At 44.4% G+C, this 69596-nt stretch overlaps 5 protein-coding genes across 14 annotated transcripts in view; 1 reads left to right on the top strand and 4 right to left on the bottom strand.

Moving 5' to 3' along the window:
• LOC140258784 (interleukin-9 receptor-like) overlaps nt 1-4278 on the bottom strand; it is a 9298-nt gene extending 5020 nt beyond the window's left edge. The window contains exons 1-5 of one of the 3 annotated variants that reach the window (XM_072349443.1): nt 4063-4278; nt 3895-3940; nt 1349-1439; nt 866-974; nt 1-143 (exon numbers count right to left, since the gene is read on the bottom strand). The exon at nt 1-143 is cut by the window's left edge and continues 51 nt beyond it. In XM_072349443.1, coding sequence (XP_072205544.1) covers nt 1-143; nt 866-974; nt 1349-1427 — 331 coding nt within the window. In that variant the 5' untranslated portion in view covers nt 1428-1439; nt 3895-3940; nt 4063-4278. Of the gene's footprint in view, nt 144-865; nt 975-1348; nt 1440-3894 lie in introns of all 3 variants that reach the window. The other 2 variants (XM_072349442.1, XM_072349444.1) reach the window with 2 other exon arrangements.
• Nucleotides 4279-9256: 4978 nt separating this feature from the next.
• On the bottom strand, nt 9257-22225 carry IL21R (interleukin 21 receptor). Its single transcript, XM_072349455.1, has 9 exons — nt 22076-22225; nt 19095-19169; nt 16910-17015; nt 16583-16779; nt 15878-16029; nt 15306-15483; nt 14781-14877; nt 14268-14349; nt 9257-10633 (listed from the first exon to the last, which is right to left on the bottom strand). Exons 2-9 carry the CDS (start codon nt 19147-19149, stop codon nt 9737-9739), a joined length of 1764 nt encoding a protein of 587 aa, XP_072205556.1. The 5' UTR covers nt 19150-19169; nt 22076-22225; the 3' UTR covers nt 9257-9736.
• A 6459-nt stretch (nt 22226-28684) lies between these two features.
• On the bottom strand, nt 28685-42125 carry IL4R (interleukin 4 receptor). Of its 7 annotated transcripts, none has more exons than XM_072349185.1 (10): nt 42032-42125; nt 38658-38765; nt 35405-35546; nt 34449-34600; nt 33625-33779; nt 32897-33053; nt 32317-32416; nt 31654-31723; nt 31443-31519; nt 28685-31343 (listed from the first exon to the last, which is right to left on the bottom strand). In XM_072349185.1, exons 2-10 carry the CDS (start codon nt 38722-38724, stop codon nt 29297-29299), a joined length of 2967 nt encoding a protein of 988 aa, XP_072205286.1. In that variant the 5' UTR covers nt 38725-38765; nt 42032-42125; the 3' UTR covers nt 28685-29296. The 7 variants fall into 7 exon arrangements, with proteins under 7 accessions (XP_072205286.1, XP_072205285.1, XP_072205284.1 ...); XM_072349184.1 differs by lacking the exon at nt 42032-42125 and adding an exon at nt 41713-41961; XM_072349183.1 differs by lacking the exon at nt 42032-42125 and adding an exon at nt 41749-41961.
• On the top strand, nt 42061-46100 carry NSMCE1 (NSE1 homolog, SMC5-SMC6 complex component). Of its 2 annotated transcripts, none has more exons than XM_072349190.1 (8): nt 42061-42214; nt 42752-42895; nt 43019-43140; nt 43696-43773; nt 44336-44482; nt 44668-44784; nt 45446-45566; nt 45962-46100. In XM_072349190.1, exons 2-8 carry the CDS (start codon nt 42772-42774, stop codon nt 46027-46029), a joined length of 777 nt encoding a protein of 258 aa, XP_072205291.1. In that variant the 5' UTR covers nt 42061-42214; nt 42752-42771; the 3' UTR covers nt 46030-46100. The 2 variants fall into 2 exon arrangements, with proteins under 2 accessions (XP_072205291.1, XP_072205292.1); XM_072349191.1 differs by having other exon boundaries at nt 42066-42214; nt 42820-42895.
• Nucleotides 46101-47007: 907 nt separating this feature from the next.
• KDM8 (lysine demethylase 8) lies at nt 47008-50966 on the bottom strand. Its single transcript, XM_072349189.1, has 7 exons — nt 50495-50966; nt 50244-50410; nt 49458-49590; nt 48552-48593; nt 47560-47709; nt 47262-47354; nt 47008-47172 (listed from the first exon to the last, which is right to left on the bottom strand). Exons 1-7 carry the CDS (start codon nt 50948-50950, stop codon nt 47008-47010), a joined length of 1206 nt encoding a protein of 401 aa, XP_072205290.1. The 5' UTR covers nt 50951-50966.
• Between the last annotated feature and the right edge of the window lie 18630 nt (nt 50967-69596).

Genomic DNA, 69596 nt, shown 5'->3' with positions numbered 1-69596 from the left:
CATAGAAGTTGCCTTGGAGAGAGACTCTGTAACCATCTGTTTCCAAGATCTGCCTTGCTAAGTGCATTGTGCAGCGGTACTGATCCTGCACGCTGCCTCCAGCAGTCAGCTGGCAGCTGGCATTTTGGCCCTTTGTCCAGAGGCTAAAAAAACAAGGAAGGGATGAAGGTTTCTCTTAAGTCACGCGACTTATTGCTTTACAGCTTTAAAATGCAGCACCATTAAGAGTTATGCTATTTTTGATTTAATGTGAGGCATCAAACATCAGAGCAGCTTACCCTCATGTCACAGGTTATTAATTACTGGTAATCAAGACAACTTTATTACATAAACAGGCTTATCTCAAATTATCCTATCACAATGCTTGTTATCCTATCACACCACAGATTATTCACCAGATTTTTCTTGTCTTAGATGTTCAATTATTCACATAATAAACCTGCTACTAAAGCTTGTAATTTACTGGACTTTCAACATTATTTTTTTCTTAATATATTCAACATTTTAATATATATATATTTGGGTCAGGCAACTGTATATGGGACTGACTCAGAATTTCCCCAGTGACAGAGATCCAAGTCTGCAACAAGAGGGCTTTCTGCACTGAGGGGTCCTTACTAGCAGATAATACCAGACCAAAAGACCACCCTGAGTCTGCAGGAGACCAGACAGCTGCATATGTGAGAGCTTTGATGCACCTCTTGCAGCTGTGAAAGACTGAGAAGAAAGCAGCTGTATGACTGAACTGGCAATGTCCAAAACAAGCAAAGCCCCCACAGCCATGACCTATCTCTGCCTCTCTGTGCTGCCCTTCCTGTGCCAGGGCCAGGAGAGCCACAGGCAGCTCTCAGCTTGCAGCTCTTACTTTGTGAAATGCAGGTGGAAAGGTCCGTCACCCACGGGCTCCTCTGGTGCCCACGTGCAGCTCACAGTAGTCACATAGTTATTCAGGCAGCTCAGACTGCCAGGAAAATCTGCAGAAGAAGCAGACGAGAGCTGCATTCATGTTATCACCTAATGAGATCTAAAATGTACTACTTAGTAGCCCTCCCTTTAGTGATGCCTTCCTCACAGTACTTTTCCTCTCTGGTACTGCACTTCCCTGTGTGCTATGAGTGTAAGACCCTTGGGCAGGGACTCTACACAGTGTCTGTGCTTTCTGCTGTTCAGCTTGTCTGCTACATGCATGGTTCCCCAGGTCTGGCACTTCCAGCCAGCTGTACTGCTGCTCAGGAACCAGAAAAAGGCAACCACCAGATCTTATGTTCCATTCCTTAGAGCCTGTGTATAAAAATGAGAGCATGTATACACACCTTCCACAGCAGACCTATTCAGAATCTTCCCTTACCTCTCCCTCGTCCTTCACCAAGGAGCAGCACAGCAGTAATGCACAGGTGAAGGCCCATCTGCTGCACATTTCGACCCATTCCAGACAGTATCTAAATCAGAACAATTGTTAGAAGCATTTTTTTTCAGTAGTTGCACCAGCAGCTTCAGCTCCATGCTCCTGCCAGGCCCAACATAAGCTGGCAGACACATTCATGTTTCCTTGTGTGCTGTTTCTGATGAAAACTAAAAACAGATGCTTACAGAAAGCAGGCTGGAAAAGATCAACTAGTCCAACCATCCACCTGCCACCAATAATTGCCCACTAACGCACTATATCTGCTCATTCCTTAAACACCTGCAGACTTGGTGGCTCCACTTCCCTGTGCAGTCTGTGCCAGCACCTGACTGCTCTTCCTGAACAGAGAAAGCACTTAAATTCTTCTCTAGGAACCTCTTCAGTCTCCAGATATTGCAGCTCATGAGTCTCTTGAAACAGATGTAATTTCTGCATCTTTGAGGCTTCAAATGCTTTTTTCCCCCTCTCACGAACAGTAGTTACTCCTGAGAGCATCCACACCATAACCACTGTCTGCCTTTAATGACAGATCTCTCTTCACTTGAGGGACTCACTAATTTTCTGCCATTTTCCTGATGGAAACCTTCCCTATTTCTTCACTAGAGGGAAGTTTCCTTGAGCTTCTGGTGTCACAAAAGTAAAAGCTGGGATAGAAAAGGCTGTTCTAGCACAAGGATAATACATACATACATATATATATAATAAGTTATTCAGCTTCATGCCTGAAAAAAAGCAAGACCTGTCATAATTTTCTCTCTCACACATTCGAACACATGCATACACAAGAAGCCACCATTCCAGGCAAATCACCAAGCTGCCCACCTGCAGCAAGACAGTCCTGGCATCTGTATTTCCTTCCAATAAGTATTTCCTTGATGCAAAAGAGAGCTCTAAAAAGCAGAAATTGAAAGAATAGCCAACGCGAGCTCTGGGGTAAGAGGAGGGTGTGAGAATGTCCCGTCTTGAAAGGGCATAGCTGGCTTATCACAGGGGGGAGGAGGGAATGCCACTTCTGTGAACTTTCAGAAGCAGCTGGAGGAAAGAGAGAGATGCACAACAGGATAGAGGAAACTCTGAGTATAGCGCTGGCAAAAAGCCAAGTGAGTTTAAGCAGGCTACAGATCAAGCATGGCTTCTAACCAGCAAGAGGTCTGAAGTGGTCTTGAATGAGACAGAAAAAGTCCGTACTTAGCAATGACTGTGATGCTTCAATCAGCAGCGTTGTTTTATTGAAAATATTATGTGATCTGATAACTGCAGAAGCAGGAGCTGGACTCTATGACCAGAAGCATCCTTCCAGTCCCAGATTTCACACAGCTAAGTAGTAGCACTTCTATAGCAAACTCCCCTATCATTAGATTGGTTACAGCGTAGGGTTTTTTTGAATTAAGTAGGAAAATAATCAGAATGTTTCACAAAAATCGATCAAAGGAAAAGGAATCTTTTTGGCTTCCAATTCACCAAGTCTTCATTTATGGCTTTCTGGTAGACATCCTGTTTTGCTACAGACCTTCTTCAAAGTGGATGTTGCATAGAGGAAGTGCCAGTGCTAGCTGAGTTCAGCTGGGGGAGGTGGGAGGCACGACATCTCTCCTGCTTATCATTCTGATCATAGTTGTATATGATCCCTGTGATAAGTACAGTGAGGCTGACTAAATACGAAATAGAAATGCATAAGTACATGCACAAATAGAACTACATATTCTTATAAATACTTGCCCAAACACACGAAGAGCGTCAAAATGACTACACCAGGTTATTACCTACTTCCAGGTAAACATAGCCAGTTTGTTAATACTCCTTCCCCTTCCTCTTAACACCTCAAATATTCCCTTTGCTCAGTTCTTCAATATCTGAAGCATACCAGACATCTACTTCCACCCTTTCTCACCTGGAAATAAATATAGTATAGTTTAAATGCTGATCTATGTTACATAACATGAATGTTTGTTGTAGCAGGGTAATGGAACGTCAAGTTCTGAGTAGTTTCAAAGAAAATGATTTTGGGGAAGTAGCAGATAACCAGCTGAACTACAACCTGCAGTACATTGACACAATTACAAGAGCCAGCACGGATCTTGGATGTACATCAATTAAAAGAAGTGCTATAGCAATTACTTGTAGCGTTTGTAATGCCATTATTAGCTCTTCCCTTGAGGTCCACGCTTTGAGTAAGATGTTACTGAAAAGATTAAAATAGCTCTGAAAAGAGCTATGAGAATGATTTAATCTTTGATATCTTTCTTCTAAGATAAACAACTGAGACATCTCTTAGACTCAACCAGAGGAAAGGCTAAGAAGCAATTTTACACCATCTAGAACTTATCTGTACAGGAAGATTACTTCAGATAGGAGAAAAGGCGCTTTTAAAAATCTACTAGAGAAAGATGGAGAGAGTCCAGTCATTATGAGCTGAAGGTAGATACAGTCAGAAACGAAAGGCAAAAGTCAGACAGAGAAGAAATACACGTCTTAACAAAACCTCTTACCTAAGCATACATTCCAACACCCAGTCTATAAAACTTGGTTAGGTATCTGAAAAAAAAAATCCTTTGCTCAGGTGGAAGTCACAGGATTGACACAGGACTTCTTAGTTACAGCTTTCTGTCTTGAAGTGGTCACAACAAGCTTCCCTGTAAACACCTGCAATACTCCACCTTGCAGAGGTAAGTCTGCTATATGTCTAATCAAGTGGTTCACAAACAGGTGATATTTCTTCTCAGTAGTTGCCAAGCACTTCCCTCTAGTGCAGAAAGGAAAGAATGGTACATATAATAGCGACTGGGGGAACTGCTGACTACAGAGACATACGAGGCTGAGCTCTGTCTGCTGAACATCACAACGAGATTCATCTTGTAAGAGGCAACTGTATCTTTTCCTAGAATCCTAGGTATACTCCAGTGCCTTTTCTCATTGTTTAAGTCTGCTGTGCTTCCCACCTGCTTCAAATTACTCAGCTGTGGAAAATGAATTGCCACATCACCCAAAAGCTGATGAGAGCCCAGCCTGACCACAGAGAAGCTGTTCTGCCAAGGTCCAGAGGAAAAATATCTGTTTCAGTTATGATTTCTTCTTCTGTTGGTCAGTATGAAGGTTTTATCAGTCAAATAGCAAAGTGGATGAATATGGCCAATTCAAACCTCAGCTCTCCTTGACAGCAGACAGCCACAGAGTGGGGCAAAAATGAGATAAGTGCAAAAGCACTTTTCAGTTTAGGTGAGAATGGAGCAAAGGGATTCTCAATGGCCTAGCAGGTATTTGTCATTCCCAGCAGTGACCATCATCTCAGAACACTGACAATTCTTTCCACAGGAGAACAAGAACATAATAATCAAACCAGGAAAGAAGGAGAAGTTAATGAGGTGCCAGCACTGGTGACTTTGGGTTCCTAATGATCTCAGCTGGTTGCAATAGTATTTCCATTCTTACTTCGTGCTTCCTGGGCAGAGTTCTCTTGCCTACTCAAGGAAATAAGGCTTTGCAGCTGTGCCTTTTCCATACTTTCCTGTAGTTCTATTTCCCAAAAGCCATTTCAAACAGAATTTTTACAAAACACAGATTTCCCTAATGCTCATCAGTAGAAGAACAGTTGTTCAGCTGTTATTGCCAAATCTGATTGCATTAACAGAAACCCATATTCAAAGTTTAGGCTCACTCTCACATTTGAGATCCAGAGCAACACAAAATGAAAAGATAGTTTTGCTTTTCAGAATGTATAGGGTAAAATAAATATACTGATAGATAGGGGAATTAACACAAGGTGATGACAGCACAGTCTCACTGCATGGGCTACCCAGACGTTCTGTTTTAAAAAACTCAGCAGAGCAGAACTATCAGGAGAGACTCAAAAAATGAGGCTGAGGTAGCTCAAGAGAGAATTATAGGCACCAGCGTGTAAGTAATAGCATGGTAGAAATTAATGTAGGGCTGATTTGATGAACTAATTGGAGCTGGAGGCTAATACCGTGGACTTGATTTCTTGATGTGGAAGTGAAAGTTTACAAGAGGAAAAGGAAAAGCTGTCAAGGACTGTGAAGATGAGGACAAGAGGGTTATTTTTGACATGACAGAGACAGGGAGAAAAATCAAAGAATAAAAGTGACAGAGAGAAAAATCCTGGAAGAAACCCCTTGAGAAAAAATGTTGATCCATGAACTACCCACAGAATAGCTAAATCTCTGAACGTGTCCAACACAAACATGTAAAGCACACATAGCTCTTCCACGCTATCAGCCTGTGACTGTGTGAACTGATAGAGAATAAGAAAGTAGAAGGATTTTCCTGCTCAGCCTCAAATAACAAATCTTTTGCTGCCTTGACCTTTGGAGAGCCATTTTTCCATAACCTGGTGCACAGGAACAGCTATGAGCTGTTGGCTTTCACAGACTTGCATCCCATCAGCTGAGAGAAGTTCCTACTTAGCAGGGCTACCATAATAAAGTGATGCTGATACATATGTGAGTGTGTATATTTATATATATACATACATGTATATACACACATATATGTGCATACATGGAAAGAATATATTGTTGACTGCATAGTCCCAAACACTGAGGAAGGCTATTCTGGCTGAATTCATTTACATTCATCTTTTTCACTCAGACAAGAGAGCCTATTATTATTTATATATATTTTTAATCAAGATGATGCCTCTTTTCAGCACAATCTAAGTCTGAATCAATGTGATAGAATGTGGTTTTGTGCTCAGCAGTCCAACAGAACAGAAGTGCAAAGACCCTTCTTGTAGTTTGGTCATCATGGACTCATAGTACAAGAAACAATGTACAATTCTGCATTAACACAAACCAATTATTTTCTTTTACATCTTGTATTTTATCTTAGTCGATGTATCCTATCATTATCTACCAGCATGCGTAACACAGGAGTATGTTAAACCATCTTACCAGCTCAAAGGAAACTTCACTTTTCACTCCGCTTCTGTCCCTTGATAGTGCAGGGTGTGTGGTTTGATGGTGATCAGGCAGCAGTGGTGTAATAAAGCAGAGCTTACTGTGCCCGATTCTAAAGATATTCTCAAGAACCAATGAAAAACTGCTCAGATTATCAGATTGAGTAGAAGTAGCTGCATCTGCAATTAGTCATTAGTGATGGATAATCTGAGGAATTTCTGTTAAGAGGTTAACATTTTAAAGGCCAAATAATTTGCTGAATATGAAAGTATCTTCTTGGAACACTTCTATAAAAAGTACCAAAAAAGAGAGCTCTCTGTTGGTGACCTAAATCCAGTTCCTTGCCCTGTCTGAATATGAGATGAGACTGCATCCATTGGCCTCTGTGCAGCAGTGCTCTCAGTACTGCCCAGCATCACAAGCAGCCAAACACCTGCAGCACTCCTCAGCTGCTTTGTCCTCTGCTTCTTCCCCAGCCTTTCCCTGCACTGAATCAGAGGGACAATACTGGAGGCAGCAGAGACTAATGAGAATTGCAGTGCTTCCATCTACATCCCTGAAAACGAGGGGAGCAGATATTTCTATAACACAGAAACGCTGCAGTGTTACAGTCAAGATCTACCAAGCTGGCTGGGTACATGGGTCTGGTGCCAAAGAAGTAGAACTTCTGCCAGCCCCAAGGGTAACCATCCAAACATATTTTACTCTTCTTATCATTACAACAATCCGGAATATGAACAGAAACAGAAAAGCCTTGAAATGCAAGCAAGTCTTCAGAGCAAATAGCATCTGCTGCCCCAGAGGGGTCCAAACTGGCATAGATTGCCTGCTACAAAAGAAAACATTTTATCTCCGATAGAGACACATTGTAACCCTGCATCTTCCAGCCTGTTTGTTTAGGACCCAGTAAGGATGCTTCAGCTGTCACCCACAGCTTTGAATGCCTAAAGAGCAGGCAGAAAAGTCAGTACAAGAGTTCAGTGTGTATTGGGTGGTAGTTCAATAGCCTGGTACCATTTCTGTACCACAATCATTCCGTGGCTCAAGACCACTTCCCTCTGCTCATCCACAATGAGGGGGCTCTGTTCAGGTCCACCAGGCTAAGCACACAAGCCAGCAATATCCTAAGTGCACTTTCATGTCCCTGATCATTTTGGATACTGCCGAGGGTGGAATTAAACCTTGTACAGACTGAAAGCAGAGAAAGCCACCCAGAAAATAATAATAAAAAAGAAACCACGGGCTTGCAACATAACCAGTGTGGCCCAAGCATTCCATGGGAAAAATGTCTTTTTCAAATTAAACACTGTTAGATCAGGGACATTTGTAAAGCTTGTCGCTAGAAGCCTTGAGAAAGCAAACAAACTATCCCCAGCAACTCAATAATGCCTCAACTATCTCCACATCCACAGTGCTGTGTCAAAAACTCTTTGGCCAACAGCTTAACTCTTACAGCTTGCTTCAACAGGGACCGTTCCTCTTGTTTTTGTACCCTTGTGCCAGGTGCCATGCAAGCTCCTCTCCGCCTCCTTGAGTGACCAGAGGCAGGTTTGGTTCAGTGGAGCAGCAAAACACCACCTTGTACCAGATGTGTGGCTATAGACTGCACAGCAATGATAGAAGTATCTCCTCTAGCAGCTTTGGGGTCAATGATGTTATCAGAAGCATGGAATGTGTAGAACTGAGGTGTTAAAGTGCCCAGAAAGATGGCTGAGACCTCCTTCCTCCCCCCATCAGCCTTGGCTGATGAGGTCATTTTAGAAGAGCAAACAGCTGTATGATGAAGCTGTAGGAGACTTACAGACAGACCATCAGCGATGCTTCTGTCCAGTACATATTCACACAGACGGTGCAAGCAGAGCTTGCAGGACACTGCCAAGCAGAGGCATCTCACCAAGGGAGAGGAGCTGACTCGCTCCTCTGCTGCCCCGCTGAGGGCATGCAGGGTACTTGCTGCACAGCCACAGAAGACTGCAAAAACAGAAGAAAGGAGGGAAGGAACCGAACCCACTGATACCTTCACCTTGTACCCAGGAAGGCCAGAGCTAGAAGATATCTTGGGGCAGTAAAAACAGTACAGGCAAAGCAAGGTAATCCCTGTAGGCTCAACATAAATACGGCTGGCACCACAGCTGCTGTAAGCAATCAAATGAGGGCTGTGGATGTGTAGAAAAGTCTCCCACAGCATGCACCTGTGAAAGAAACAGCTTCTGTGTATTGAAATGCTGAGAGGGAAAAGTGTTTATTGGTATCACAGGAACAGATTGTTGCTGAACTGGAAATGTACCTTGTTAATGACACGGTTTCTCTCACTGTACGATCAGCAGTCAAGCACTTCTCGGGTTAGCAGCACTGTGCCTAAATAAGATGCAAGGTGTTCACATTCAATGTCAACACCACATTAACTTTTTAAGACAGTTATCCTAAACAAAACAGGCAGAGATGTGTGGGGAAAACAATCACAGATGCAGCGTAAATGCCACTTTCATTGTGGGCTCTATAAGCTAGCAGAGATGGGTGAAGCTCTGTTCTGCTGACCTGTGAGCTGCAGCACACCAGGTCCAAGGCAGGAGACGGAGCTGCAGGCACATCCCGGTGGGACAATGTTCCTGAAACTTCTGCACAATTCCAATAGCTACTCAGTGCTACATTTAATGTGCTTGGAAAATGAGGTGCAGGATCAGTAGGAAGGCCAAGCAGAAGGAATTTCTCTGGAATTACATTTTGAAGATTTTTAATTTACAGACTCTACCTGCAAAGGCAAGCTCCAACTACAGCTTGAGGTATGAGGTGTCTCTTGGGTATGCCACTGTCTAATGATGAGAATTGTTTTTTATTATACCCCATGGACAGGGACGGATATAATTCATACTTAATGCAAACTTTATGGCTGCATTTAAAGAGGAGAATGGTTGGAAAAGTAACAACACCTGTTGTTAGGATGGGGTAAGGGAACTTTAATGTAACAAACATGCTTGCTATTAGATATGCTTCTAAGACTCCATGTACATTGAACTCAAGTCACAAGAGAATGCCAGGGACAATCCTTTTGAAGTTCTGTACAATTTATAAGCTTACTTTCAAAAAAAAAAAATCTATGTAAGTTAAGGAGCAATTTTAAAGGTACAGTTGCTTTTTCCTGTTGTAAAAAATTCAAGATTGTGGGTTATTTTATAAGGGTTTGACCACGAATGCTGGAACAAAATCTTAGAAAAATTAATCATGTCAGGTTTGATGCAAAATGAAGAATGAATGGCACTAGAAACAGACCTATGTTTCTATGGCCTTAGCCATTCTCTGTTGTATGCAGTACAGCTTACACAAAGTAAACTTCACTTTTTCTTCTCAATTTGGCTGACACTTTGCTTCTGGCACAATATGGGAAAGGCCTCATACTCTGCAGAACAAAATCAAGTCCTCAGTTTGTCTGAGTCCCACTGTCAGGGCTGTCAGCATGGCAGGAGATCCACTGCTTGACATAGCTCCGCGCAAAGTCCTCTCCTTCCTGCTCAAGAGGAACAGACCCACAGTTGGTCTGGCTATTTTGCTCAAATTCACAGTCAACTGGACTCCCACAGTCTGAGTCCACAAAGCCACTGTCAATAGTGTCCAAATCTAGGCAGATCATGGGGTAACTGCCTACAGGCCTTGCACTGTGAGCGAAAAAGTCACAGGATCCTTCACTGTAGGACACACTTTCACCATCAGGGGAAGGTAGAGAAGCTGGATTTTCCAAATCCCATTGATTAGGATTCAAGCAAAGAGCTTCTAGGATGCTCCCCATGCCTCCTTCCAAAGCCCCTTCAACTTCCTGATGGCCTGGGGCACCCATAGTCCTCAGGTGATCTGTGGACATAGAGCCTGAGGCCAGGATTTTGTCCTGTGAGCTCAGGTCAGACAGATGCAAGGCACTGGATGGCCTTCTGTCTTCATCATCGATGTTAACCTTGGGGTAGCCATTTTCTCCAGCACTATCTTCATCACCATTATGCTTTTGTTCCCTGTACATGCGGTTACAGTCACACTGGCAGTTACAAGGTGTAAATGCATCAGCCACGGTCACAGTATCAATGGACAAGTGTCCGTAGGAGCGGTCCTGAGTCACACTGCTGCTGTTCACACTTGACAAGAGGCTGTCTTGGACTGGGGAGGTCAGGCAAGGCTTGCAAGGCAGATCATTTTTCAACTCCCTTATCTCCTCCTGTGAGGTGCAGTTGGAAGGACGCATGCTGAAAACTTCTAGGGCTTCTGAAGGGACTATTTCCCATTCGAATAAATCAATGGTCATTTTCATATGGGATGTACCAACCCATTTCTGCATGAAAACACATACAGAGAATGAGAGAGAGGTTAGTATTGTCAGGTGTGAGTTTCTACAAAAGCGACTGAAGATTTTATGCTTTCAGATGCAAAATCAAACTGTTATATCACTGACTGCCCTAAAGTGGCAGGGTATGAGGTGCAGTTATTACACAGAACAGGCAGCGCAGGAGAACTCGCTCACATAAACAAAATTAATCAGCTCTGAGAGATCTGCATGGCTTTGCAGCTTTCTTCATGCTGAAACAAACTAACAAAACCCAACCTAAACCAACCAAACAAGCTGTCACTGCCCATAGCAGCATTCTCAGTTCATGAGCCAGAGGTATTCCCGCCCCCCAAAGCCACCATGTCCACCCTGTACCCTTTTCTGGGGCACTGCTTCTCTCTGGAAGCAAAGTCAGTTTCTTTATGTGCAGCACCCGCAGCCAGCACACACATAGCCCTGCTCTGTCACTTCCCTCATCTTAGCTGCTCATGGCAAGGCATGACCTGGTCTTTTATGCATAGCCATGCCCAGAACTAGTTCTTTCTCTCACAGTAACAAGAAGGATGGACAGGGCAGGGGCTGCAGGCATCAAAGAGCTGTAGCTACTGCTTGGTGCAGATAGGACTGGGATGAATGGGAGGTCTCACACTGGCTCTCGTCCTTCCGTACCACCACCGATCTCCTTGCATTCAGTTTTGTCTGGGAGTACCTTTGCACCAAAGCACCTTTGGCTTACTCTGATCTAAGAATAAAGTAAAATTTCTGTTCCCTTCAAAGAAGTCACTGAGTCAGATCACAGCAAGCTTCTGGTGTGTGCCACTGCAAACACCAGTAAGTCTTATCAGAGAGCCCACATAGTCCAGAAGTCAGACAAAGCACTGAAACTCAAGCCTTGGGTCTGCTCCCTGTCTGATACTTGTCTGATGGCTGAGCTGAGTCACACAGCAGTCAGTGCTGGGTATGGAACAGGTAACAGCATGGAGCTTCATGGAGGCTTGAAGGCTTCTGATACGGGGTGCTGCATGGATGGGTTTTGCCACAGCAAGCTGTTGGAATCTTATCAGCTCCTGGTGCCAAACAACACCCAGCAAGATAAATATGAGTAAAGTATGTAGGTCACTCCAAAAACTAATGATTCCTAATATTTCCATGGAAACTACAACAGCTCCCAAGAGCACAATAACGCTATTTGATAAAGCAAATCCTCAGCTACAAAATACTATTTTGCAACACAGCCACCACCATCAGCTGTGCATTTTCACCGGTGATGACCAGCACAGCTCTGCACCAGTGCACCACTGTCACCTCTGCTGAAATGCACCACCAGCACCTCTCTGTGCCACAGCCACTCGTTGATCTCCATCAGTGTTCACCAAGTGTCCATGAACATCAGTGGGCACCATTTTTTCCACACGGAGGAATTCAGTTCTGTATTTTTTGCTTCATCCACACCTCCATGTCAGACTCCATTGTGTCAGAGTGCCCCTCGGCTGCCGTCTGTCACACGGCAACAACACGTAAGGGGATGTTGGTGGAAAGGTTCAACCTTAGCTGCCATCCGACCAACAGCCACCTCTGCCGTCAGGGGTCGACATATTAAACAGGAGGCGTTACTTTCGGAGCAGCCCTTGTATTTGGGTAGAGATCAGCTTGTGACACACTGACACCAAGTGTAGAAACTTCGCTACTGCAGGAAGTACCGAATCTATTTCAACTTACTCTTAACCTAAGCTGCAAAGAGCTTAACATTAAAGCTATGCACCCAGGAGGCTATTTGAGGGAACAGAAGGAAACTCCCTCCTCAGAACTGAGCAGGCAGAATATTTCCTGTGCCCTTTTGACATGCATTTGCACATTCCCACCCAACACGAACATAAGAACCCACATACACTAAAGGATAAACAATGTTTATTCCTCTGCTTTCCCTTCTCTCTCTTTTTCCCCCTGTCTTAACAGTTCTCTGACATTTTCACTGCTTCCTGTCCAACCCAAGACTGCTCTGTGCAGGCACTGCTATTGTCATTACTTACAGACGTTTCCTAAACACTTGTTTTGGTGCAGGCAGGATGCAGTCGAACAAGCCTTAGATTGATTGTTTTTCTGCCTGCTGATAATGATGACTCCGTTCACATATAAGCGAGGTCACCACATCCTCTTGGCACTGTCTGCTTCTGCAACTCGTTCGCTGCTTTATTCTGCTAATTTATTAACTTTCTCAGAACTGAGCTTTAGCAGCACTGTAACTGACACTCATTCCTTCTCTGAATAAGCAGATTAGAAATGCAGTAGAATCACACCCACTGAGCAGCATGAAGCCACAAGATTCTCTGACAAGAGCATGGCTCTGGGCACGGCAGGCTGGTTTCACTTCCACTCTGAGCACTGCCCCTTGACTTTTAGGAATTCCCACACCTGGTCCTGGCTCCTTTCCTGATAACAGCCAGTGTGATGTGCATCACAAGGAGATGCGAGTACCCCTCGTGTGCAAATATGGGAAGCTGTGATAGGGATGAAAGGGAAAGGCAGAAGGAGGAGAAACAATTGCTGTAGTCTTCAGCTTAAGTGGTGTCCATGCCATTTTAATTTGCTATTTAACCCAACGGCATACATCATCCACACAGCAGTAAGTAAAAGGATGTGATGATTGTTAGGGCCCGGCTGGCAACCTTCTACAGAGTGTCTAAGAAAAGCAGAAACAAAAAAGCAGACACTGAAGTGTCAATGATCAGTGCTACCAACCATCAGGAACAAAAGGAACTCGCTCAGAATGAGGCAGTTCAGTGCCAGCACTTCCACAATTTCATGATGGCACTGGGGGTTGCTCTTCAGCTTAATGCCAAGTCTATGGATACTCAGTGTTCTTTCGCTTTTGAATCTTGACAACTGCTGCAAACCCTGCAGGTTTTGCAAGACATTTTGTTGGGTGAGCAAGTCTGGCTGATGTTGAAAGGGAAGGTAATTAGTGAGGGCCAGGCTAAGCTGCTCACCTCACAAAGATACTTCCTTATAGGAGAGGCAGCTGCACATGCAGTGCTGTGACACAGCAGCTATTTGCCCGCAGAGCTCCAGCCATCTTTCCAGGGTGATATGTCTATATGTTTTCTGCACAAGTGACTCCCCAGAGAGAACTACAAAGATTAATGTTGAGCCTGTGTGCAGAGGCTAGAATGGGAGATACAGCCTACAGCAAAGCCTATAGTTCATGTCCTTGATGGCAGCATGTCCTGATATTGCCTTTTCCATTCTCTTCACAACTAGAAACTTCACAGTTCAAATATGAGCTCAGCTCACCCACTAATACAGCATCTACAAGAGATGAGCAGCACAGTCATAAAGACAATCACAGCACAGAAAACACACTGGAGGGCTACAGTCCTCATCTGTACCCATGCAGCTTTCCCTTGAGACATTCTTCCACTTACTGTCCTAATGAGAATCCCTTGCCCAGGAAACAATGTAGGGCCTTTTAGTTTACTTTTGTCCAGCTGGATGTGGCTCTGGGTAGTCTGATCTGATGGTTGGTGACCCTGCATATAACAGGGGGGTTGAAACTAAATGATCATTATGGCCCTTTTCAACCCAGGACATTTTATGATTCTGTGATTCTATGATATGCTCCACTCATGTAGTTCATATATACCTTGAAATCGCCATTATACATCAGGTAAAGTGGTTTGAAAAAGGCAGATGGATCTGGGATGCAAGCAATCTTCTTCCACAAGCTGGAAAAGAAAAAAAGAAAGGTTTGGAGGTTAAGCACACTGTCCTTCTGCAAGAGGGGAGAGGCCTCAGGCTTGCACTGAGCAACTTGCATCAGCTTGCAAAGGGTCAGGTAAGCTGTGCCTGCTCTGATCTGAGCATCTCCAGAGCATGGACAGGACCAAGAAAACAGTTCAGGAGCCTGGAGGCCTCTGCTCAGTCCCTGTGCATAGTGTTCTCTTCCACCCCATGTGCTGAGAGGAATCAGAGCTGACAGAAAAGCAAAGCACTCTTGCCAGTACACCAGCTGGAGACCATGCCTTGCTGGCCTTCACATGACCACAGCTGTATCTGTGCCTGAAGGCACAAGATGCAAAGAAGGTTGCATGTGAACACCTCATTTTTAGCAGAACAAACAAGGGCATTTAAATCCAGCTTCCCTATGGGCTCTTACCTCTGTTGCTTGGCCAGAAAGGCTGTGATTGAGGCAGTGATCACCATGGCAACAACAAAGAACAGCATCCACCCCATGCCTGCTCTCTGTGTCACAGCTGGAGAAAGAGACAAGGTCATTCAGACTCACCTTGTTGACTTCAACCCTGGTCAACAAGCAGCAGAAAGAAGACCCTAAGATTTTACCCCAGACTTTCTCTTAGAGACTCTGAGGCTGTTACATGGGCACCAGCCCCTGAACACAAGATCAAGTATGAGTGAAGTTGTCAGAGAGGATTCAGCAATTAAAGGAGCTGTGCATCACTGCTGCAGCCATGCCACAAGACAGCTGGCAGCCAATGTGCTTGGGGCAGGACTGAGCCCTGCTCCTGAGCCCCATTCTACAGCCAAGAGACCCATAATCCAATGATTGCCTTTACTAGACTACCTATCTAGTTTTTCTAATTACTTAGATTTCAGTATATTTCTGGTAGCAATCTCTGACATCAGACAGACTGGAAGGACAAGGAGAGCTAACAGTATGTACCAGCAGGGCTGGTTTTCAGTGTCAGCGGGGAGCTCCATTCACTCCAAAATCCATAGTAGCCGGTGTCTTCTCGGGGTCTGGCTCTCACTTGAAATTCATACTCAGTGTTCCTCTGGAGATCCCGTGGTGGGATCACCAGTGTTCGTTTGTCTTCATGGACAGATTTAATCTTCTGAGTCTGTGAATAATTACACATCAAGTAGTCAGTGCAGGAGAGACTGCTCCCACCTTACCCTCACTCAGAGCCCTGCAAAGGAATCCCCTCTACTGTCATGTCATTTCTGTGGGCTATGCTCTGACTACTCTGCAGCTGCATGAGGCCCTAGGGGATTCTTCAAAGCAGAACAGCAGGAGAAGCAAATGATCTACCTCCCTTCCCCACAGAATTTTGTACTTTTCTAACAGCTTCTGCTTCTCAGTTCTTTTTATAGTCTTGCTTGTTCTTAGTCCAGGCAAGAAAAAGAGAAACTATTTCAAACCTCGAGAACCCTTCTTTCACATCAGTGCTCCTGTCCTGCTAGGGCTGGTCCCCTCTTTGCTGGTACTTGATGGTAAACCAACATCTCACTTACCTCCCAGGTGTCAGCCCTTCTTTTATAACGCAGCTGATATTCCAGCTCATCATCCAGAAAGTAGAAAAGAGGGTTCTGATAGATGGTTTCCCAAGAAATATTGTAACCTTCTGTGAACACAGCAGTCAGATTGAACGGAGACTGTGGTCTGACTGTGGGTGAAGACAGAACAGTGTTACTCTTCACACTATCACTGCAGATGCGAGAGATGGACCAGCACAGTATGAGGAAGGCAGAACATGGAGGGGCCAGAAGTGCCCTGGAGGGATGCCCCCCTGCACGGCACAACCTCGCTGCCCAGGCAGCACTGTGACATCTGGCTCTCCAATGCCTTCTCTTGCTGACTCTGCTGTCCATCTCTACAGCTCCTCATCACCTCAGGAACCAGGGAAAATAGCACAAAGGCAGCTAGCTCCTGGGAGATGAGGAAAGCAGAGTTCCTTGTCCTGTTCATCACACATGTGGTCTCTTTTAGTCATAGTCACTTGCACAGTTGGGCCACTCTCAGCTCAGCCACAAGCATGAGGTGTTCTGCAGTTTGCAACAGCAACAATAAGATCACAGTGCCCTGCCCAGAGGAGTGCACCCTGAGCACAGCTCCACACCCTTGGGCTGTCTTGCTCACTTTTTGCCCAGACGCTGTCCTGGCAAATCGAGGTAAGCAACATAAGCAATATATATCAAGCCCATCATTTTTGTACTCACTGTTTTCTCTCATATAAAAGCCTCTGGAAGCCACGTGCTGCCTGTCAGCTATCTTTGTGACATCCACCTGGACTCTGAAGTCTGCCAGCAGTTCAGTCATGTCCACAGTGCACACGTATTCTGTGAGGTTGGTGTTCCTGGACAATTCCAGGAGACTGCAGGCTGCCACAGTTTTCTCTGGATCGACCTCATCAACCCTGAAACCATCAAAAAAAACCCAAACACCACCAGAGTAAATAGTCCACATCTATCACTTAATCTAGTTGGACTGATCTGTCACCGGAACGAAACAGACTGCAACAAAAACCATGTTCTCTTAAGACGTACCATGTAGCAGTGATATTGTATGCACTGGCACCCAGGTCATTCCTCAGGAGGCAGGACAGGGTCTGCACGTAGTCCACAAAACAAGTGAGGTTTTCACGACATGTGGCTGCAGGTTTGGAAAGAGAAAACACAATACCAGCTTCCATGCTGCAGCAAGCAGAACTCAGGATCAACACATAAAGCCTGTGGGACTCCTGCTGCATCCAAAGAGAACAGACTCAGAAAGCCTCCAGTCCAGGAGCACAAGAATGTTCCACCTTGAAAGGGAGGTGAGCTCCTGGCAGCCATCAGTGATAAAGAAAAACCTACTAGGAATGCTGCGGCAGCAGATGATGTACAGAAATACCAGAATGTGCCCAATGTGGGCTGAATTTTCAAACTTATCTCTGTCCTCTCACACAATCACAGCCTTAGATTCGTGGCTCTTGGCACATTAAAACTTGGTAACTTAGTAATTCTTTCTTTGCCATTCTCTCAGTTTACAATTTTCTACAGCTGCAGCATCTGCAGCATTCTATTTCTGCAGCATCAATGATTTTCATGTCCAGCTTCAGAGATTTGGAATAGACTTCATCAAATGTTGGCAAAATGATATTGCAACTTTCCCATTGTTGTTTCCATAAGTAATTCTGATGCTCAAGCGGCTGGTTTATCGATCACTTAAACTGAAAGACTTCTCATCTTGAGAAGAATTGGCAATTATAGAAGTTACACTGTGGTCATTGGGAAAACAGATATATGTGACTATATCTTATAGTCACAAAACAGCATTTAAGCTTTTAACTCTTCTGCAGAAGCTCCTTTTACTCCTCAGCTTCTGAGATGTGCCATACAACACCCTTCCACTCTGAGCATGACACAGCCTATCTCAGCACTCGGATCCCTGTACAAGTCCTCCAGTGAAGCAGGAAGGTGACAGAAAAAGAAGCGTGGGGATTCTTGCAACAGCCTCTGTCTCCAAATGTGTCCATGTGCTTTATTACCCATCGCATTATTCAAATGATGTGGCTGTTATTTTGTTTCATTTTGACCTTTTCCTCTCACTCTGACTTCAGAATTCTCTTCTGAAATATTCATTTCAATCTTAACTTTTCATTCTGTGTCCTCAGCAGGCTGCCCCAAACCCCCAGGGCACACATTTCTTGCTTTGGTCCCAAGCAAGATACATTTTCTTTCTTAGACAAACTGCTCTTCTAAAAAAAGAGAGTTGTTACCCCTGCTTTCTTTTAGAAAGGGCAACAAGTATTTATAAGCTCATAAGCACTGCTAATGAACATTATCCTATGCTACTGTGATATTGGTCAAAAAGTCTAGTATTCCTTGGCAGTCTGCACACTTATCTCTGTGCAATAATTCGCTAATGAAATGAAGAAGGGGTCAAATTTTTACTGGTAATTAAATGTTGGATTAACCCAATCTAGCACAGGATGAATTCCATCCCCGGAAGCTTCATAATCAAAGATCAAAGGATTTTACTTCTACCAGTAAGATCCAGTCTGGTCCATAAAGAAGTTAGTACAGATAATTGCTTACGTTGCTCAAAATTCACAACACTGACATCAAAATACAGCAGAAGATACAACCCTGAATTCACCTCTTTCACTAATTAGAGTTTGGAGCAGGTCCAAGGCTCTGCCTAGAAGCAGCGTGTGAAATGCAAGACTCACACCTCTTCTGTGCAGACATTCTTGTTGCTGCCTTTTTCTGTCCAGCAGCAGCAGGTTAAAAAACAGCAAGAAAGTGCCTGTGTTCATCTGCACAGTGCAGTCCTGAGTTACGGAGTTCGGACTGGGAGAGACCACTCCAGTGTCCTGGTTGGCTGTAGGGCTATCCAGCTATCAGCAACCAGAATCCTTCTGATGGCAAAAGACTAGGGGAGGAATTCTACCCCCATGTCACCAGGAGCAACTTCAGTGCAAGGCAGGCACTGCCTCTACAGCATCCCATCCCCATCAATGCCACTCTATGCATTTTGGCTGAGCTCTGCCCCCTCTCCTGCCTGTTCTTCACCTCCTCTATGGTGACTTTCCTGTAATTCCTTATCCCGTGGAACCCTCTCCACTACCACCTGTCTTGTGCTTATTGCCCTGTGGCACTCTTGTGCTGTGTACAGCCCTGCAGAGCTGGCATCAATGATGAGGAAGGCAAGCCTTGTGTACAGCCAGGAATATGTTTGTGAACTTACTGTGCTGGAATAAAAGGAAGAAGGAAATACTCTGGAGCCATAGTTTGTTCCTCATTTTGGTTCTGGCTGGATATTCTGAAAACAAGCAGAAAAGTCACACAATGAAGAGTTCAGCTCATGTGTGTTGGAGGCTAAAGTGGTATTAATCTAGCCTTCATTTACATGTCTAAAAGTGAAGTGCTTAATTTAGGCAAGGCATATTAGCTCTCCTCCATACATCTCTCCCATGGGCTAAGGGTTGGGGGTGGGGGACCTAAGGCCATTGAACAGATGAGTGATGTTTCTGCTCTTTACCAGCAGCATGTGCTCAGAGCAAGCTGGAAAGAGACTACAGTCTCAGTTTATCCATGCAACAAGAACACACTTGGTTAAGTGCTAACCCATTTTTTTCCTTCACTGACTTTCTGCAATTAGAAATGTCTTGCAACTAGAAGTGACATCTTTGTGGCTTAAACCTCTCTGTAGTGGAACAGTCCAATAAAAGAGTCTGATTGTTACTGTGGGTCTGTATGGGTAGAACCCATGAGAACTCACTGATTTGGACTCTGTGTAGTTAAATAAGCATGGGACATCCAGCTAAGGGACTGCACAGAGACAGATGGAGTAAAACAAAGAGCAGTCTCCCATCAGTCACAGAAATAACAACGTATAGCACTCTTCAGGAGAAGACTGTCCAGATACACTTTGGTGAAAAGAACTTACAGGAAAGGAAGGTGCTCAGAGAAGAGGACAGAAAGATGTGTGTAACAAAATGAGGAAACAACACCAAATACAAATGACTGCAACACCTTTGGTTACTGACCTGGCAGGAGCCCCTCAGCTGGCTGCAAGCCACGCTTGCAAGCAGCAAGTACCAGAGCCCTGCAAAACCTGGCCCTGGTTTGCAACAGGGCACCTGTGAAAATGATGTGGATGAAGTGAACACCCAGGTGCCCATCAGGAAGAACACCAGCAAAGCCACTCCCACTTGGGGAATATTCATGATGTTAAAAATTTCCAAGTTTACTCAATTACTGAAAGCAAAATTAATTTAGCAGTCAGCAAAAAGCCCCTGCAAACCCACGTGTGAGCTCTGAGACTCTCTCAAAGCACAGCACTGTCCAGATGAGATCAGCAGGGCTCACTCCGGAGCTGGGTGCAGCACCTCAGCTCTGCAGCAGGAGCTGTCGTGCTGCTGCTACCCTCGCTCCCTTGCAGACACAGAAGAGCAGCTGCTCCAGCTCAGCAAGGAGCCCAGGCACCCCACTTGTCTCCCTTGCCTATTATGAGCAGCAGTGCAGAAGCTCTTTCCCCAGTTCTCCAAATTTTCTCTGTAACTGTTGTCATTACCACCAACCAGTCCCTGATTACTAAGGCACAGCCTACTACTGAACAATGCCTGTGCTCTCACTGACCCTTCCCCAACTCTTCTCTACACTCCTCCTCTGAGAAAGGCACCCCTCGTCACACCATCGGAAGCACACTCACCTAATTGCCCCATGGGAACAGTCCCCTGGAGATGGGAGCCCTCCTCACATTGCTGCATCTGCTTGCAATGTCTTATCACAAGCTCTGTTCCTTGCAGCACATTTCATAAGAGCTGTACCCAATGAGTGGGCCATTGAAGTCTAGGTATCACTGGGCTCAGAACAAGGCTGTGCCACCTCAGGCCTTCATGTCCTCTCCCTGTGTGCAGCCCAGCACTGGCTCAGGGGCTGCAGTGATCCCTCAGAGCTGTGCCCTGCCGCACAATCCCAACCTCAGTGTCACAGCTTTGCCACATGCTACAACCTTGGTCTCCCTGCAAGCAGAAGCAGGCTGCTTGCTGCCTCGTCTTCAGCCAAGGCAGGAAGGGTTGGACTCCCAAAGAGCTCTGTGTACTCACTGCTTGTTTCAGAATTCGACTAGCAGTGCCCTGAGTGTTTTGCAGCCACTGCTGTCGTTCTGCTTTCCTTCATGCTGCTAGCAGACACAAAGCCATGAGGAGGAAGCCTTTATTGCTTACTGGACTCTTGTTTCTTCCTTATTTCCTTTCTACTCAGAGAACAGGAAAGATCGAACATGATAAAATCAAAGCAACAAACCCAAGTAGTTTTATAGCAACATCAGATGCTGTCATTACACGCCTGAGAAAGGTTATTGTAAGACAAAGCAATTTAGAACTGGATAAGAGCACAGGAGCAGAGCAAGGACAGCTCCCTGCTTGAGTGATGGTTCACTTCCAAGCAGAGGCAGGAACTTACTCCCTGTTTTGTATTAAAGAAGCCCCTTCCAACCCTCCATAATAATCATAGCATCATGTTAATCACAGAACAGCTTAGGTCGGAGGGGACATTACAGATCAGCCAGTTCCAACCCCCTGCCATGGGCAGGGTTGCCACCCATTAGATCAGGCAGCCCAGGGCCCCATCCAACCTGGCTGTTCTTAATAAAAGGTGATTAGCCGTTCATCTACATGCACACCTCTGCAGCGTTTTAAAATACACCATTGAATAGGAGATGGGAGCAGTACACAGACATTGCAGATGGTTTTGCTAAAGATCTGGGGGTACTGTGCTATGAGCTGCCAAAGATGGGTATAACGTAAGCTCATAATTTGAAACATGTCCAGGAACTCTTGTAAGAAAAATCCTAATTCAAATTGAGCTTACATAAAATAAGAAAGCAATAATTTTGATATTTCCAAGCATGAGAAAACAAACGCCCCAGTTACAACCCAGGGAAAAGAGTAGAAGGTCTGTGGAAGTCTCTCAGGCCACCAGCTAAATACAAAAGCAAGCTTTCTCCTTGAAAACTTCATTAGCAACTTACTTAGCTACCTAATCACAATGCCCAAAGCAACAGGGAGGCATCAGGCTCCTCCAGCTGCCCAGTACAAGGCAACATGAATGACACGGGGCACGAGGGCCATGTCAGCAATAGGAAAGATTTACAGTGAAGTCACAGATATCAAGCAGGAGCAAACGGGAAGCAGGGAAAATTGATGGGAACACGGACATTACCTTGCCCCGTCCTTTCAGCTGTCCATACCAGCCCTCCAATTCTCCCCTGGCTGGACTGGCCTGGCTGAATGGTTACTGGGACTGCAGACACTGCATGTGGGAGATGGAGAGCAGGTGGCTCTCAGCACTGAGTGAGAGTAGCACCCAGTGTGTGCACCAGGAGCTGTGCTGTATTGGAATACACAGCGATAGGTGGCGGTTGACGTCATGACTGTATCAGTATTACTGACAGAAGGATGTGGTGAGCACAGAGGAGGCAATGAATTCAGGTCCAGACTCCCACACAAGATCTATTACTGTATTGCTCCTTCATCTTACTTTTATGTGAGAAAAAGGTGGGAGAGCAGATAAAGCAAACTCCCGGGGTTTAGATCTAAAAGGTCACCTGGGTTGCTTAGTAGGGTTGGTAGAATGAGTGGCTTGCAGAGGGGAGACACTGATGTCAAGTCATTAAGTGGTGAAGTCTAACTAAATAGTACAGTATGGACCACATCTGACAGCTCAGTACCACTTTATTCTGCTACCACCTGTCTGCAAAGTGGCATATGGGGACCAGGAGGCAGCAGCAATCATCAGACTGCAGGCAGGGAGGTGGTCTGGCTGCTGTCTCTCCCCAGCTTGGTTGGCTCCAAGATACAGACCAGGCATAATGATTCTAAAAAACACTTCTGGTGACATTTAAGAGAGAGACAATCATGTATTACCATAAGGAATGAGTCAACAATGGCAGGAGAACAGCTGAGAACTGAGTGACTGTGTTCTACTGGAGGGAAAAGCAATAGAAAAAAAAAACCACCTCAAAGCTCAGGAAATGGGTTAAAATATGAATGAGCCTGGCAGAAAGCGGAGGTGTTAGTCAGCAAAGCGGCAGGCTGAAAAACAACAGAGCCCCACAGCTGGAGCCTGTGAGCTCACACAGGATGCTGCACAAAGAAGGGAGCGCATCACTTTCAGCGTGGGGAATGCTGAGTGCCACCCACACAGACCCCCACAGCACTGCCCTACCTGCTCCCTCGTCCCTTTCCTGATTATCTCTTTACAGCTGCCAGCAGTGGACTCAGCCTCTTATTCTCCCCAGTATGCATCTCAGTCTGACCCCGTTCTGCATGAAGGCTGAAGCTGGAGATGTTGCTCTGGCTTCTGCCAGAGGAAAAGGGCTTACCTTCACAGAGTTGCGACCGTGTGTCTTGCTCACACGAAGGGGAGCACTCACAGCCTCGTATCTTCTTCTCTGAGGAAATCACCAGATATACACTGGTAAACAGAAACAGGAATAACTGTGCCTGTCAACTCACCCTGACCATCTGGAACAGAAACCTACAGCTCTGCTCAGATCCATCACCCTCATCTAAAACATGCAGAACATGCCCAGAGCCCTCTCCTTTGTTGCTTTGCTGTGCTGGAACCTGCTGGCAGACATTCAGCCTTCAAGGAATAGTAATTCCTCTGACAGAGTCTCAACACCACCCTCCTCAGAAGACTTGGGCCCTTTTGGAAACCCATGCACAGGTCTCTCCCTCCAGAAGCGTCCATCACATCCATTTAGTGCCAACATCCATCAGTGCATCCTCTCTGCTTCCAGAGATGCACAACGATCAGAGCAGTGCTGCTGGCATATGGCTTCTTATGGCAAAAGCTTCACCTCACCCACTCTGCCTTGCCACAAGTTTTTACAGCGGGCCTTCCACTTCCTGAGCTGGGTGCAGCAACCAAGTGCACCTTGCACAGCTTTTGGCATCTCTAATAGGTTTGCAAACACACCAGCTGCTTTCAACCTGTTTGCGTGGAAGCACTTTCAAAGCAAAAGCTAATGGCTCACCCTGCGTGCTGCCTCGGTGTGCAAGCAGCCAGCTGCAGATGGCTGCACAGCAGTGCACAGACTCCAACAGCGCTGCCAGCTCACCCCAAAACCCATAGAACACACTGTTCTGGTGCAGCTGGCAGCAGCATAGAGCAAGGGAGAAAAGATGGGGATGCAGGATGGACAGTCTATGAGCAGTAATAAACTAGAATGCATTAACAACATGGGAAATAAACACAGCCTTCGTGGAAACAGACTGTTCTGAAGTAACCAGTGTTTCCAAAAGGTGAATTACGTTTTTGTACAGAAAAGCTATAGGGCTTACTGGAACCTTCCTGCAATCATCCCTATTGCTTGAAGCTGTAGCTTGCTATGGAGCTGTAAGGAGACAGAAGGCAGCACACATTTTACCTGAGACGCTGGTAGATTTTTTACATTGCTCAGCAAGAAGAGGAGCCTGAATGTTGCTCCTACAAGGAGTAGAGACTGGGGAATTCCATGTTCCATAGCAGCTTTGGCTGTGGTGTGGTTGTTGATCAAACAAGGATGGTGCTCACATCCCCTGATTTCTGTTCTGGGGTCAAGGAAAAATAACTCTGCACAGCCCAGTTTCCACAATGCTTATCCTGTCACTGTGCATTTGCAGAAGTTGGAAAGGGACATCCGAGGAGTGGCAAGTTGAAGCAAGGGCAGATAGCATGTAAATCAGAAACAAAAAGGACAGCAGGTGATGGCAATGGCCCTTCTCTCAGGGGAACTCAGCTGGAGGCTTTAAGACAAGTAATAAGAATAGCGGGGGCAGTCTGACCAGAAGTGGGAAGAAACGCTGTTGCTTCAGACCAACAGCATCTGTTGCAAAGGCCCATCACAGCTCAGAATGGGGCTGTAATGCTGAACTATGGATCCTAGTTCCTGCCCCTGGGGAAGAAACAAGTCACCTGACAGTTCTGTTAATTCCCTCCTGCTACAGCCTGGTGCTCCCTGAGCCCCTCTGCCACTGCTGCGTGTAACCTTCAAGCCCAGAGCCTGTCAGGTACCGGCACTGGTTAGTGAATGCAGCACACCTTAAACGTGCCAAAGACATCTACCTGGCACCTCTGTGGGCTGCTCGCTATGCCAGGAGTGCTCATTTGAGGGCAAACCACAGCCAGTGCAGAGCTGGCTTTCACAGCAGCTGCGGACAGCACTAAAACAAGTTGGGGTTGATTAAGACTCTGAGCCAGGTGTGGAAATTCTACTCCCCCCACCCCCTCAGAAGGCAGTCCAAGGCTTCCTCACCCTGTTACAATTTTTGCTGCTGTGTGGGTGGTTTACTGCAAGTGAAACCAGTAGTGGCTGAGCTGGGGAGGAGCCGCCAACCCCAGTCTGTTCTGCTTGTGTCAAATTCCCCTACGTCTAATTGCTGGGGAAACAGCAGCAAGTAGGAAAGTCCCAGCAATATGTTAGTCACCACCTCAGTTACCTCCAACCACACTGCTCCAAGTGCATTGCTCTCATATAGCAGAGGACAAACACAGATAGGACCATGGGAACAGCTGATCCACCACTGAATTGGGCAAAGAACTCCTTTAGGAGACCTGTCACACTCCATGGACTGGGGGAAGTCTAACATCTCATCACCATGCAGCTAAATGTGCCGCAGCAATCAGTGCCACGCACTGCAGTCAGCTCTCTTTTATCTTAAAGAATTGCTGGCGAGGTGGAATAAAGGAGTGTGGAAATTCTGTGCTGTAGGAAGCCATAGAAGGGACAGGACAGAAATAGGACAGCACAGGTGAGAAACAGCAGAAAGACTTTGGCCAGATAACAGCAGAGAAATAAATTTCCTCTCACCACTGCATCCTCAGCTCATCCGAGAACAAAGCTTTGAGAGACCTGCATGGACAACAGCACTGCAGCTGGGAACTCCACCAGCTCATTGGCCCCATTCCTCTGCCAGCAAAGTGGTGCTGAGCTGGGGCTTTGCTCCTGACCCTGGAATGGAGCCTTTAAGTCCATGTGCTGTGGCTGCAAGTCATGAAAATCTGACAGCACGGGATGGCTGCCTCAGTCATAGCAAGGAGAAAAAAAGATAAAATGCCAGATAATGTGATCGTAATGCATCACCACGTGGAAGACTGGGGCAGAGCTTGTACTCAGTCTACAGAGGTGGGGAAGCAATCTGTGTGCATATGTACACACGCACATGCATCGCATGGGCACAGTGCCCCAAGAATTAGCCCAAACCACCTATTACGTGTGAAAGCATCTGCACATAAATTCACAAACACAGGAAGAAAGCACCTCTGTCTGCAAACAAACTGCAAAAGTCACGCTAAGGAGTTTCCCACAGAAAAGGCACGGTTAGGAGAAGGCAAACCATCCTTTACAGTCTCTATCCACTAAGGGGTTCTGTCATACAATAATTTCACAGCCAGAGGTGAGGTAAGGAAGCAGGGTAGGGCAAGTCACAAACCCCTTATTTGGTTCTCTCAACTTTGGCCACATTGCTGCCAGAAAGCGACACCTAACAACACTTGTTTTTCTTTGACAATGTTTATAGCTGCTGATGGATAAACACTTACATGTTCTTGCACCCTGCTTGAACAACAGTTTCCATAGCAGGAAGATGCCACAAGCTCTTACAAAAGCTGACAACATGCCCCCGCCCTGAGTTAACTCGTTTCACAGGTCTGTTTAACCCCACAACCCATACTTCTCTCACTCCCCCTCTTGGGGTTACTGTGTCACTTCAGTGACAAAACTCTTGACTGATAGGAATTGAAATGCAACTGCTCAGTTCAGGCGCTTATTTCTAAGATGCTAAAAAATGTTTAGAAGGAAACAAACAAACAAACAAACAAACAAACCCACGTGACATTCTCTGCAGAGGAAAAATGGTTTATCACAAGTTCCTCCCGAACTGTGAACACAGCTGCTTTTCTCAGGAACCTGTTTCACCCACTCAGGAGGTTGAGTCAGGTTGCTAACTCTGGGTATGCAAACAGGTAAGGATGACATGGAGGTGGAACAATTGTGAGTTAGAAATGAACAGCTGAAAGTCAGCACGAGCCTCCATTTGCACTTTAGCCTCACAAAACAAACCGAGACAGAATGCAAACACACTTCACTGCAAAAGGCAGCAAGCAACCTGCTAGTTAAACGGCCATGGTTGGAGGGTCCCAACTTTTAAGGCTTGAAACTCCTCTCCCACAGATCAGCCCCCAGGAGGTGTGGTTCAGGTCCTGTTCAGGCCTGAACTGACAGGCCCTGACATACTGGAAGTCCTAAAAGTCAGAGCTCTCACACCCCCTCAGCAGATCTTAATCTTAATCCTCAAACTTGTCATTTGAAATGTAGCCACGGCCCAGCAGCCTATAGCAATAGCTCTAGATTGCAGAAGTGGAGGAAGTGGGAGATGGAATACTGAGATCACACTTGAGTCACACACATACTGTGCCCTCCTATAGCACAGGGGGTGTGCAGGCTGGCTGTACGTAGCCCTGATGTTTAAACACCAGTCCTGGGCTCTGCCAAGGCAGGAGAACAGGGCTCCTCCTTCCCAAAGAGATGCAGTTTGATTTCACCAGAGAAATCCTGAAGGGAAGGCTAATGTAGAATACTCAAGAACACAACATCTCCCAGTGGAAACGAGTAGACAGGAGGGTGCAGCTGTGTTGGGGAAAATATCAATACATAAATTAATAAAGTGAGAATGAAGCTGGGGCTCAGCAGAGGAACTGCTGCAGCAAACAGCCTTCCAAGCCTGGCATGAGCAGAGCTTTCTTGGCTGCTCCAGCCACATGCAGGCATCCCTGCATCCCCCAAGAGCATGGGTAAGAGCAGGGGCAGGAGAAGAAGGCAGCACTGACAGCACCATACCTCCCTTCACACCCTGCAGTTCTACTGCAGTGAGTAATCCATTCTGGGTAGCTGCAATAACTGCAGGGCTTTGCTTAAAGATTTGTTAGGATTTAGGGAAGTGAGTCATCTTAATCAGGAGACAAACTGCGGCCTCCATGCATGTTCCTGTCCCACCATTTTAGTGAGTTTGCTTAGAGTTCTGCAAAGCCTCTTCACTTTTGTGCCCTGCGGCCTTCCCACTTCAGCACTGTCTGCCTTCACAGAGAGCATTTCCACAGATTCAATCTACATAAAAGTACAATTTATCCTCATATCTTCAATTAAAAAAAATTATTACCGTGTTCATCAGCACTTCAGTTGGCTGCACCACACGTGTTCATCACCACATACAAATACAGACACTTCACTCTGAGTCTCCTTTCTGCACTTAGATACCGCTTTTTACTGCTGCCAAATTGATGCATATACACCTCTGCTGCTGAGCCAACCTGGAATTTGAAGAGTAGCTGGACACAAATCTTACAAAACGTGCCAAATGAGTTTCTGTGTAGCAGCCTCTGATCTGTTCTCCCTCCTTCTTTATGAAAGGCAACGGGGTCTTCTAAATAATGAGTACATATGTATTTTTATGCATATAAAATAACAGTCCTTAATTATTTTGTTGGCTGCTGCCAACATACTAGAGTGGAATTTACGGTACCAAAATACACTATAACAAACATGCTCTACAAGAATTCAGAGTCATGAGTTTAACTTCTGGAATAGCTGCCCAACAAGAGCTTAAAAGCAGCAGGCATAGTTTCTATTGTGATTGGACAAAAAGAAGCCAGGGAATGATCCATGAACTTACTGACTGACCACAAACCAGTACACTTTTAAAGAAAACAATTTAGAAATGTCTGATTCCATTTACAGCAGTGTAGGTATAATATATCTGCCTGCTTCTAGAGTAATAAACTGAGCATCAATAATGTAATTTCATCAGACCAAATGACGATAATCTTTATTTCAGGCCTTGACTGAGTAAATATAGAAACATTCCACATTCTGGTGCCACGTACACAGGAAATCCCCAGTATATAAGTATTTGAACGTGTGATGCAATCAGTGCAAATCAGTCACTTCCTCTTAAAGGCCCCTCCGAACCCAAACCATTCTATGACTCCATGTCACCTCCAGGTGCATCAGCACCACCTGTATCACCTCTTATGCTTCCCAAGCAACATACAGAACCAGAGCAACAAGCACAGAAGCTGTGCTGGATAAGAACTCCCAACTTGATGCATTTCCTGCTCACTTTCAGAGAACAACCACAAGCAGAGAAACTTCAGCACTGGCGTCGCCTCCCTGAGAGTGTAGTAGCTCCATTTGTTAGCTGCTAGCCCCTTCTGTATTTAGGGGTCTGCCTCATATACCAGCTGCCAGTCCAGCAGCAGACATGAGCATTACAGCCCAGTGAATCCACGTCTGAATCGTAGTAGCCATCACTGCAGGCAAGACTGGAATAACAAAGCATTACATCAATTTGCCTTATGGTTTATTTCCAAAGGATGGTTTGGTTGTCCTGGCAAACATGGCTAGGCAACCTTCATGTAACAGCTGTCCTCCTGGGCAAGAGCCTGTAGAAGTTCAACTTTTTTCTCATTCTTCCTGTTGTTTTCCCTTAATAGTTCTGATGGTCTTTTTTTAACTGCAGGTGCCAGTCCAGAACTCTCACCGTGAATGGTGTGAGAATCAGAAAGATGAGGGTTATCCACACGAAGAGCAGCTGACAATTTGTCTGAGACCAAAAGCTCCAGGGGCTTCTCTGCAGTTCTTAAGGTTAGCCCAATGCCGTCCAGTGATTCTTCAAGTAAGTTAGCTGCTGAGCTACACCTTCTGTTTGCCACCTCTTTATCTTCCTCTGTATTTCCAAATGTCCCCAGATGGCTGTGTGGAGCACACTGGAAGTCAGTACTTACTCTGTCACTGCTGCTCCCTTGCACTCCTTCACCACAACCATTAAAGTCATTATGTTTTGTTTCCCTTATGGATCTCTCTCTGTTAAAATCTTGACAGTTCGGCTCCAAGAAATGCAACAGCTGTTTGTCTCTGTTGGTGTTTTCATCTTTCTTATCACTTAGCAGCTCATGAGACCTGAGAACTGAAAGGCTGTCATCACCACTACTGCATGTGACTTTCTCACTAGAGCCTACACCTGGGGCAATGCCAGAATCAAAGTCCTGTACAGTCAAACACTCATCTACCTTCTGGCCAGGCTCATGGGTTATGTTATCTGAAACTGTTTCTTCCAGGCTGTTGTACAAAAGATGAACTAAGGGTTCATACAGTGACTTCGAGATAACCTCACCGCTACTGTCAAAGTGTGCAGCACTACATTTAACTGCAGCATCAAAAGGTTTATAACCAGATGGCTGAGGTCCAGCAGGGCAAGAAAGCACGCTGTCTTCCTTTTGAAGATTTTGATACATTGCTTGCTTATGAATTTCCTCCTCTGGTAGGAAAGCTGGAACTCCATCATCTGCATGTGCCTCTGAAGACTGGGTAAAAGATGGTAACAAGCACATATTTTCAAAGTGCATATTCAAGCTACTGTTAGTCACAGACTGAGACATTAGGACATCAAAGCTCTTGTACCCAGAGCCACAGGGCTCCACAGATGGAGACATAAGGGTGTCCAGGCTCTTGTATGCAGAGCCACAGGGCTCCACAGATGGAGACATTAAGGCATCAATGCTCTTGTACCCAGAGCCGCAGGGCTCCACAGATGGAGACATAAGGGTGTCCAGGCTCTTGTAGGCAGAGCCACAGGGCTCCACAGATGGAGACATTACAGCATGAAAGCTCTTGTATGCAGAACCACAGGGCTCCACAGAAGGAGATATGAGGGTATCAAAGCTCTTGTATGCAGGGCTGCTTATTCTGTCAAAGGCTGGTTTACTTAGAGATTCCCAAATAAGCACAGATGAGTCATGCTGACTTTCAGAACTGCATGGCAAAAGGCTTTGTTGAAGCTTGCAGGGACTATCTCTTGCATCCAGAGAAGCAGAATTAGTGCTGGAGCTCCGATAGCCAGATTCAAAGGATTCTTCTGATTGCACTGACCTCCTGCTGGTTGTACTGCAATTGTACTCATCCTGAGAGGCTTCGGTAAAAGGAGAAACTCCATGAGAAATACCAGGTGACTTCTGACTCTGGACTGAACTTTCTTCTGGATTTTTTCGAGAAGGATTTTCTGGCTCAAGTTTCTGAAAGGTTTCACTTGTAATGATGTCTTGCATGTTGTTTTCATCTGCCAGGAGCTCCATGAACATGTCAGCTAGTGCATCATTGTGTTCAGCGCGCTCCCTCAGTGTGCTGACACTGCACTCACAAGGCTCAAATGCAGTGATCTGGTCGCTGGTCTTTTCCTGGTCCTCAGCCTCAATGTCTGTTAAAGGTTCACAGATTTCTACAGACTCTTCAACAAGAACAGTCTCAGGGGTTAAAACTGCATTAATGCCTTTTGGAAACCACTCTCCAGGCTTGCTGCAGCAACTGCATGATTTCTCAGTGTTTCTGATGTTATCTTTTTCCTTGAAGTTTAGGCTTGACAAACTTTGAGCCAAACAGTTTTTGCAACTTCTGTTTTTGGAAATAAGAGGGACAGAATGTTTAAGCAATAGAAAAATTTTTCATGCTGTGAAGCAGAGATTCTCCCATCACCCCATTTATCTAACTTACGTTTGCTTTTCCATCTGACTCTGCTTTGAATCGTAGAAAGGGAACTTCATGTCATCAATGTAGCTCAAGACTGAAAACTAATAAAACAGAGAAATTTTAGGACACACAAAATGTTGGCAGTGTTTCCCACACTAGCCAGCCGAGAGCATTTATTCCATATTCTGTTTCTGGTGATCAGGAAAAGGTATATTTTGCAAAGCCCTTACATTACCTTGACATTTTTTACAACCAAATGGCTCTTTGCTGGGTTTGGAATTTGATCCCACCATTCTTTCTTCACTCTGTAAGGCAAGAATGAAAACTGTTTGCTTTAACTGGATTTTGGCTTGATCAGAATATACTTCCTGCTGCTGCAGTATAGATTGCTAAGAAGGAAAGAAGAGCAGAAGGAAGTACTTGTTTTGAACATCTCCAAAAGCTGCTTTTCATAAACATATCTGCACCAACTTGATGTTTCATATGACTGCTCTAAGCAACCACAGTCACGAGTTCTTCCAATTGCCCTTAGAGTGACATGTGAAACAGATAGGATTCCACTTTCTTTTTACATTTTTAGTGGCAATATGAAATACACTTAGCCTTTATTACTGGAACTCCAGCAAAGAATGGATTCAAAACTAATGGACTCATAACTGCAGCCTATTTTAATGCTGTAATAAGTCCATTCTAGTGAGATTAGTTAAAAAAACTCAATTGTCTCTTCAGAAGATGACAAAGTGCAGCAGATTGATGTTTAAAAGATGTTTGCCCATAGAGTTTGAGATAAGGTTGCAAAGAAAGATCCTGTCCTACTAAATGTTCAGCTAAGTAACAGCAGTGCTGGTATCTGTGCAAAGTGCCAGTCTCTAAAACCCAGGAACAGCGTGATACCTACTTGGTGAAACAGAAGTAACAAATGACAGCTACTGCCATGATCAGGATGCAAGAAACAGGAACAGCCATGTGCAGAATGTCTTCAGGTGTCACTTGATAATCTGTTCAATAAACAGACATATTTATATACATATGTGCATATATACATACTGACAATACCAAATCCAACACCAAAATAATGCTACTTTAGAGGATGCAAATTAAAACCTCTGCAGATAAACAGCAGAACATGCACAGCTACCAGTGGCAATGGCACGTGTCACATCTAAAGGTCAATGCAGACCCTTTGGTTACCTACCATCAGTGATGTAGGAACTGGGATAGCCACGTGTATCGTGAAGCTATTTGCTGGAACTCAGAAACAAACCCATCACATAGTCCCAGGAACGGAACTGTAGCGCAGCTGTGCTTCTTGCCCTCTCTGCTGCTCTTAAATATTTTTAGAGCCTCACCCCTCTCATGGTGGAAGTACTGCTTAATTTTCCACGTAACTATCTCTTGCTCATTTATATCCATTTGCTTTTATTATTAACTTTAAATGTCTCTCCTTCTACCAGGCCGTGATTAGTTATCATACTTACCACAGTGAAATTCAACTCCATCACTCCAGTCACTCCAGTAGGCTGGGTAGTCTGTATAGTTACACCGTATACTCACAATGTAATCATAGCCTCTCTGCAAGGAGCTTGCAGTGATTTCAAAGCTTTTTGCCTGGTAGTTAATTGATGTCACAGTAACCTGAAGGTAAGACAGTAAAAGTTCACTGATTTCGCTATGGGTATTAGGGCTTGTGGCACTAATTAGATGCCATTTGTGTTGTACATTTCTGTGACTTTTCATATATGAGCAAGTGAATGACTCTACACATTATCTGCTACATGCTGTTGTACTGAGCTGCCATGGGGGGGTCATATTTGTGACATGCCATCACACACATTCTTCCCGGGGCAGAATAAACCCCACTGCAGAGATCAGGAGGGTGCCTGAAACACCTCAAGTGCTCCGCAGTGTCACAAACAGCCTCCAACTTCCAGATGTCAGGTAACAGAAGCACTGTATTTTTCAGTCTCTGTCCTGCCTACTGTGAGCAGCCGGTCCCTTTGGGGGAGTAGTCAGGAAAATTTCAGCCCTTTAAGGCCTTGTTTGAACCAACTTGGCATGACACCAACAGAAACTGGATGCTCAGGAACACCATGGGGCTTGCCCCTGCTGGCCCTTACACCATCATTCATGAACAAGTTTTAAAGTCCTTCAAGACATTTAGAACTTGAAGCTCCAGAGATAGAAAATGAGACCAGGTATCTCTTACCTCTCCCGGGTGCTGCTTTCTCCAGTATTTTACTTCATAGATGACTGGCTGTCCAAAAAGCATGGATGAAGCAGAGTAGCTCTCTTCCCAGCTCAGATTGAAATTACCATTTTCAGCTTTCTCAACGATGAGATTTTTGGGAGCCCTTGGCTTAACTGTATATATATATAAAAGTACAATTAAGGAGAACATGACAATGTGAAAGTGCTGAAGTAAAGAAGCAGAGACAAAAAACATTCACCAGAGGCCCAAATGTCAGACTGTCTATGCATTTCAGCCCTTTTCACTAAGCTCTGCAAGGGTACAGAGGCCAAAACAGCACAGCTGTGAGGTATTCATCAACAAGGACTGAAAATCCAGGCTGGCTGAACAAACTGTCCTGTGAAAGAGCAGGGTCATTAACTTTTTAATAATCAGATGATAACAAAGACAGGATTGAAAGAATTTCAGTAGGGAGAGCTTAGTGTTCTAGAAGCTGGAAGTAGCATCTCCCTCTTCATCCTTGAATTCTACAGCAACAAGTGAAATTCTCCAAAAACGCACACATAAGCCCCCAGATTGTGGATGGCAGGCAGCTGAGATGGTAAAGCTAGCAGAAGAATCATCCTGCTTGCCCCATTTCTTTGACTCTTCCCTTAAGAATCTATTCCAAGAAACCAATTGGGTTTCTAAGCTAAACAGACTTCTCATTTAAACCAGCATTACAAATTTAACATTCTCACATCTGCTAAGAAAAAGCTCTTCTGGTAGCATTAATGAGCAGTTAGCTAGGATTGTAAAGCCTGAAACTAAACGTTCTGGTGACAAAACAAACAGTTCCTTACCAACTTGGGCTGGTGTAACACTGGAATTCCACATACTGGTGCCATTGAACTGTAGAACAAGTTTATAGGTGAGACCTGATACAAAATAATCAGGATATATTGTACACATGCACGTGAAACGCTCTTCTCCATTCTCAGGGACACACACTTCTCTGAAAAACAGGCAGAAAATTACATGAGTGCTCACACAGCACGGCAAGCTGCTTCTTGAAGGTGTGGAATCAAGCTTACCAGTGTGTGGAGCCAGTCAAATCTGATGCAGGCAAGCTCTGTCTGTGTAGAAATGTTTAGTCCAAACAAACCCCAAAAGAAGCCAAGTCCCTCTTAACTCCCAAACCTCCATTCTCCCCACCCACCCCTTGGTGTTGCACTAATGAAAAGCTAAGATCTGATCTAAAGAAGAAAAGTTAACCCTAAAAGCAGCCTTCATCACACTCCACTTCTGAAGGACTGGACTGATGTCCTACAAGTCCAGGAAGAGTTTTATTGCAGTGTACAAAGCCAGGTTACTCAGAAGTCCGGCAAAATCACATGGAAAGGAACAGGAAAGCTCAGACTGGTCTTCCTCTATAGGAGATGGCAAGAACACCACCTCTGCTGCAGAGGGCAGCAAACAGTCCTTGAACAATGAGTTGCATTGTATGCTACAGCCTGGTGAGTCATGCATGTTTCTCACGAAATGAAGGTTCAGTGCGCTGATGAGATCACTACTGTTCCTACAAGCACTACGTGACAAATACCCTATACCGAGAATGCAGAGAGGTTTGTAAAGGAGCAGTCCGCTGAGCAGAGCATCCTGTTAACTGCAGGACACATCTTCCCCCTGGCAGTGAGGTCAGCCCCAACTACATCTTGTCCCAGGCACCCACAGCGAAGGGACGGAATCAAAGTTGGTAATGGCTATAGAATATATAAAGTTCCAATGACAACAAAGAAAAATGTTATTAAACACTCACTCGGGAGGAAAATATTCCTTCTTGTAGTAGAGCAGGAATTCTTTGGAGCAGTTCAGCTGTGTAGGCACCTTCCAGTGACAGACCAGCATTTTGGTATAGTCAGTAAAGCAGGCAAATTCCTGCATGTGTTCTGCAGCCATAACTAGGGAGAAGCAGCACATAATGAGATGCAGGAAAATCAGAAGAATAAATTGAATAGAAACATTAAAAAAAAATTAAACTCAAAAGGCAAAATGCAGATGAGTAATAGACCAAGTTCACTGCCTGCACACCTGAACTTGTGCCTTATCTACAATTGTTTTAAGCTTCCTAAGCTCATACTGTCTGTCTCCCTTGAGCAGCTCCCCATTGCAGATCAAACTCTTCCCTCCCTCAATTCTCCTATTAAAATTTGGAGTAGCTTTAGTTGGTTTTTAGAATCCTCTAAGTTGGGATTTTTTCTTGGAATTTGTTTACTTATGCTGCCAGCAGCTTTCTGTTGGCAATTATACAAGGGTCTTATAAATACATGGTTTGGTTTCTCTGTAGTACGTAAACTTGGCCTAGCACATTACTAACTCTCCATTCTCATCATTTACATTGCAACTTAAGACTAGTTGTTGACAGTTAACATTCTGTAAGGCCCTTCAGCTACCGCAGGGCTTATCTCAGTGGTGCGGTGCCCATTTCAGATTATTCCACCAAAGCAAAAGCTTTTTTTCTCATAAGTACCTAATTTGATTCTATTCCTCCCATATTTCTCCTTTTCTGTGGTTCCTTTATGTCATGTTTTCTGATGCAACTTATCCACACTTTGATACAGTACAGTATCTGCAAATGCAATAGATATGATGGTCAGTTCCCCTTTGGGGTGCACCAATACACCTCATACAACAGGATTTACCACTGCACCCTTTGGTACTTCAATAAAAACCCAACTCAAAGAAACAATCATTTACCACAGCCAGCATGTGGTCTCCCACACTCATTTCAAACATGCATTACTTTCATTTGCCTTTCTACATGGCCTCCCATAAAGTTTCACTAACAAGGAGTCCTGGATCACTTGAATGAACTCAGGAATGAAGTTATCTCAGAAACATTATATGAAGCTCATTTAGGCAAATAAGAATGTAACAACACTGCCAAAGAACCTTTCATATTGTTATTGAAATTCATGATAGAAGCTGTCTGAGATATCAACTGGTATAAGCCCAGAGCTGCTCACTGCAGCTTGTGGTTTCAGTGTTGTTCAGTATTTAGAAAGTGTTTTTCAGAAGATAAATATCTTGCCCTCGTAACTAATCTATGAGAGCTATCACTCATATCCTCTCTGCATGGCAGCACCACCTTTGCTCCCTCTTGTTCTGAATGGTTCACAGTTCTTCAAAGACAAACAAAACCAAAGGAAAACAAACAACAAAAAACACCAAACTGAGACAAAAGCAAAACTAATTCCAACTGCAGAAAGTTGAAGACTCAGCATCTGCGCTACTACAATAGTAACACTGCTCATTTATTTCAAACAAGAACCACTATTTACCCTGTTGCTGCTTACATTTTGTTGCCCTATGAACTTCTACTGTTTGTGTCTTTCTTTCTTCCACTGTAAGACAGATTTCCAAAAGAAATACTAGAATTAATCTTTAAAGGGATTAGAATGTTATCATTAACATACGGAAACATTACATTACGCTTTCAGAAACACCTGAATTAAATGAAGCTCTTCCTGCTGCATTAAGCTGATTAGCAGCTATATCTTGCCTTTCAGGATCCTCAAGGATTCCCAGCACTCTGGGTTATTTCCTGTACTCTCCTCCTGTGACCTTTTCCCTTTCCTCATCTCTGGTACAAAGTTTCTTTTCATAGAATTACCCAGGTTGAAAAAGACCTTGAAGATCATCAAGTCCAACCACAGCCGAACCATAGTACCCTAACTCTAACAACCCTCTGCTAAATCATATCCCTGAGCACCACGTCCAAACGGCTCTTAAACACATCCAGGGATGGCGATTCAACCACCTTTTTTCTTATTTATTTTTCTTATTTATTTTTTTTAAAGAGATTAATCTCTGAGAATTTCCTTTTGCAACCACATTCCGTAAAGAGTTTGTTTTCAGTTCATGCAGTTAGAAAAGGGAACCGAAACACCAGATTTCTGTTTTAATAATCAACTGGAATACCGTGATGAAAGAACTTAAAACATCCATTAACCGGGGAGGAGGACATCTGTTAATTAAACCTTGATAATGTATAGCAAATCTACCTAAATGAGGTGACATAAAAGATGTACTCTCACAAACCTTCATCCTGCTCAATAATCCAAACTGAAAGATCCTTCCCAGTACTTGGATCATGTCTGAATTCATTGCATATAAGAAAATGGCTAAGAAATCCCATTTTTTGGATTGGCTACTTTTTATTTTAACTAAGCATACACCCCCCAAAAAAAAACCCTTTGGGACACAACTTAAAATCTACAGAAAGTAAAATGTAAGACTCATTTACCAAAGAATAAAGGTGCATTGTCAAAAAAACATGATTTTTTAAGTTGTCTTTATTGTGAATTTCTCTCTATTATGAACTTCATAAAAAAGCCATTAACCTACAAGCAGCATTAAGACTTCATGCAGCTACACATCTTGTCAGAGCAATAAAGGAGCACTGAAGAACACACACAACACCACATGCCAGTCAGCTGTCCCTGCACAGGCACAAGGCAGAGCACACAATGCCTAACAGCATCCTCCAAATCTGTTCATATTCAGCCAACTCAGCCTTCCAACTTTGCACACTTTGGAGGACACAGGCCGACAGATGCCTGTTGATGGCAGATCTGTCTGCTCCTGCCTTTTACCCCATAGGTCTCTGCAGGTCTGCTGCTGGCGAGTGCACATGGCAAGCAGTGGCAGCTATAAAAACAAACAAGACTACGAGATTTCTACAGAGATGTTGCTGGGTCACTGCCACGCATCCTGTTTGCAACACAGTGCTCAGAAAAGATCAGACGAGGAAGCGGAGAGCTGACTTTCCAAACCTCAGTTTCTCCTTACTGCAAATCCCTATTTTTACTTGCCTATATGGAAAAGGTCAATAAAACAAAAAGATCCAAGTCTTTATTCCAATACATGGATATTTCTAGCACTTGAGGTTGCAGATTTTATACTATTTTACATTCATAGTGTTAGTGTTGCCTGCTAGTTATTCCTAGCCATGAGAAAACGCTGTTAGAAAAACTGAAGCATAATAACTTAAGGACACTGATAGGTGGTACCTTCCACTGCTGCATATGAAAAGAGAAGGATCCACAGGGTATGCAGCGCAGGGAATCTTGCCATCATTTTCACTGTCTGAACTCAAAAGGGCGAGCTGTGCTGAGATTCTGTAACAAGATGACAATATTATAAGCTTACATCAGTCCCAATTAAAATAAGGACACAGTTCTTCACTGCTACTTTGCTAGATGTTAGGACTCACAACCCTGCAATGCCCAGTCCCCCCAGAAATCTGCTGTGAAAAGCGTGGGGGAATAAAGCTAATACAAATGAGCTAAAAGCACAGAAAGCACAAGGAAAGTCCACTGTATCATAACCTTTTAAAGTAATTAGCCGAGACATTATTTAATGACCTCTGAATGCATGTGGATGCCATATACGTCTAAGAACGCAGAGCCCGAAGCATGCTACCAAAGCTGTATTCCCTCACATAATTCATCTCAAAAACTGGGAGGATTCTGAAGTGCAGCTGCTTTCTGCTTGCTGTCAGCCAGAGTAAAACACTGGGAGGCAATACCAACTGAATGTTGATGTCTTCAAAATATTTAAGAGTACGAGTATTTGTACAATGAATCACTGCTTTGGTATGCCAGTCAGTGCTGGGGTTACCAGCTCATAACCCAACTTGCAGTGCTGATCAAAAGAGGGACTGTACTTCTATTCCCACACATGTAATTGATCTTTCTTTAATACAAGCTTCTGAAGCTTTCGTTCTTACAGGTCCAGAGATAAGAACACTGAGTGAAAACAGAACAACAGAATGGAAACTGGTTTGAGATCTTATCGGCAGCAATTACTGCTCATCCAGTAAAACACGACAAGCTTCAGTAGTAAGTTTCCCATAAATACTCAGGAAAGCTATTACTCAAGAACAGATCCTTTCACATTTGGGAACAGAAAACGTGACTGAGTACAGCAATAACATTTGGGAAAGGAACACAAATGGTTTTGCAGCTCCTTAGGAGAAGAAATGAAGAGCAGATGACTGCAGCACAAGACATTGTTCTCCTTTTCCTCTTCCTACTGTCCTTTTTGGGAGAGGACGTGTTTGCTTTCCCATCTACTGTTAAGTAATAAGAAACCCTTATAACTCTGGCAAAGAATCCTGCATCACATAAGCATTTATGAATCCACAGATGGCAGCAACAAAAGTCCTTCCCTTGTAGGAAAAATGCTCTGTGTGTGTTGATAAAAATGGAATTAATCCACAGCTTTGATGAAACAGTAATGGGAGAGACTGTAAGGCCAACACAAGGGGGGAAAACTCAAAAGTGACCTTTCAACACCTGCCACAGCTTTAAAGATTTCATGTCAGATAATAACAGAAAAAGGTCAACCTTCATAAAATATGTAACACATACAGGGAACACCAAGTACACAGCAAACCTACTGATCTCAATATATACGAGGAAATAAGGTGCAAGAGGCTTAAGTGACTTTCCCAGAAACTACATAAGATTTGCATTGGGGCTGGGAGCAGCTCCATCTCTTGGCTTTATTTCCGTGCTGGGATCAGCGGGTCAAATCATCCCTGTCTACTGAGGGAGAGAGAAAAGGAAAAAAAAGGAGAAAAAGATGCGATTGAAAAGATTTCATTTAGTATCTAGAACAGCAGCAATTTCAGCTCTAGGCATTTAAGTAAATCAGGGTCATCTTTAGTCCACAGGTGTAATTTGCAAAGCTTGTGCTCAAAGGGCAACGTGCACAAGAGACCAGTGAGGGTCATTTTAACCTAAGGTTGCTCAATTTACACTTGCTGCTATTGGCCAGAGCCATCCCCTATTTTAAAACTTATTAAAGTAAAGCCTGTCTTATTCCTGACCCCTGCTAAAGCAGTTCCTGCAGCAGGTTGTACATGCAAGCGTCCAAGCGGGTCTTGAGCTTCTCTCCAGAGGAGAATCCACCACCTCTCTGGGCTGCCTGTTCCAGTGCTCCATCACTCTGACAGCTCTTCCTTGTGTTAGTATGCAAATTCTTGTGTTCCAGTTTGTGCCCATTGCCCTGTGTTCTGCTGCTCCACAAAACTGAAAGGAGTCTACCCCCACTGACTTGATTCCTGTACTTTAGGCATTTATCAATGGCAATGAGATCCCCTTTCAGCCTTCTCTTCCCTGGGCTGAACAGCCCCAGGTCTCCTAGCCCTCACTAGGTACTAGAGATGCTTCCAGGCTCTCATCATCCCCCAGGCCCTCTGCCAGCATCTCTCCAGGTGATCCCTGCCTTTCCTCAAGCGAGGAGCCGAGAACTGAACACAGCACCAGAACAACTTGGAGCAGAACGCAACGCTACCCTTGTAATTTACAGCAAAGTAAATCCGATTTTAAGCTGAGAGAGGCAGTAGCAATGAAAACATCACTTGGCCTCTGCGAGGGAAGAGGTAACCAACCTGCTGCTCCTCCTTGGCAAACAGGGAATCCACGCAGGCTGTCATGAGTGGGAGCTCAGCTCACACACGTGTTTTGTTCCTGGAGCCTTTTACACAAGCGTCACTCAAACTTGCCCATGAAACTGAGCATGGCGGAATCTCATCAGGGAACACGGCCAGGGAAACTCCAGCAGGAAGGGAGTCGAGGCTCAGCTCCCGGAACTGCTCACCCCGCTCCATCGATTCTGCTATCTGGTTTGAGACTATCTCAAACTGGCCTTAAGCTCTCTGAATACACACGCACCGGGAATAGCCGTTAAAGAACGAAATCCGCGTTTCAGGAAAGCCTTACTCATCCTTTCCGAGCAATTCTACTGCGCCAAATGCCCCGATAGCGGCACACGCGGCCGGAGAACGCCGCTCGGTGACAGCGCTCAGCGCGGGGACCCCCGCAGCCCCGGCGGGACCCTCCGCAGCTCCGGTCCGCTCAGCCCGGCGGGAGCGGCTCCGTCGGAACTCCCCACGGGCCGGAGCTCCGCGAGCGATGGAGGAAGGCCAACGGACTTACACGCAACGCGGACACACGGGGCTCCTCGGAGCGGCTCAAACTCCGCCGTCACGGGCAGCGCCGAGAACGGAAACGCGGAACCGCCGCCCCGGGACGGGTACCGGCGGGTACCGGCACGCACCGAACGCGGCGACGGGACCGGACCGGACCTGCTGACCTGCCGCCCTACCCGGTCCGCTCGGAGCCGCGTCCACCGCGGGAGATCCTCCGTCCCGCCGCACTGTGCGCCCAGCGGCGCGGAGCACGCGGCAGCCCCGCACGGACCGCGGGCGGACCCCGCGAACCCGGACCCGAAGCGAAGCTCAGCACCCCAACACCCCACCCTGCTTCCGCCGCCGGGCGGGGCCGTTCCCCTCCCCTCCGTTCCGCACAGCTCCCGCCTACACCCCGCCCCGCCCGGCACAGCACAGCCTGTCGCGGCCGCAAGGGGGCGCACTCACAGCTGAGCTGAGGAGGCCGCGGCGATCGCTGAGCTGATCGATGGCAGGAGGCCGCGGCGATCGCTGAGCTGATCGCTGGAAGCTGTGCGCATCTTGGAAGGCGAGCAGCCGGAGCTCTTCCTGCTGGCCTTCCCGTCCGCCCCGGAGCCGCTGCGGAGCGCGGAGCAGGCGGCGCGCAGTGCTGTAAGCGCCACAGGTTGAGGGGTCGGGGGGGCAGCGGCCGGCAGCGCTCCGACCTCGCGTGGCTTCAGAGTCCCCGTGCGGGTGAGGCCTTGGCGCCTCGGAGCGGGGCTGCCCGGTTCGGTCCGTTTGTGCGTCCCGCGGTGTGGAGGTTTATGGAGCTTTGTGCGTCTCCTTGGTCAGGGGGTGCCTGGAGGTGATGTTACTTCATAATAGAATAGGAGGCGTTACTTTTGGAGCAGCCCTCGTATGAAGGGTTTTCTGTCCTAAGTGAGATGTGCTCTAATTAGTTTGGATATGTGGCAGAAGGCAGCTGAGGCAAAGCAATGCAAAGTGCTCTACGGATTAAAATACGTTAAGGAAAATGAGTCGGACTTGTTTCGCATCCTTAGAACACTGCTCACCATCTGCATCCAGAGAACAACCCGAGGGATCTGCTTTTCGGCCCCAGTAATTAGGGAGCTGAATTGAAATGCGACGTGAGCTCGGAATGTACGTTGTTCATCTGCATGTGCATTAATTGCAGCTGATGTTTTGCAGCATCTGAAGCCTGGAGGAACATGGCAACGGCAGCTCAGATGTCTGACGCTCATCGTCGGTTCTTGCAGGTCCTGATGTCACATGGGATCATGGAGGGAGCGGAGGCGAGGAAATTACACAGGCACTGCTGTGAGATCAGTAAAGGTGGGTCATTCTTCTGGAAAGAAATGTGGAAACAAGGAACTTGTTGTTGATAAGAAATCAGTTACATTGTGTAATTGCACTTAATGGGTCTCTTTGAACTCTGTCTTTCTTTCTTATTTTCAGTCTACTATGCACAAGATAAACTGGATGATTTCGTCAGTACCATCAACAACCAGCTACAGCCTTTGTTCATGCAGGTCCGGAAAGGAATGTCTGAAGTTGATGGGAGAACTCATTATGCCTTGGTAAGTATGTGAGGTGCTGCCATCTCGTGGTTTTAGCTTCTCATAACGAGTCCATGGATGGATACACCGCGGAGATTCTGCCACGCGTCTGATGTAACATTAACCATTCAATAATGTATTAATAAAAGCACAACAGAAGGTGGATAAAACTGGGCAAAAAACTGAACTGGAGCTAAGTGTTATCTTTGGATGTTAGTAAAATTGATTTATCTAGGATCCTTCCTTACAATGTAATACAACTCCTGCATGAGAACGTAGAAGTAAGGGATACATCTGCCAGCATGAGATGTGCCCTTAGCACGTCTTGATGTTCTGGGGGCTGTTATGCTGACACCAGCTGTGGAAGCTACTTTTAGAGCAGGGAAGTGGGAAGATAAACTGCCAACAGTGTAGGTGTGTGGGAAGGGAACGTGGCAGCAAAGCCTATACCAGCATCTGATTTATTTAGCAGGAATAGCCTCTTTCATGGCACTTAAAGAAATGACATTTCTTTTAATTTTAAGATGATGTATCTCTTACTTTGGAGGATCTTTCATTTTTTGTTTTTTTTGCTAGGTGAATATGGCAGAAACAGAAATTACTAAAATGGCATCTGACTATGCAGAAAATGAACTTGAATTGTTCAGAAAAACAGTAAGTATGACTGATGTTAGTTAGTAAATAACATCATTTGTGAAGGTACTCTCTTTAATCTGAGATGTGGTTCAAGAATTAGTTGCCTTCTTGCATAACTTAATCGAAATTTTATCCCAAATGAAATGGGGCAGGGAGGGAAATGGGAATACATACAAGTAATGGTTCTCCTCTTGAGGGGAATTAGCTTTTTTAAATATTGTATTCTATTTTTTTGTTTAATAAACTAGAAGGAGAGGTTATTGACTGTTCTGGGACAGCTGCTGCAGTGTCAGCTAGACTGATACTATTCAGAATCCACTGTGCTGTTATTGAGGTAGCATCTATGCAGCCACGTCTGCACTGCAGAGATGGTGTTATCATGGCACATATTACTACCAGCACATCAGCTCTGCTTTCTGCTCTGTAATAATATGCAGCAGGAATGTTCCCAATGAGAGAATCTCTGAAAATTGGCAACGTATGCTTATGTTCAGATGCTGAAAATGTTGTACATTACCATAAGGTGTGTCTTATCTAATTGCACAGTCTTTTTAATAACTGAAAATGTTCCTTTCTATAGATGGACCTAATCATTTTATCAGAAAATGGCTTCGCCTCTTCTACGGATATTTTAAACTGTGCTGACCAACTGAAGACAAAGAAAATGAAGAAAAAGGAAGCAGAACAAGTGCTGAAAATTTTTGTGGATGATAAATGGCTCTCTGAGGTAATTGCTTTATCTTTCCAAGTGTTCGTGCTTTAATAGGTTCAGATGTTATTTTCTTGTGGATGTTGTGGCAGAAGCAGAAAAAACCCCCTTGAATGTCAGGTGCTTGCAAACAGGTGGTGAGAAAAGTCCAAAATGAAAAAGGAACTAAGAGATATTGCTAATCTCAGTTGTTGTTTCCATAGAGAAATGGGGAATATACTCTGCATACTCGCTGCATAATGGAGATGGAACAATACATTCTCAGCACCTACCCAGATATAGCAAAGAAGTGTAATATCTGTCACAGCCTTGCCATCCAGGTAATGCATCTGATTAACTCAGTATCTGCAAATGGGGTTTCTTTCACAGTGGAAGCTTGTGACACTTACCCTCAAGTATTAGGTGGACAGTGAAAATTCCAGTGTTGTAATCTGGTAATATTACTCACGTTTATAGTGTAATATAATGTAAATAACTGTAATCTTCCATATGACACAAATTCGACTTTGGTTGTGGGTTTTCAGTTCAGGAATTGACCACCATGGACTTGAGAATGAATGTGTCTTCATACATAGTTTCCTAAAGCACTGTGTGATGATAGCTGGTTAAGTTTCCAATTTAGTCTTGCATAAGAGATTAGAACCTGTTCTAAAACTATTACATCCTTTTGCTCCTTGCCCTTGAATCTTCATCTTCCCAGCTTCCTTCCCTAACATTACTTTTTCCATCCTAATTGCTCTCCTTTACTGCATCCAAATAGCTCAGCATTTGTCTTCCAAGCTAAATTAAATCCACGTAGGAAAATGGCATTTCCTAGCTTCCAGAAGAATAACTCCCATCGTGCTTTGCCAGCCTTGATTTCTGAGTGTCCTTCATCTGTAACTTGTGAACTGCTGCTGGGTATAAACTGTTGTTTATTTGTAGCCTTTTGTGACAGCAGGGCAGATGAGAAAGCTTTGCTAGTAACTCTTCTGATTTCAGAGCCAAGCATGCGAAACCTGTGGGACTGGAATGCATTTACCTTGCATTGGAAAGTACTTCAAAACTCAGTCTAACCCACGATGTCCTCATTGTAACGATTTCTGGCCTTATGAGATTCCAGGTACCAAGTAAAGGTGTAATATTTAAGAATGGATTGTGATATTCAATGGCACCGCCTGAAATTACTGATAATTGCAGCTGAAGATCAGATATTACTGACTTCAGTCATGTCTTTCTAAGTGAACCATACTCAGGCAACACTGAGCCCTGAAACTGTGCAGGTTGTCTTGTGGTTATTAGCAGATCCTGTTTATAACAGCATTAACATTTTGGGGGATAAGCAGGAACTGCTTGGAAATACTGAGTTTCAAAGAAGAGTGTGAACTTGATTTAGAATTCCTCAATTTGGACATTCTAAGCAGGAACACAGGAACATGAAAAGAACTGTAAAAATCTGGAAGTCATAGCATGTAACTTTTTTGTGTCATTAACTTTGCTTTTTTTCTTTCTTTGTAGATAGGAGCCGGATAGATTCCCAGTCATCATCAAAAAGAGTGAGCAGAAAAGAGCTTCAGTCTTCGTAGCTTTAGCTGAAGTTAGTAAAACTTGCTTTTAGTGATGCTTATTTTCCCATTCTCTGGCAGAACAGACAGACTGCACTGTATTCATTAGTAACAGTACTCTATTAATGTATTTATTTTTTCTAATGTTTCAAGAAACTTACAATAAAACTGTCATTGACCTTCCTGTTTTTCTATACAGTTATGCCCAGACAACTTTCTAGGGGGTGGGTTTGTGTATGCAGTTCTCTGTATTTTGGGTTAGGAGTCTCAGTGCACATTTATGGACAAAAGACAAGTGTTTTTGCTCAGTCCCTGAAGCTGACCTATGTGAATGAATAGATAGAGATACATTCAAGAAAAGATGGAATTTTTCCAGCTGTCAAAACCAGCGACAATTTCAGCTTAATCATTAAGCATTAAAGAAAAAAATCTAAAGATGACTTTTTCCCCTCAGTTTTTAGGACTAGTACTTCACACTGGTGTTTTCTGTAAAGATGCTTTATCCTTTTAAAAGTGACTTGCAAATGAAATGAGGATTATATGTCACTAGATACTAGTGTGGAGTGGCATTCTATCTTTTCTTTGGCAGACAGCAGCCTGCAGTTCAGCTGACTCTTGGTCAAAAGATAATTAAGCTTTAGATTATTTAATTGCAGTTAACTATGCATTAACTTCAGTTAGTTAGTTTCATAGCCCTTAAACTCAACTTTTTCCACATAGGAGACTGGTTTTGTTTTTCCTTTCCAGATTATTGAGCCTTATGGTGACCCAACAGATGCTCTTAACAAGGAGGTTATATTAGAAACATCCTCAAAAATAAAGTGGTAGCTTTTACCCACATTCTTTTACCAAGCTGAAACAAGGAATTTTTATTTACATTTATAGGGAAAAAGCATTCTCATGTTTAAATAGAATTCACTTGTAAAGCATTCCAGATGCTACTTTTCTTGATCTTTAATTGCTATTACAATACTAATAAATGTTATTCATACTTCAGCATTATGACCACCAGAAACTGACAGAGAAGCTAATATCAAGAGATCGTATATAGTGCCAATATTTAACTGGGATGAACAGAACCTGTCCAGGCATTAGAATACAGGACTGAAATGCAGCCTTTCTAAAGTTGGGAAATTTTGTTAAGTCAGGATCTTCTACATCAACCTATTTAAAAACAAAAACAAACAGTGTTTACTTAAGTATGATTAGATGAACTAACGTTACTGACACTAACATTTCAGATGATTATTTACCTGACTGGTGTTGTGAAGAAGTTGGCTTTCATGTGGGTACAGATTTTCTGAATCTTGTGGTGAATAAAGACGGATATATTTTCTTCCAAATACCTGTATATGTTACAGTATTACTTTTAATCAGTTGTGATCCTATGCTATTGGAAAATGACAAGTTCAGTTAACTAGCAACCAGTCTAATATACCATACTGTGGGCCATGGTTAGCAATTTAGTAGTAAAATACACCTGCTTACTTACAGGTGGCTGCAGTACTGCAGGTGCATTAAAGGCTTGTGTAGACTAAGCAGAGTACTGACCTGGGCTAAAAAATTTTGCTGGGGATCTTGATGAAGAGGTGAGACAGTGCCTGCTGGCCCAAACCATGCGTTAATGGTGATGTCATCTTCTTCCCCTTCCCCCAGGCAGCAGTAGTCTGGGATACCGATATCTTCTTTCAATTCTGGGATCTACTCCAGAAAGAAATGAACATTAGAAAGGGTACCCACTGACTTTCAAAAAGTGTAGTTTGGAGAAGAGAGTAACAGGGCCCGACAAAAAAACCAACAAAACCAAATAACCTTTTTGTCCAGCAATGGAAGCTGAAAAGGAGCTGGGAATCTGCAGGAAATGTCCTCACACTTTCTATTCTAGCAGAATATATTCCTTCTGTTGGAAGGAGGTGGGAGGAAGAAAGGAAAGGGGTTTCTCCTAGTTCAGAGACTTCTTTGCTTTAGAAGAAACCAGAGAAACTCGGGGAATGAGAGAACTACAGGAATATGTGGGTTTGCTGTTCAAGGAGAAGGTAGTGGTTATCTTCTATACACTAAGCTTGCTTCTTTATGTGATTCTTTTTCCTATCTCATATCTCCATCCAATCATAGAATCATTAAAGTGGCAAAATACCGCTATAATCTCCTTGTGTAACTGTCAACCCATCAGCACCGTGCCCACTAAAATATGTCCCTAAAACCTGATTCCCTCTGGTTACCTCAAATGACATGGCAGAACATGGTGAACATACCAACACTGAAGTTTGTTTCTTGTTCATACCTCTTCCCTGACTTATGTATCATTTGGAGATACGCTGCTTTCCAGGTGGTATCACTGTAAGCAAATGCTACATTGTACCAAAACAGCCCTAAACTTGAGCATCTTTACCCCCTAAAGCTTTGTTTCCTGCTCCTTTCAGCCAAGTGAGAAAACGAAACTTCCCTACGCCCTTCCATCGAGTAGAAATGACATTCTCAGAGATGATTTGTCATACAAAGGGAGCACTTGACTACAGAAAGAAATACTCATGCAGTTTTACCTGATCAAAAAGCTGGTGCTGGGCAAGGTATCCTACGCTGTTCTGAGATTAAAACATAGGGGGAAAAAAAAAAGCATAGTGACATATAGGGTAAGACTTGGTCATTTATATACAGTGAAGTAGAATTTACTCATAGGTAAGATTCATTTACAGTCTACTATTTCAGAGTGCTTGAACTGCTTCAATAGCTGACTAGCATAAGGAGTCCTCTGAAAAGTATTTATTTCCATACCGAAATTGTTAGAGCGTGGGTATATCCCCACAATTAACTAATCATCTAGCTTAAGATCCTGGTAGAAACGTAGCAATAATGACACGGAGTCCCATCAGTTCTCCACGTGTCAGTTCTATGACAATACCCTGCAGAGCTCTAGTTAGGCCCTGCTGGTACACAGACTTGTTCACCTCTGCTCCCCACAGTCACCTTGATATTCCATTCCAGGCTATACCACATAAGCTCCAGATCCTCAGCTGTGGAAGTAAATGGTCATTCGACAGCCAATCACCTTCTTAATTTTTAGCTAGCACACATGAAGGGGGGGGCTGCCAATAGATCTCACTGAGCAGTTTAATAACTGTGAGGAATAATGCTGCTGGCTGAGGAGGAAAAATAGTTCCCTTTAAACCTCACCATTCAGGTTTCTGATGCAGAAGATATCTATTTATTCCTCAAATTTCAGCTATTGTACATTTGACTGTACATAAAAATGCAATCTAGCTGTTGCTGTTGCTGCAGTAACTATTTTTTAGCTTCAGACTTCACAAAATGTCAAACCTTTTAATTCAGTGCTGTGTTTGTAGCGTAACGTCACCCTTAGGATCACCTCCAGGCAGGTAACCGGGCAAAAATTCTATACAAGCAGATGCTGCTTTTGGAAATGGGAAAGAAAAAAGGAAGCAACAGACCTCATTCACAATATACTGGTTGATGAAGTCATTGACGGTCATGAGCTTCTGAGACCATTCCTCATCTGTGTACCGGGAACCCAGTTCTACGGGGACTGTGCGGCACCCAGCGACTTGACAAACATAGTCCACGCTGAAACAACAGAAGTTCCATCACCAACTGCTAAGAAAACAAGTGGAAATGCTGGCACCGGTGCCTACATCAAACCAGCACCTCAATATTGTTATCGCTCCTGAATGTGGTTGTCTGAAACTCGATGCTCAAATACTGCTACTTGCCAAAGTTTGTATTTGCGAATAAAAAAGTCAGTTATGCTTATTCACGCTTGCTCTGAAGTTGAAGAGCAAGTTCTGAGATGTAAAAATCAGTGAGTAGGGAGCGTCTGCTGGAGGCCAACCCACTCGAAACGTGAACAAATCTGCTGGTACAGCTGGCAATTCATACTTGCCTCTGGCTTCCAGTTAAGCAAAACAAAGCAAAGGGAGCATGCCAGCATTGCACTGTCCCTGTATAGACAGGGCTGGATACAACAGTCCGGACCTGACTGCCCTGGCACACGGCAGCATGGCACATACCAGCAGTATGAAGTTCTTAAGAGATTTGTGCCTGTTGACTTCCAGCACCTACGAGCAGACACTCACAGAGCAGGGGAAGAGGCACTCAGTGTACATCACTCAGGATGGCACCCATCTATGGATGCGTCTGCTGCGATATGAACACTGCAATACCTGACACAAAACCGATCCTCGCCCTGGTTAGGACGTGGAACAGGCACTTATTCTCACCTCCACTTCTTCATGCACGGCCAGTGATCGATAACTCCCTCCAAGACGACGGGCTTCTGCGGAATCAGATAGCGCTCTCGGAAGTGCTCCAGCGAGGGGCAGCGCTCGTGTGGCACCGTGTCCTCGGGCCGTACAACCGGCGCCGGGGTGGGCTCGGTCCTTGCCCTCTGTAACAGAACGCCGCCGTGGAGCCGCCGTCAGCCCCTCACGGCCATCGGGGAGCCCCGCGGGGACGGGCGGTCCGGCGGTACCTTGGCGCTACCCGGGGCCGCGCTGCGCCGCTCGGATCGGGGCAGGTGCTCCTGCAGGAGGCGGACGAGGCGGGCGAGGATGTTGTCCTGCACGGAGGCTCCCATCAGCAGCCCCATGTCGCACAGCCGGACGGCGGGAGCCAGCGGGCGGAGGGCGGCGACTTCGGCCAGAGCTCCGAAGAGGCAGCCGTAAGCGTAGACCTGCCGCCAGGCCTTACTGACGTCCCGCCACGGCCCCGCGTTCAGCTTCTCCCAGGCGTAGTCGCGGAGGATGTCGCCCAGCCGCCCCAGCGCCGCCTCGCACGGCGGAGCCGCCCCGTAGAGCAGCGCTCGGGCGCGGAGCAGCAGCGGCGGAACGCAGCCGTCCACCTCTCCGCTCAGCGCCAGGCTCAGCTCCTCCTCCGAGTCGGGCAGCAGCGCCCGCGCCTTCGCCCACAGCCCCGCAGCGCCCGCCATGGCCGCCCGGCTCCGGGCATGCGCGATACGGCCGGGGCGGGGCGACGCGGAGCGGGTTTCGACCGCGCTGGTGTGAGGTGATGTGGGGATTGAGGTGGATGTAATCCCAGTCCGGCTCCGAAGGAGTAACAGGACATTGAAGCCACGATGGGCTTTGCCGGCTTTCCTGTAGTTGAAAAAGCAATTGAGAGTGGATTTCGCTTTTAGTGGAGCGCTTTTATGAAGTATGTTCATAAAGATGACATTCCAAGGTAAAACTATGGAAGTTATGTTGAAACATACGGCGTTTCGTGATACTTTGATGGCTGTCTCAGTATTATATAAATCCTGTATCTTGAGGGATATTAGTTCTGTATACATCTTATTAAGGTTGCAGTCTAGCTTGCTATGAAGCTGGTATGAACCGTTTCTGTGCTGGGACTCCAAGACATCATCAGGCCATCAGCATCCAACTTTTGGGTTTGGGCTGCACAGAGTGGAGAGCATTTGTCACAGGCCATGTCGATTCTCTGTTACAAAAGCTAATAGATTTTCATCTAAAGTAGATTCGATTAGTTAGTCCATTAGTCCATCAGTTTGTGTGCTTTAAGGTAAGTAGATCGTTTCTCCTTCCAGGACTGGTGGCTGGTACCTCCCATGAGAATTACTTTCATTTAACGCCTTCTGCACGGCAACAAACAAATAAATAACGAGAGAAAAGAAAATGAGAGTGTAATGTGCCCTGTGGTCCTCTGTAGAGAGTGTGAGCTGATGATTGCCACAACAGCGTTATCGTGGCTGACTTTGATTTTCCATTAGGGAGAATGAATGGTTGTCTGTCTGTCTGAAGAACAAAGGGATGAGCACATAAGTCTTTAAAGACTTTTGAAAGCCTTCCCAGCTGTCTCTGCCTGCTCCCGTGGATGGGAGATGATTAATATTGATTAATAATACATCCAGGATTAATCATTACAAGAGAATTGTTTTGCTCAGATAAGCAAACTCTTCCTACTCGAGAGTGACAGACCCACGCGTTCTGATTGTATCTTCAAGTTGAGCATTGCTGTAAAGCAAAAGCGTAATGATGGATATGTCTTTATCAACCTGTTCCCCGCATTGTGTTTTTATCGCTGCCATCTGCTCTGCTGAGAGTGGCAGCTGCCAGGTCTCACAAATAGCACTGCCACGTACTTTCATGTCGAACAACATATTGTTGTAATTTCTCTGATATTGTGAGATGGAATAACTTTCCGTGAGTTAAGGTGACATTTTGCTTGGTGCTTTGGAATGCATATCACTGCGGTGCGTGTGGGACACGTAGTGTTCTTTCTGGAGCAGGCTATAAAAGCACACCCAGTTCTACTTTCAGAAATCATTGGAAAATGCTTCTTTTCCCAAAAACATTACAAAACACCCATCTGGGACATACATGTTGGTGCTAAGATGCAAACGAGACATATTCACTCTTAGTATAGCTTACTGTATGTAGCCTTAGTTACCCTTGTTGGGTGGAACTTTTCTAAGTCAGGCTATTTAATAAATACAGTTATTTCCCTCTTTGCTTATATCGGTTTGAATCTCCTTTATATTTGCAAATAGGTTCCAACAGCTTCTTCAACATTAAAAGAAACAAAACATCTCAATGGCGGTTGTTACAGATGGACCCGAGGTGGGGATTTCATTTTATTTTAGCTGCTCCTCCGGGCTCCTGACAGATTGGAAAGAGATGTCTTCAGCATGGGCTTTTTCATAGCCTGATAGATATATCATATCCTGAGATAGGATGGTTATGGCGGACGAGCAAGTGGAATAAATTATTCTCTGTGGATGTCTGTTTCTCTCCTCAGGCTAAAAGACTAACTTAGGAAGCTAAAAGACTAACTTAGATGACCTCCTTGCTTTTCAGGCAGATAAATGTAGGTGAGGTGAATCACATACTGAATATATGCCAAGGCATCCTCTTGTTCTGTGCATTAAGTGTCACAAAATATTTGGTGTAGTCCATCTGCACAGAGATGTGTCTGCTGTCTTTTCTTAAAGGCATAGGGATACATCCTCTTTTATGTATTTAACTCATTTTTATTTTTATTTTTTTTTGGAACAAAACAACCAGAAAACCAGCCCAGAGAAAAGCCTGTTGGCATCTAAGTGAGGCTGCATACTTTAGAGATACTGGAAAGGTTGGATTTTGCTCCAGTAGAGCATTCCAAGAGCTGGTAAAGGCTCTTGGCATCATGCTGATCTTGAGCTTATATCGGACCAACTTTTTATCCCAAGGGTAAGAAAGTCCTTTTTATAAACTACTCTATATATTATGCATGTATACCTTGAGAAGAAGAATATATATGTAAACACTTTTCTCCCAAGATTTACTACATCCATTGGAAGCTTCTGTTTGATTTATCTCCCAGACTGGGGCTATAAATGCTGCACGAATTTGTTTCTGTACTCTGTTTTAAATACATTTAGAAGTGTACACAGTTATTTGAGCTCACACACCACATTCTTATTAATGAGCACAGTATAATTATCGGTCGTATTGACTTTTGTTTCTCTGGATGTTTTAAAAAGATATTTAAAAGGCTTTGCTGGAGTTTGCATCTGCTTCAGAAATTAAATTTAGTCTGTGATTTTATTACCCCTTTTATTTAATTTATCTTAACTGTTGCTTTCAAGCTGTGAACCAGCTGTTGACTTTGGAAAAAAAAAAAAACATTGTTCAATCTGAAAGGAGCATTTTAAAGCTTAATGTAATGGCTGTAAGTAATCACTACAGCAATTATATTCTATGCTGTTGTGCGTCACTATAATAATACTGGAGGTTGTGAGAAAATGCAGGAGAGAAACACATCAAGCTCTGACTTTTCAGTGTTGCCTGTGATGCCTGCTGCCTCTCTGCTTTGTATATATTTTGGTGCCACTTGGCTTGAATCATAGCACAAAAACTGAAGCTCCACTCTGTTGTGGTGCTGTGTGTGCCCAGCAGGAAACAGGAGGCTTATTCTTAGCTTTGTTCTCTGTCATTCTTTTCAAGACAGGCAGACTGTAGATAGATGCTTGCTGCAGTGGCAGGAATGCCTGCTGCTCTGCTGCCTCCTCCCGACTAGATCCAAGATGTTGTATGTGACACCGAGTGGAATTTGAGTATTGGCTCTTCCTGAGCAACACTGTACCAGCCTTGCATGGTGTGAGTGGTAGCAAAGCTCCTCGTGGAGCATCCAGAGGGTCTGGCCAGAGCTGGAGTACTTGGCATCTTGCAAAGTCCGGTCACACTGCTATTTGCTTGGAAAATGAGCAGCTACTTGCCAAGGTGAGGAGAAATAATAGAAACAGTTACAGTTGTGTTTTCACCCATGCGATGGAAAGAGATGTCCTCCATTTGGGAGCTCTCTGGTTCAAGCCAGCTGTGCCTGTTGCGAAACTTTCTGGACCACTGTGCAGAAGATAACAGAAGCAGCATGCAGTCAATGCAGTCAGTGCAGTCAGTGCAGTCAGTACCCCTTTGTGTTGTAACAAACCATGAAAGCGCTGTGCAGATTCCTCTGCCCTGGAAATTCTCCCTGTGGTGATTTCAAAGGCAATGTAATATGCATTATCATTGGAGTGGGCTGCATTTCTCAGTGAGTGACCTCACTTTGTTTTCCACACAGCTTGTGTTTGGAAACTGCAGACTGTGGTGATGCTCTAAAAAGGTGGTCTCCCAGATTGCACAATGGTGCAGTGCCTTACCCTTCTTCTGCTTTTGGCACTGTGTTTTACATGCAAATTCAAATCACCCGCTGGGCTAAACCATCAGTTCCAGTTAACAGCTTTGTGAAGTAATTGTGCAGCAGGGGAAGACCCAGTAGGAAGGCTTTGGCTGAGCAATGCACTAAACCTTGCTGAGCTCACTTTGTAGTGAGATCCTTCTGCAGAAAGATCTTATGACAGCAAGATCTGAGTCAATGCAGTAACAGTAACAAGCAGAGCAAGTGTGCAGGGGGCTGCAGGCTTGGAACCTAGGACAAAATGGGAGACCAGGCACGCTACTGAAGCAAAATCACTGTTGAAAACAATGCTTGGTTGTTGAGGAAGGACAGATGACATGTGGTAATTGGTTTTGTGATGGTACTTGCAGTGGATGGTGGTCATGGTGATACAATTGGGATGATCCTCCAAGTGCCAGTCCTGATTTGGTATTGGTAACACTGGCTAGAATGACCTATGCAAGATTACCACATGAGTGTAAGCATACCCAAGTGTATCTGCATGTGTGTAGTACACATCTGCATGACATCAGCAGCATAAGGAACTTTAGAGTAGTTTCCCATTCCGACTGTGTGGCACACAGGAAAATGAAAGCACTGAGAGAGACCCAAGCATTCTTCAGAGATGGGGTGTTTCCTTTCCCAGTAAGTGTGGTAGAAGCTGAAGTGATGACTGTGGATTTGGCACAGAGAGATAGGGACAGAATTCTGATTATTGCAGCAAGGCCAATATGCCTCATGGGTTACATCATATTATCTGATAGTAAAACATATTTATATAATGTTTGAATGAATTGTAGTTAATTGGTAATTACAATACATATAATATTATTATATATCATAAATGTATGAACTAAACATTCAGTGAAGCTCACTGCTAGGAGCTTCACACAACGGCATGCCCTGGATAGTTAAAAGCATATCCAGCATCCCAAGGTATTTTTTAATGTAGCAGAATGAAATTCTTTGGGTGCAGCAAATGAAGCCCATAAAGTGTAATGCGCTGTGAAATCACAAAGCTCCACTTTCAACAGATGGAAAAAAAAAACAACTTTAATACAAAAGCAAAAATTGATAGACTCCATCATAATCCAAATATCAGATTACACTTTAACAGTGGCCATTACTGTCTGCAGAGTGTATTTCAGTTGTTACATGCACTTGCTGCTTTGTCACTGTACAGAATTTAAGGTGATGAATACTATATTCTTCTGTCTTCTTCACTCTAAGAAGTCAGACAAAGTCGGTGACAAATGGCTCCCAGGTTACACATGCTGCTTCTGACTACTGTCTGCTGCACCTGCTCAGCTATTCTGAGCGTGGAACCAAACCCCTTTAGCTTTAAGGCTGCTTTTAGGAGTCCCTGTGCTGGGGGATGTTGGGAGCTGCGTGAATGGACAGAGATGAGCTTCCCATTGCCAGTGGCAGAACTGCGGATTGGAATGCTACAGCCAGGAAGCTTCCCTGTGTGCCCTTAGAGAAAGGAGTATTGCCATGAACACAATAAAGAGCTCACCTTCTCCTCACTGTGCTGCATCTGACTTTTCTGATATGCAGGGAGGAGCAGAGGTACTTATTCCAGCTGTCTCAGTGTGGCTTCAGGCAGCATTTCTTGCAAACAATTGACTGTATAGCAAAGATATATGAATACTAGTATATGGGAAAGGTCCCAGTTAATTAATCATTGTAACCTCACTAGGAAAAACCTGGATACATCATGGGTCTTGTTCATTTTGGAATGCACAAAGTCAGAAGCATGTGATGCACCAAAAATGTAAGGCTTCTGCAGAGAAAGGTGACGTGTCTCATAAATCTCTTGGAGGTTTCTGAAGGAGGCAGCAAACCTAGGACAGAAAAATGGATTTATGTAGATGGCTTGGATTTGCAAAAAAGAACTCAAGAAGGTCCCAGGTCAAAGATTTCTAAGTAAAGTAAGCAGCTATGGATATAAGAGGACAGGTTCCCAGATGGACATGTAGCTCAAAAAGCATGGGAGTATATGGTCAGTTTTCACAGCAGGGGAGGTCACCAGCTGAACCCTGTAGGGATCTGTGCTGCTGTTTGACATATCCAGGCACAGTCAGGAGAAAAGCCTGCACAATGGCTGCATGTTTGCTGACAATACTCAGCTATTCAAGGCAGTAGAAATAAGAGTTGAGTGCAAAAAGCTGTGGAAATCCATCTGCATAGCGAGTGGTTGATCTGATGTGATTCAGTGTAGATAAACACCAAGTGATGAACAGAAGGAAAAAGAGTGCTAACTTTATGTTTACAGTAATGAGTACAGCAGAGATTGTTAAGTAATGAAGGAGACTTGGGGTTCTAAAATACACTTATGTTGCAGCGCTGGCCTAGCACTCAGCAGTAATCCAAAATGTAAATGATGTGTCTGGTCTAAGAGAGGAAGCAGAGCAGGTAACATGGTTATGTGCTAGCATAAATTGCAGGTGTTGCACACCTTGAGTACTAATAATTGTCCAAGGGACTAAAATCACAGAATCACAGAGTGGGTTGGGTTGGACTGGGTTGGGTTGGGAAGGACCTTACTGTCTTCCTAGCCCCAGTCCTTTATGTGTGCTGGCTGTCCCCCCCAAATCAGGCAGCTCAGGACCCATTCATGACCTTGGGCACCTCCAGGAATGGGGCACCCACTGCTCTGGTCAGCAGTACCACAGCCTTGCCACCTCTGAGTAAAGAATTTCCTCTTCACATATGATCTAAATCACCCCTCTTTCAGTTTAAAGCCATTCTTCCTTGTCCTATCACTATCAGACCAGGTACAAAGTAGGTCCCCCTCCTGTTAATAAGCTCTCCTTGAGTACTGGAGGGCCACAGTGAGGTCTCCCTGGAGCCTGGCTAGCACTGAAGAACCCAGATGGTCAGGAGGTTGTGACCCTCCTAGATGGAAATTTTCAATGGGTGAACGGGGCACTGACTCCATCCCCCACCATTTCCATTCCTTTGCATGCTTTGTTGCTCTCTGAAGTGCAAGAATCACCGGGGTAAGTTCAGGGCTTCCTCTTGCTTCACAGCCCTGTTGCTGTCAGGATGGAGCCAGCTTTCCAGCTTTTCCTCAGCAGGAATCTTCCCATTTACATGCCTCAGAAATAATTCCTGTGAATTTAATTAATCACAGTTTACATGGTAATAACGATTGAAATATTTTTTTATGGGTAAATAATGTACATCTCCTGCTGTGGAGGGATCTGCTGGTTCCAACACTCAATTATTGCATAATCTACTTCCCATTAAGTGATCATAGAATGAGACCAAAGGAAACCAAGAGCAGAAGGAATAATTAGCAGCTACTTTGTGTCCAGAGCAGGACAGGTCTTAATGCTCCTTAGGAGCTCGAGCAGTTCAGGACAGTGTGGTTTTTTGATACTACAGAGGCAGTGTCCAGCTGGCCGCACACTAATGTGCACAGGGACCTGAGCTCACTTGGTACAGGAGGGCTTCAACACAGAGAGGGTCCACATGAGTGAGGCTGCTCAGCCTCTGCTGTGTGACCAAGGCCTCCCTGTATGTCTGGCTGTAAGCTGTACTGTGAGGGGGCTGGAAATGCTAGACTGCAAGGTTTTGTATGTCTGCAACAGAGCAGGGCTGGGCATGGACAGGATCTCACATACCTGGTGCTGGGATTTATCAGCCCCATTATGATGCTGCAGTGAGACAGTTATTTTGCTGAAGTGGTCCAGGAGCCATCTGCTTAGGGCAGACCTGGTGTATAGCCTTTGGAAAGATGCAATGCCAGCCTGTTTAGTAGCCACAGTGTCACAACATGCACAGGGAGAACTGCTCCAAAATGAGGTGACTGAGTCCTGGCCCTTCACTTTGATTGTTCTGAACACCAGTGTACTTTTCCCAATTTGTTTCCCTTTCCTCTCTTGTCTTTGCTGGTTTTACTGTTATTTAGTGTTGTATTCTATGTTGTAATTACTTCTTTAATCTATAATGTTGCTGCTTGCCTGACTCCCAGAGCTCCTGGCTGCCTTGAGGACCAGCACTGTAAACAAGTCATGGTGTCTCTCAATAGCAAGGCTCTGGCTGAAATAACTCCCTAAATAAATAAAAGGCAAATTAGATATTGGAAAAGAACTTTAAATAACATCTGAATTCCTAGGGAGCTACATCTTACATCTCTGTTAGGGACAAATGGGTTCAACATAAGTAATACTTCCCCGGAATGAAAAATAAAGAAATGCAGCTCACCAGCCTCTACAGGCTAGAACGAGAATAGACTTTGGTGATAAATAAAAGCAAAATGCAAAGATGTCCCTGGGTGGCAGATGGGAGCAAAAGATTTAAACATCATTGGACTATAAGCACTATCTCTGAAATGTGCCTTAGCTTGCCTCCAGATATCAGCTTTGGATATGACAGGTGTAGCTTTTTCTCTTGTGTAATGGGAAGAAGCTTAAAGCCCTTCACTGAGGCAGCATTACTAGGAGCTCTTTGCAGTACGTGGTAGACTGTGACCTTCCCAGATAGAGCTGTGCCTTTCAAACACGTACTTGTGCTGAATTCTAAACCGATTAACAAAATATAAATAGTTTAAATTCTCTAAATGTCTTTCTTTCCGATCTTTCCTCATACTGATGTAATGCTAAAATCTTCCCTTGTTCCCACTTCACACGGTCTATTTATGCTTGCCTTTTAATTGTTACTCTGTTGTGTGTGTTGTTCGATACTCACCCCTTCCCCATATCTACTTCAGGTGTTTATGACTGGACTTTGCTGTTCTTCTCTCATTTGTTCTGCACTTCCCAGTTACTGACAAAGAGCACAGCTACTGCCATCACTGCCCCACTCTTCAACTTTGCTTCTCCTAAGTGTGTGTCCTTCCTGAAGAAAAGCTGATTCTGTTTCCTACAAGCCTGGGTCAAATATCAGAGCATTTGGTGCAGTAGGGAAAGCTCTTCCTCTAGAGGGACACAGTCTTTACCTTGTGCTACTCAGACCAGTGAACTGAAAACCTCTGCAGGGCTCAGCAACATGAGTGGTTTTGCTCCTCCTCTGCTGAGAGCACTCCTTGGGCCCCATTTCAATGTGCTGTACTGTGCACATTGGAGCAACACAGGGGAAATGATTTCAGGAACTTGCTAAGGAGTAAGCTGGGTAGATGCTCTTAATGCTCTGTCTTGTATATCTTCAGATAGAGATAACATTTTCCTTCTTTCTTAAAATGAAGTTCCTGATGGGCCTGTTTATGAAGATCAGCCTAAATTCTCTACCCAGCAGGGCTGTGCTGCACACTGGTAATGAATTAATAGCAGCTCCTGAAGAGGGCAGCATGGGTTAGCTGATGCTCCTTCTGTGGAATTATACTTTGTATTCTAGCTGTGTCTAAGGCAGGGCCGGTGAAATGGAGAAGTGCATTGAAGGAATTGGTACTAAAACTCTTGGCTCTGTGATAAGATGCCTGGACTGTGCAGACGGTGTTATCCCCATTCCTGCTACCGTAGGAGAATATGCTGCTCACCAGTAGTTGTGCTTTCTTGCCATGGGCTGCCTGACATGAAAATGAGTGGTGCTGGTGTGACCTGCCTGCAGAACGGTCCCTCACTGTTGCCCAGTGGAGTGCACAGGCATAGAAGAGAGCGTGTAGGAAAGCCCAGCTCATCACTTCTGCTTAAATCGACCTATATATCAAGTGGATTTGATGATTCTAGAGTTAATTGTTGAGCACTGATGTAGTAATCAGCTTCTGTGGAATGTGTACAAAATAACAAAATGAAAAGGCAGAGCGCTCAAATCAAGGAGCTTGCACAATGATGAGGTATGAAGTGCCTCTCACTAAAAGGAAGACACTGGGAGACCCATGGAGAAGGATCAGCTTAGTAAGCGAGTGCTGGGACTTTGGTGCCCGTCTGTCTACAAGTAATGAATGAAAAGCTTTTTTTCTTCAAGGCAGAAACCAGGATGGCGAAAGCATACACGAGGTCTGGAAGACCATGTGGAAGTGTTTGTGACATTTACATTAATACCAGATGAATAATGAGGATTAATGTTCGTGGGAGCAGTGCGAGTGGATATCACAATGATTAGGCTATTATTATAATGAGTTTTTAGAGACGATGATGACAAATGATTTATACGCTATACAGTGATTTCTTCAGTGTATCCAGATGATAAACAACTCTGGTACTTTTCTGCAAGAATTTGGGATGTTTTTCATTCCAGAAGTTGGCTGGTTAGTTAAGTCAAAGATAGAGGCCACTATAGCACTGGGTACAGGACAAGGATGCTGTTTTTTCATTCCTTAACTGGTGGGAGAAAGCTGTTGTGAACCTGGCTGAGAAAAGTGAGGAGAGCTCTGTCTGGAGCTGTGATATAGGGACAGTTTTATAAGCACCAACATTCTCTCATGCAGTAAGGTGTGACTGCTGCTTCATCACCAAGCTTTGCTTTTCTGCTGTTCAGGCACCAGCAGCTGTTTTCTATTCTGGTTTTTGGAACAAAAACTTCCATTGGTAAGGACAGTTTCCCACACACAATGTGTGTACAGTATTTGGCTGCAGGAAGCCACAATCACAGTGTGCAAGAAGCCACTGCTGTGTGTGATAAAGATTGTGCAGAAACAAAGGTGGAGAGAGCCAGGTAAGAAAAAGCAGCTGCCATTCTCCACTCAGAGCATTTTACCCTTTGCCATTTTTTTTTCCTGTCCTTCCAAGCACTGAGTGTAGTTGTTGCTATCTGTGATGCTTGGTCACTTCTCCACAGATTTTCTCCCATGTCTGTAGGCTGACGAGTGCTAAGGAGTTCTGGTGTTCTTGTGCAAAGCTTATTCTGCCAGGTGACATCAGCTCTTCAGAACTGATGACAGAGAACAGGGAAACTACCCAGTATCTTGCTGAGAGTGCAAAAATGATGCAGCATTCAAAGCTCTCATTTGTAGATAATGAAGCTCTTTTATTGGCTTATTGATAGAGTGACCAAGCCAACAGCTATAGAAATTCTTTTTTTCTCCTTTCTCCTTTCCTACTTAGTGGTATTTGGAGGCTCTTCTTTTTTTTTTCCTATGGAAATACTGTCATTGGTTTCCAATCTTCATCATCCTCAATCTCAGATGACAATGTTGGTTTACCAGAGCTCCAGAAAAGATGCTGCGTTCAGATTGCAGTCCGGCACTGAGGCATTGTCCTCAGCCAATGCCCGTGGTGTCCCCAGGCACACCTCCACCCAGGAACTGATGACAGATACAGAAGAACAGAGCATGAGGGGATGGGACAGGAGTGACCTTGTGCTGGCTGTGCTGGTTTCTGTGAATTCAGAGCAATCTAGAGGAAGAGTTGGTCTGTAAATAAGAAACCAGAAACGTTTGTAACCCTCGGCAGAAATACCTAGGGTTACTATGTTATCAGTCTTATACTGGAGAGCTTTATTACATGCCATTCAGAGGCACAAACATATTTTTGTGAGCAATGTCCCCCACCAGTGCTTCTGTTTTATTTTAAATAACCCAAATCATGAAGGGCAGCTGGTAATCCACATTAAAGCAAGACGCTGCAGTGCTACATTGCCACTTGAATGCTTAAATACCCCAAAGGTTTCTGTGTGGTTTTGTTCAGGTGACTGTCTGATCTTTACATGCAGCTCTGAGGGTCTCTTGGCCTGGTCTAGAATGCAAGCCAGACTTGATTAATAATTATCTGTGTTCTGATCTTACTGTTTGATGCTCAAATTCATCTCTTATTAAAACTTTGATGACAGTTTTCAAATAGCTTCTTGGAAGGCAAGTGTTGGATTGGAAAGTAACTCCTGGTACAAGGAGATCTTCTGTGTGAGGTGCTTGTTTAGAGTGGGAGCATATCTGGTGTGACCACTGAGTTTGTGGGCAGACAACAGTTAGTCTTCAGGTTTGCGGTTTGATAATGTCCTGTCAGAGAGATTGTCTTGCCTCTTTCCTAGTGCTTCCCGATCTACATTGCTCTATTGCAGAATGAAATGCCTGATTCAGTTCTGGATTAACTTGGGCTTTCCTTCATACTGCAATACAGATGAAACAAGTTGACACCAGCAGCAGGACAATATGCTGTGTTCAGAACACACATTTTGTTTTGTGGACAGGTTAAGGAGGAGAGGCTCTGCAGTCAGCACAGCAGGTCAGGACCCCTTGGGCTGGGCAACCACATGCATCTCCTAAGAGGCAGGAGTAGTAAAGGCCATGCTTCTGATTGTAATGGCTGAGTAAGGCAGGGAGGGAAAGTGAGACTGTCCTGACAGTGCATAGTGAATGTCCTTGCTATGTGTAAATGGCTTGTAGCTCCGAAGAGCCTTTTCTGTTCCCTGCTCTCATCTGTCCTTGACTCCTGATCCTTGTGTCTGCCCTTGCCGGCCTTCTGCTTCTGTTCTGTTTCTCAGTTAATCATTCTTTGTCTTCTGTCTCTTGATCCTGCCATGTAAAACATTGGCTGTATATAATAAAATCAATGAAATTTCTACTTAGACATTACATGTCTGACCAAAAGTGGAGTCTGAGTAAGGCAAAGACAGCCCATAATTAACCTCTAACAGACATGCAGAAGAGTTGTCTCACTGCACAAGGGCATGCTCTATCCAGACAAGCTGGCTCCCTGGCTCTTGCCTTGGCTTGCAGGAGCCACTGAATTTTGTTGATTGTCTCTTTGTAAGGAAGTGCATGGCAACAACTTTTGTTTGGTGTCAGCTGGCCACAATACAGTGCAAGTTTTTTCCAGGTGTTCTCTGGAAGAGGCTGAATTTAGCAGCTTAAGCCATGCACTTTTTAGAATCAAACTGATTTTCTCCTGCATGCTCTATGCCTCCCAGTGGAGTCCCCACAGTGCCTACAGACCCATGTGACTTCATAGGCTGAAGTTCTTAATCTGTTTTCTGCTTGCTGTTATCTTCTAGCAAGTTTTTCTGTAGCTACAGCATTATAGTAAGATAATCGAAGCACTTATTGGCTCTTGATACAAAAATGAATCTTTGCATGCCAATTTTTTTCTGATACAGAAGCTGTAAGAATTTATTAACCATTAACATTGAATGCAGTCAAAGCGTAACACTTTTTCTACTATTTAGATGTTCAAATTTATTAAATCTGACTTTCCAGAAGTGGTCGCCAATAGCATAATGAAACAGTTAACTAAAGATACGAATGCAGCTTACTTTGCTATAATTAGAGATCTATAAAGTACATTTTAGTAAATTGAAAATGTTAATTAAGGCCCACATGCTTGTACACTTTAAGTTTCGTAACATTACCTGTGGCGCTGGAGTGCTGAGACAAGGGCTACACATCAACGTGCTCTTAGAGCAGACAAAGCCATCACACCTGTTTTGCTGGCATTGGTGGGCCAAGCTGTGTTTTAGCATAGCTAAGCAAGTATAAGGTGGTTTAAGCTGTGCAACTTGTAAGCACTTTGCAATGCTGAAGAACTTCTGCTTGAGTGGGAAGATGAATCCACATGATTGGTGCAAGCACCAGAAGCTCCTGGTGCAGAATGGGCTTCAGTTGTGACTGTCTGGGGCAATGAGGAGGAGGCTGATGGCACAGCAGCTTGGGTGCTTTCCTGCAACTCGAAAAATTCAGCTGTGCTGCACCAGGCCTTGTGATCTGGTGATGCTGACAACGTAGGTTATTGTGGAGAAGGAAGGGAATGAGGAAGGCAGTGAGATCATGGACATCAGGTGTCTCTGACCCACAAGACAGATGAGTGTGTGTGTTGTTCTGTCCTTCCAGCGTGTGGCTAATGCAGTTCAGGAAAACAGAGGTAATGAAGTGATGATAAGGAAAAAAAGGAAGGAAACATGGAAACTTTTTTATCCCAGTCTCTAGGAATTAATTCTAACCAGTGAAAAACACAGAGTCCTTCTGGTTTTGACTGTAGTGCTTCTTTTGCAGTACTACAGCCTTTATGCCAGTTGAATCAGCCTTGTTTCTGTGCCAACCTTGGTGAGCAGGTTTTGAGGGGAAGCGCTCTACTCTAAGGCAAATGAGTGCACAGGGAGACTCAGAACAGAGAAGCTCAGGCAAGACAAATACAGAAGAGACCAAGAGGGAGGTGTTTTTATAGTTGCAGTGGCTATCCCTGAGACAAGAGATGGAAGAATGTGATACAGCTCAGCAGTCAATGTCTGCACAGTAGGGCTGTTGGTCTCTCCAGGAGGTGCTTCAGCAGAGCCATGGGCTCTAGGCTACGTGCAGGATTCTGGCTTGGGGAGGCAGAATCTATTATTTCTTCTGTAGGCATAATAAGCACTTCCTAAAATACAGAATTAATGTAGTTTCCATGAAAAACATCCACTCCCATTACAGTATGTGTGGAAGAGTAAACTATCCCCATCTGTGGCAGGTCAGCCACACGGTGGGTATCCAGGCTGCCATTGTACCCTGCCTGTGCCCTTTGGGGTAGCAGTGCACATCTCTTTGTAGGCCACAATTCTGCACAGTGTAAACAAGTGACATGAGAAAGTGTTCACTGAAGCATCTACTTTTCATTGACTTCTACAATCAGAATCTGTCAGTCTACTCTTTGCCTAGAGATGTTCATACCTGGAAATGCAGTGTTCTGCACTGTGTGGCATTGGCCTGGCAGACTGTTATGAACTCCTCTGCTCCAAGTGGGTCACATTCATTTGGGACTCCAACTTTTTCCCTCTTCCTCTTCCACTGGAAAGAAAAAACTGTTTGACATAAAATAAAATGGCAGCTCACTCCAAGCTCACAGCTCATCACAAGCTACTGCTAACGACCATTTTGGTTTTCTTGTTTCATAGATGTTCCCCCAAAACCTGAGGAAGCAGCCAATGAGTAAGGAGAACAGAAATCATCTTTTTGATGAAGTTCATGTGAAACCTTGCCTTAACAAAGCTGCATCAAGGCATCTTTTCAACTATAAAAGTATGACATTTATTTGTCCAGAGGTAAGCTGACTCCCAGGATGGGTACACAAGTAGGAAACTTATAAAGGGACATTCATTTTCTCCCAGTGGTCATGTTCCTGTGTAGTTCTGATTAAATGTGACTGTCTGAATGCAGCTAGACCAAAAGAGACACTGACTCGCTGTGTCTTGTGGCCCTCAAGTGAAACCCCATCACAATGCCCCAAGTAGCAGCCTATCCAGACTTAAGTTTCACGATAGAGCAGTGGAGTATCTTGGGAAACTTCTGTGTGTTTTGCTTAGCCAGATCTGAAAACCAAGGCTTAAGTGAACACCAGGTTCCTGAATGTCAGTGACACACCGCACAGGTAAAACTATTCAAAGTCCTAGATTCAGTAGTTAGGTGAAGCATTCTATATGGCAGAGTTGAGGGTCAAGCATCATGAGCAGACTGTCAGAATGCAGCAACTGGAGAACCCAAGGCTCAGTTCCCTATGCACCAAGACCAAAGCAGACATTACATCACCCTCTGTTCTTTGAGCATTTGCAGTCATCATTGCTATTGCCTCACCGAAGGTTACAGAATGCCATCTTACACTGCTCCTGAGGTTTTCCCCTAATGAACAGGAAACCTCCAGCCTTGGGGTGAACTGGTCGCCTCCATTTTCTGTTAGTGGAAGGCTTATAAAAAAGAGATTCATATTTTAAATATGGTGCAATGACATCAATAGTAATAATTATTGCATGCATCAAAGCTTTGGAGATTAGCCACGGATCATGCATCTAAATAGCAAATGGTTATAATAGCTCTAGATGTGGAACATCAAAGTCTGAGGAAACGTTGCTCTGTTATAAAAAATACATCAGAATGATCATCCCACTCCAAGCAAAGTGCAGAACTGTAGATGTGCATGGAACAAATGCAACATATTTCATACTCATTTGGGTGTTTCAAGTAGGGGAAAAATTGATTCCACAGCTCCAATTACCAATCCACAGTAAGTAAAGACTGTATTGAAATTATATGATTTCGTACAGTATTAGGCTTACGTCGACTCCTCCTGGTGGAAATGTATTTGTAATTAGGGCCCAGAAAAGCAAGGAGTGGTATTTGGGGTTTTAATTTTTTATATGTGCCCTGGCAGAGAGAAAAGTGGCTGAGACTGCACAAAATTCTTAGAACTGCAGTGTTTCAAATATCCCTTTGCTGAAATGGGATGGTTTTCTTGTAGATTAAAGGAACTGCACTGCTGTTTTCTTTGTTAAGAGAAAGGTATTCCAAAGCAAGAGAAACCCAGACTTTCACCACTGAGCCTCAAAACGGCTGCTGGAATAAGAAAATGCAAAACAGTCATTTGAACAACAGAACCTCTGAACTCAGCAACTGGAATTCCCAATTACAGACACACTGCTGTTTCTCCTCCCTCAACACAGATGTTTAGCTTGATCACTCCCCCAAACCCAGTGAGACAAGCGCTGTGAAGGATGCAGAGCTACGCGTACTCCGACAGCTACATCAAAGGCCCAGCCCAGGCTGTGCCTCAGCCACCAGTCTGGAGGAAATCAGAGACCCTCATTAAAGTTTCAGAAAAAACCTAACTGGTATGAGGACGGCACTCAACAATGTATTCAGGGGAAAACAAATATTGTTTTAACGCTATTAATAATTAACGCGTTGCCAGCAGAGATCCTCACAGCATTAAGGGAATTGAAAATTAAAGGCACAAAGACGCTACTTTAAGAAAACATCTCGGTAAATAATTAATACAGAACGGGCCTATTGGAATCTGAAGAGCGTAGCTTTTAGTTTATCTTGTCAAACCTATGCTTTCTAATACTGGAGTTTCTTCCAGAATGAGAGCGTGGTCATTTTCATTTCATATGCGCAAGAGCTCTCATTGTTTCTGCTGCTCTGCTGAAATCATTTACAGGCTTTTGTATCAGTTGTGTTGAGCTCCTGGCGTCATCCTAGGTAGCAGAGCTAAGCACCCAAAGATTATGGCTTTCTGAGATCAAGATGGATAATTATTTAGAAAACATAAAAGAACATGTTCCTGTGTCTGTCTCAGGGAAACAACTGTTTGTCAGGGTCGGACTGGATCAGAGGAAGAAGCCCTGCCAACGCATGCTTAGCAAAACGAGGTATAAATAGCTGTGAGAAGCATCTTGGGATGTGTAACACTCAGGAGCTGTGGCTGCTTCAGCTTTTGTGTCTCTAGAGAGATGTGTTTGCAATGGTGAGGCCAGTTGTGGGGGCTGCACCAGATAAATAATTCAGTGGCTGGCACTTTCCCCAAGCATTCTTTCTGATAGGGATCTTGAGGACAACAAAAAATAGAGCAACCCAGCACTCCACAAAGCAGAAGTAAAGAAAGGCTGATCATAAAATGTATTAAAGGAAATAAATACTGAATTTCTGCATTTCCTTCCAAAGCAGCTCCCTACCACCACAGTGTGCAGAGCTGTGAGAGCACCGTTCAGAGACAAGTGATGCACATTTCCTGGCATGGAGAGATAACGTAGATTCAAAACAGAACAGTGAGCACTGTGTTAGCTAGCAGAGCTTCTGCTGTCTCTGAAAACCTGTGTTGCTGAAGGGCCTATGAGCTCTTAAAGTCCCAATTTATTCCAATCTATTTCTATCTTTTAGGCTGTTGTAACGAAGCAGCTAGTAAGTCAGGCATAATTGCTGGCAGGCATTCTAATTTAGGGAACTGCACAAGAGCATCCACAGAACTATATTTATCATTTCATTTCTTTAAATAAAGCAAAAGTGAATGTGGTTTCTTCATTACAAATGTCTGGGAGTGTCTTACATGCGAAGGGCCCGCTGAGATTGATGGAATTCATAAACGCCCTTTATTTACTACAACAAAGTTAATAATTAAGCAGAAGAGAGAACATCCACGAATGCTGTTATAAAACAATTCTTGCCCTGGTTCCAAGCACAAATTTACATGTGAATTAGTGATTGACAACACAAAGATGATCTGCTGTAACTATAAAGAGGAGTTCATGTTCTCCATTCTGGATGAAGTAAATACAACCGTCTGACATTGCCTCAACACATTGCTGAGTGCAAAACCACCCAGCTCCCAGCGCTCCGTCTCACACAGCTGCTCCTTTTACCATCTCCCCCTGCAGGAACAACGTTCATGGCAGTTGCCCCATGCTCTGTCCTTTCACATCTACTCCCACCCCACCTCCCTCTTGCTCCTCTGCCTTCCTGCTTAGAGGCTAGCAGGGTCAACACCCCCTGCTTCCCTCACTGCCCTCTTGTTACTTAAAGATGCTGACTCTGGGAGCTCCATCTCCATCAGGCAAAGCTGAGAGCCGGTCTGAGCTGCCTGAGCAGAGCAGTGAAACAAGCCAGTTATCTTGATCAGAAGCAAAATCAAGGAGTGATTGGTCGCCTGAACTTACATTCCAATTATCTGTGCTGAGTGGCTTCTGTACATCACTGCCCGTTTTTCTGAGTGTTTTTATTTAAGCTGATAATGGAAAATGAATAAAGCTTTAGTTCTGCTCTGATTTTAACTCTCGTGGAAAATATCTGAAGATGAGCTTTTTTGTGTTCATAACAGTTATGATTAATATTTAATTTGCTGGCATCCAGCAAAGGGATTCGTTTTTCACTAATATTGCTCAACTTTGTAATTACAAGAACTGTCTTCCCCTGGTTTATGCCTGACATCCCAACATCACCGTGACCACAGTCTCATCGAACTGAGGTTACCATCATCTGAAAGCTCTGCTCTTGGGAAGAGATACAGGCTGGGACCTTTTTTCTCATCTCCAGAGGACAGAGGAAATCTGACACTGGTTACAATGTCCAATTCACACCCATTCTTTCTAGGAATAAGCTCCCAATACTACCTTTAAAAAAAGGGCTGCAACCTGTGACTCAGTTGTCCAAGCGATTAAGCCTTCCCATTTGCAAAATTAGGTCTTCTTGCTCACAGAGCAGCTACAGCTTAGAATCAAATTCCGCCTTTAGAATTAACCCATCTGTAATGTCCATTAAATCTGGATTCCTCTGACCAGCCATGCAAAGTAACAACTCGTCTTAGTGC

The sequence above is a fragment of the Excalfactoria chinensis genome, chromosome 14 (assembly GCF_039878825.1).
Source record: "Excalfactoria chinensis isolate bCotChi1 chromosome 14, bCotChi1.hap2, whole genome shotgun sequence".
NCBI lineage: Eukaryota > Metazoa > Chordata > Aves > Galliformes > Phasianidae > Excalfactoria > Excalfactoria chinensis.
The sequence above is the reverse complement of the archived record's forward strand: the minus strand, read 5'-3'. Positions and strand labels throughout refer to the sequence as shown.

Excerpts from the sequence above, each read along its gene's own strand:
- NSMCE1 (XM_072349190.1), top strand. The coding sequence starts at position 42,772 with ATGGCAACGGCAGCTCAGATGTCTGACGCTCATCGTCGGTTCTTGCAG. Across the intron at positions 43,774-44,335 it reads TTGAATTGTTCAGAAAAACA|ATGGACCTAATCATTTTATC; the intron begins GTAAGTATGACT and ends TCCTTTCTATAG. Across the intron at positions 44,785-45,445 it reads GTCACAGCCTTGCCATCCAG|AGCCAAGCATGCGAAACCTG; the intron begins GTAATGCATCTG and ends TTCTGATTTCAG.
- KDM8 (XM_072349189.1), bottom strand. The coding sequence starts at position 50,950 with ATGGCGGGCGCTGCGGGGCTGTGGGCGAAGGCGCGGGCGCTGCTGCCC. Across the intron at positions 48,594-49,457 it reads ACCAGTATATTGTGAATGAG|AACAGCGTAGGATACCTTGC; the intron begins GTCTGTTGCTTC and ends TTTTAATCTCAG. Across the intron at positions 47,355-47,559 it reads AGCAAAATTTTTTAGCCCAG|GTATTTGGAAGAAAATATAT; the intron begins GTCAGTACTCTG and ends TAACATATACAG.
- IL4R (XM_072349185.1), bottom strand. The coding sequence starts at position 38,724 with ATGATGGCAAGATTCCCTGCGCTGCATACCCTGTGGATCCTTCTCTTT. Across the intron at positions 35,547-38,657 it reads TTCATATGCAGCAGTGGAAG|TTATGGCTGCAGAACACATG; the intron begins GTACCACCTATC and ends GCTTCTCCCTAG. Across the intron at positions 31,520-31,653 it reads TGGTTGTAAAAAATGTCAAG|TTTTCAGTCTTGAGCTACAT; the intron begins GTAATGTAAGGG and ends CTGTTTTATTAG.
- IL21R (XM_072349455.1), bottom strand. The coding sequence starts at position 19,149 with ATGAGGAACAAACTATGGCTCCAGAGTATTTCCTTCTTCCTTTTATTC. Across the intron at positions 15,484-15,877 it reads GAAGGGCTGACACCTGGGAG|ACTCAGAAGATTAAATCTGT; the intron begins GTAAGTGAGATG and ends AATTATTCACAG. Across the intron at positions 14,350-14,780 it reads TTTCTGGCCAAGCAACAGAG|CTTGTGGAAGAAGATTGCTT; the intron begins GTAAGAGCCCAT and ends TTTCTTTTCCAG.